Raw genomic sequence first — 72,089 nt, 5'->3', positions numbered from 1 at the left:
ATAATCAAAACATACTGGTAACGGCATAAGAATAGACATATAGACCAGTGGAACAAGATAGAGAGCCCAGAAATAAACCCCAGTCTCTATTTGACAAAGGGAGAAGAAGGATAAAATACACAAAAATAAATTCAAGGTGGATACAAGATTTAAAAATAAGTCATGACACCATAAAAATTCTACAGGAGAACATAGGCAGGGAAATCTCAGATATTCCACACAGCAATATTTTCACCCATATGTTCCCTAGAGCAGGGTACATAAAGGAACATAAAGTGTTGGTATATAAAGGTACATGAAGTGTTGGAAGCAACCTAAGTGCCCATCAGTAAATGAGTGGATAAAAAAACAGTGGTACACTTACACAATGGAATACTACACAGTGGAAAGAAAGGAGCTCCTACCCTTTGTGGCAGCATGGATGGAACTATGGTAAGTGAAATAAACCAGGAAGTGAAAGACAAATACTATATGATCTCACCTTTAACCAAAACCTAATCATCAAAACAAACAAGTAAGCAAAATATAACCAGAAACATTGAAATTAAGAACAATCTCACAGTAACCAGAGGGGAGATGGGAGGGGATAATGGGGGTAAGCAGGGAAGGGTTTTCAGGAACAACTATAAAGGATCATAGCCCAAACCAAGGTGGGGTGGAAGCAGAAGAAGGAGGTGGGGGTGGATGGGGTAGGAGGCAGTAGTGAGGGATAAATGCAGACAACTGTACTTGAACAATAAAATAAAATTTTAAAAATGTATATAAAATAAAATAAAATTATTTTCCACATCTTTTGTAGTAAATTAGAAGCCTTCCAGTGATAATTTAGTATTAAACCTTCCAGTGGCAAATATAGCCACTTCTGAAGGTGTAACATCCTGGGTAGAGTGCTAGTACACATATTTTACTTTTTTCTTTTTTTCCATTTTTAAAAATTATATTTTATTGATTATGCTATCACAGTCGTCTCATTCTCCCCCCTCACTCCCCTCAACCCTACACACTCCCTCCCACCCACATTCCCCCCTTTAGTTCATGTCCATGAGTCATACTTATAAGTTCTTTAGCTTCTACATTTCCCATATTATTTTTTACCCTTCCCCAGTCTATTTTCTACCTACCATCTATGTTATTTATTCTCTGTACCTTTTCTCCATCTCTCCTCCTCCCACTACCCTGTTGCTAACCCTCCATGTGATCTCCATTTATGTGGTTATGTCCCTTTTCTAGTTGTTTGCTTAGTTTGCTTTGGTTTTTGTTTTGGGTGAGGTTATTAATAATTTCAAGTTTGCTGTCATTTTACTGTACATGTTTTATATATTCTTTTTCTTAGATAAGTTCCTTTAACATTTTATATAATAAGGGCTTGGTGATGATGAACTCCTTTAACTTGACCTTATCTGAAAAGCACTTTAACTGCCCTTCCATTCTAAATGAAAGCCTTGCTGGACAGAGTAATCTTGGATGTAGGTACTTGGGTTTCATGACTTGGAATACTTTTTCCCAGCACCTTCTTGCCTCTAAGGTCTCTTTTGAGAAATCAGCTGACAGTCTTATGGGCACTCCTTTGTAGGTAACTCTCTCATTTTGTCTTGCTTCCTTTAAGATTCTCTCCTTCATTTTAATCTTGGCTAATGTAATTATGATGTGCCTTGGTGTGTTCCTCTTTGGGTCCAACTTCTTTGGAACTCTCTGAGCTTCCTGGACTTCCTAAAAGTCTATTTCCTTTGCCAGACTGGGGAAGTTCTCCTTTATTATTTGTTCAAATAAGTTTTCCACTTGTTGCTCTCCTCTTCTCCTTCTGATACCCCTATAATTTGGATGTTGGAATAGTTAAAGATGTCCTGAAGGTTCCTAGGCCTCTCCTCATTTTTTTTAATTCTTGTTTCTCCACTCTGTTCTGATTGCATGTTTCTTTCTTCCTTCTGGTCCACTCTATTGATTTGAATCCCAGTTTCTATCCCATCACTATTGGTTCCCTGTACATTTTTCTTTGTTTCACTTAGCTTAGCCTCCATTTTTTCATCTAATTGTGACCAAATTCAACCAATTCTGTGTGCATCCTGATTACCAGTGTTTTGAACTGTGCATCTGATAGATTGGATATCTCTTTGTTGCTTAGTTGTATTTTTTCTGGAGTTTTGATCTGTTCTTTCATCTGGTTCGTTTTGGGGGTGTTTCTTGCCTTGATGCACCTGTTACCTAGTGAGGGGCAGAGTGTTCACCTGCGCGGGGCAACTCACCTCACAGGGTTGTGACACTGTATGTGGGGAAGGAGTCTGAGAGGGGACAATGGTGCTTTCTCTGCTCTCTGCCACATTTCAGTCACTTCCTCCTCCCCCCCCCCAAGCAAACTGGGCCCTTCTGGTGGTGATTCCCAAGTGGGTGGTTTTGTGTACATTCTGGACCCTGTGGGTCTCTCCAATAAACCCTCCTGTGAGGCTGGGTGTTTCTCCTGGCAGCTCAACCCCCACAGGTGTTTTCAGTTGGTGATTTGAGGCTCTATACCCCTGCACTGGAACCCTGGGTTGTGAGGTCTATCTAATTCCCCAGTTTCTCCTGGTGTATCTGCGAATAAATGTAGGACCGCCTGGTGTGCCAGCTGCCCTGTGCCACTCACCCCTCCACAATCTGCCGCCTTGCTGAGTCTGCCTGCTGCTGCCTTGGTTGCCTGAGGTCTGCCTGCCACCACTTTGCTGGACCGATCTCTGCCTGGCCACCTGACCCCGCCCCTCCTACTGGTCTAGATGAATGTGTCTACTTTAACTCCTTGGTTGCTGGACATCCATACAGTTCAATTTTCTGTTGATACTTGTTTTTTCTTTCTAAATTGTTGTTGTCCTTATTTTGGTTGTGCAAGGAGGCACAGTGTGTCTACCTATGCCTCCATCTTGGTCAGAAGTCCTTATTAAGCATTCTTATTATTCATTAGATTATATGAACAAAAGCATTATTTGTACTGAAGTAACATGTAAATATAGCACCTATTGTATCTAAACTTCTACACATGAGGCCTGGGAACCTGTATTTTTGACAAACATTCTCAAGTGGTATTTTAAAAATACATTTGGTTACTTTTATAAATACTTTTTACAGACCCTAAATGTTATCTTTCTCATGCCTTATCCTTTAGGAACAATACTGAATTTTCACAGCCACTTAAAAAAATACTGTTCTATTAAATTAATCTTTCCCCCATAATATTTCTTAAATCCTTTAATGTTTTTACTAGTACCCAATTCCAGAGAAGAAATTCTTTTTCACATTTATTTTTTGTAATGCCCTTTTATCCAGTGGGTCAGCGTGGTAAATACATGGTGCTGACTTGCTCAGTAGTGGGATTTGAATAAAATGCTCAAGAAAGGCTTAATAACCAAATGTTTTTTGTAGTGGAAATACTAATTGCCACTTGCAGGAGATTATCTTAACTGATCCTTGTCCTGGTTGGCCTATCAAAGAAAATGGGCCATAGTACTAATTGAACCAAGGGTCTGCAGAATACCATGTTATTCAACGGTGGAGTGCACAGAAGTATTGTACACAGGTCTTGTTTATTGATCTTAAACAGTGAACACAGACCCCTATGGGGATGAAGCCCCCCATAGTATCCACAGTAACCCTTCCATCTCTAAAGACTGTACTTTTTCCAGCCATCTTCAGCTGTTAGCATTAACTATAAAATTCTCTATCTGCTGGCCCCATGCTCTGGATAATACTATTTCTTTAATGTGAACTGGATTAATAATAATCCTCACCTTGAAGAGAATTTTATGAGGATGAGAGAAAGGCACATAACAGATGTACCATTAGAGACTGCTATTATTATTATTTTTTACTGAATATACTGGTAATAATGGAAAACCACATGGACTCTGGTTAAGTAGGTGGAAGAGAGTGAAGGAGGACATGAGACTGTATCAGAACTCCCAAGACTTTGATAAATGAAGTAATTGCCTAATCTGCCTTGAAAGCATGGGACATAATTCTCTCCAGGGCTTTTTCTAAGAAATGGTCAAGGAGTAAATGGAATGATTATAGTCCTTTTCTAGACAAAAATTCTTTCTTTCAAAATAGCCCATCAAATGAGGGCTTTTACTCACTGTACTTTTGCTCATTTGATCTTATTTATGGCTTTGGAGAAGTGTGTAGAATAACTATGAGCATTCCTATTACAAAATGAAGAAAAAGGCTTTCACAGATGAAGACCCTGAGCCACTTATACAAGGTCCGATGTTGAGTTAGAATGCCAGGTCTTCAAGTGGTACCAAGCATTCATTCCACTAAGACAAATTACAAAAAATCAAACTAACAAAAGGAGTTTTTTTTTTCCCTATCACTTTGTACTTCCTTACTACAAGAGTTCAGTAATCTGGTGATCTATTACCCTGAAACAGCCACTTGTAATTTCCCTAAAATACACCTTTAACACCACACCTTCAATACAGACAGGACTTGTTTTTGTTCATGGGGGTCCAGGTATGATGTGGGCCGTTATCTCTCCTGAATGAGTGCGTGCTCTGGTGTTTGTGTCTGAAAATCCATCCTCTCCAGACCCATGGAGCATGATACATATCTCTCCAGCATTTTTGTGGAGAAACCAACAATACATGATTTAAACTCCTTGTTTCCGGTGTAGTTGGTAAACACATATTTCCACAAAAATCAACTTCATTTCTCCCAGTCCTGGGGTGAAGGATCAGAGCACAGGATGCAACATAATAAATCTTCCTTCCTTCTATTTCTAGGGCTAGAAGAAAAAAAAAGTAAGTTTATATGAGAGGTCTCACAATAAGATTTCAGAGAAGATACGAGATACCTATATTTTTAACTAAAAACAAAATAGCAAGATTTTCATGAATGTCCTCTCTGATCCTGTCTCTTTTATACAAAAGATTACTCTGGCAATTAATTTAGTTAGTAGAGGCCATGCATTTTAGTCTGAGTTTGCTTTTTCCCCCAATGTTTTCCAAGTTGTTCTAAACAAGTAGAAGCTACTCAAAAATATTTATTATACTAAGCTGATCTCCAAAATGGGTTTGGCAAGTATGTGAAGAATTTTAAGGACTCTGAAAGATTTCTGACAGAGGGCACATGGTCTTTCGTGGTTTCTTAGGGCTTCTTTAGCTTCTGGAATCAGAAAACGTTGGACAGCTTGCTTGGGCAAAGGTTCTCAAATGTAACTTGAAAGGTATTGGCTTTCAAACCTCCAGGGTTTAGAGTGGAAAGTGCCCAATAAAAGCCTCCTGACCACATCCCCTTATACCTAGTTTATCTGGCCCTGGGGCAGTTTCTTAATAGGCAACACTCAGACATTGCAGTAATATTCCTAAATTCTCTAAGAAAGTCCTAGATTCTGTTTAACTAGCCAGTAAAGTTCCATATAACCTTTGTACAGCTGCCTGAGGATGACAAAATGAGAGAATAACATGTTGGCAAGTTTTCTATCATCAGCTAGGAGGAAGCTGGAAACAGTCTGATGAGAAAGAATGCCAGGAAAATCACCTCCCACATCCATGTCAATAATGCTTTTAAAGTGGAGACCCATACGGGTCCATGGGGGCCCAAGTGGCTAAAGACCAAGCTCCAGTTGGAATGCCACTTAGAGCACAGACTTTCCAGAACAAAGAGGCTGATTTTATGCACTGACTTGATCTGGGGGTGGAGAATTCCAGGCAGTGCTATCAATTCTTCCTGTTGATCAACCCTGGGGTGCTAGTTGGCTTCCATCACATGTTGTCACAGTGTGTCTTTTGTGCTCCTGCCTGGCTCCAGTTCTCAGAGACCCCTGCAGAGCAGGAAGTGTTCTGCTGTGTGGTGCTTGCAGCTGGCACCAACAATTGCTATGCTTTTATGACTTGATTTTGTTTCTGGTGAAGATTGTGTTTGGAGCCCTCCCCTGACTTCTGATATTACACACAGAGTGCCAAATTGTTTGCTGCTGAACATGATATGATTAGTAAAGGCCAGTGGCTTCTTTTAGAAAAGCATCGATCCCTTCTGGGAATGGGGCTGACAGTACCCAGTGTTTTGGTTACTATAATGTTTTTAAAATAATCATTTTTAACTTTAAAATAAGAGGAGGCAAATAAAACTTGGCTTAAGGACTTGAGTCCTTAAAACATAAAGGTGGAGTGGAGAGAAAGAAAGGAGTCACCTTTTAACAGCAGCTGAACAAATTCTGAAAAAAAGAAACACAGGGTATCTTTTATCAGACCAAATACGAGCAACAATGTTGTGACCTGATGAACATGACTTCTGCATGAGACAAGTATGACTGACATTCACTCAAAAAACAGCCCAGGGGAGAAATTCTGATAGTAATAGAGATGACCTTTCAGTGCTGTGCTGTGGCCGCTGGCATCGCCTGAGGGTAACCCTAGATCACCATTTTTTCCTTTGGATGTCACAGAGACTGATGGGGCAGGTGTCCTGCCTAAAACAACTGATTTATGATGATCCGTGTTCAGTTTCCTTCCCGCTTGTCTCTTCAACCTGCACTTGACAATCCAGGCCTTTGTACTACTTCTGTAGAGACCCTACAGGTGGGACCTGATGTAGTATCTGTCACTCTAAGGCTGCTATTGAACCAGCACAAAGATTGATGATCAATAGATGCACCTTGGAGATTCTGACTATGGCTATTGAATCCAGGAGGACTGAAAAACAGCTCTGACAGAGGATCTGGCAGTTGGGCACTGCCTTCAGTCCCACAACACCAGTTGTAGAATTTATTTTGTGACACAATACCACTAAAATCACCAGCCTGCACCATCAGGGTTGACCCCAAATCATTCAATCCAACTTCAGGGAACCAATGGTGAAGGTGTTTTGAGATCACCATGACCAATGGCTTCTTAGGGGGTAAAATTGGAGTACACACACTGGATGTAGGAGGGGCGAGCATGTCATTCTGTCTTGCTACGTGTAGCCTGTGCACTTACAAAATCTTGTGTTTCCCATGTGTCCTTAGAAGGAAAAGTGCTTAAAGCCAGTCCAGGGCCAATGTCATAGTCTCTTCTTGAATAGACATCTGTGAAGCTGCTTTTTTTCTGGAAATTGACCTCTCTTCCTAGTACCAGCTTGAATGGCAAACCTGTACCTTTGTACTGGGTTTCAGTCCTGTCTGATGCCATCTGAGCAGCTTTGCTCTCTGGACCTTGGCCCAAGTCCCCTTACCCCTACTCTACCCCAGGCTCTGACCTTGCCTTTGGCTTTGGTTACCACAGAGCCTCACGGCTCCTGCCCACCAGTCCAGCCCATCTTCAAGACCAGGTTCCTTTTCCCCCTGATTCTGTGACCTGACACTGACCAAAGGTTGAGTCCAGGCCCAGATGATTGCTTGGACCAGAGGCTGAGAGTTCAGGCCAAGGAATAATACTGCATGGAGACCCCAGTAGCAGGAGGGCAGTGCAGGCTGGCCTGATCCAGCAGCAAAGGGCAGTATATGCTCTCCAGTGATCAAAATGGGAGGAAAATTTTGGAGATTAAACCATTGTCTGAGGTATCATTGGCAAATATGTTTTCCCATACAGTTGGTTGTCTTTTTATTTTAATGCTGTTTTCTTTAGCCACACAACTTAGGAACAATCACTATAAATTCATTAAAATTAACAGTTTATAATAATATTAACATAAATAAATGCCTACATTATTAAATTAACAAAGAAGACAAAACTATAAAAAAAATGTGTTGGCCCTGGCTGGTGTAGCTCAGTGGAGTGAGCACGGGCCTGCGAACCAGAGGATCGCAGTTCGATTCCCAGTCAGGGCACGTGCTTGGGTTGCAGGCTGGTTCCCTGCAGGCCGACTCCCAGCAGGGGACGCACAAAAGGCAACCATATATTGATGTTTCTCTACCTCTCCCCTTCCCCTCTAAAGGTAAATAAATAAATAAAATCTTTTAAAAAATTTTGTTACATGCTCAATTTTGAGAAAATTCTGTAATAAAATAAATATTTTAGAATGAAATAAAATCATAACTATGATTCTTGGGATAAATGCAAATGCTTTATGGAATTTCTTTTTTATATTTTAGCAATTTATGAAATATTTTCTAATACTTATAATTGGAAATAATAAAGCATATACGAGTGTGAAAAAAAATGGGAGGAAAAACACTAACCTAAATGAGAACACAGTGAAAATAAGAAGAGGACCTGTTAGCTATGAGCCACTCTAATGTCACATAATGAGAGAAGACTGTGCATTTGTGTAGTATTTAAGCTTGGAGTTCTACATATTACAAAAAGTCATGTACATGCATTTTTATTTGTGACTTTAATTTTTAATGGATAATATAGTCATGGTGTTCTAAATTGAAAGGAATAAGAAGCTACTAAAAAACTCTTGCTTCTCTCCTCTAGCCCAGAGAGATCCAAGCCAAATTTCTTTCATATTCTTTTAGAGGTATTTGATGCCTAACATGACAATAAATGGATCTGTTTTCTCATTTTAAAAACATAAATGCTATCATCGCTTTTTGGTCTTTACTATTTCCCCTTAGCGTGTTGAAACGCGCTGTATCACTACCTAACGAACACTTCTTTGGGGACTTCACAATATTCTATTGTATGGATCACCACTCTTTATTTAGCTATCCCCATTGGTGGACTTTAGGTTACTGCTAGTCATTATAAACAATGTTGAAATTAGTGGCATATTTTACTGGGCACTGAGCAAAGAAGTACTGTATAAAGGAGGAGTGATAATATTAAAACCTTATAAATGTAGGTTTTTGTTCTTTTCAATGTCTTTTCAGCTATGTTTTACTAAGATTATAATAGTGACCCTTATGTGGAGGGAAAAGTGGTCTATGCATTTAGTCTTCCTCTTGCTTAATGTAATTTCCATGACAACATGGGGACTGAATATAATGATCTCTGTTTCACAAATGAAGAGATTAAGGCCCAAATATTTTTTCACTTGTCTTAAATCACACACCAGAGTGGCTGTATTGATATTTGATCCCTCCAGGTTAAAGGCTTTTCCTACCACATTCAGGAGTATTAAGATTAAAAACATATTTCATTTTATCACTTAACGCTCCTAAGAATAGAAGAGCAGAAAGAATGTGCCTTCTTCCCACAACTTTCCTAAAGCTGATCCACAGGGAATGTTGACCTCAGGAGATGCTCCTGTGAAGCTCCAGAGAGAACCTGGACCCTCAGTACTTACCCTGACCCTCTGTCTGTACAATTGGAAGCAGATGTTTAAACTCATTGAACCTCAATTTTCTTTTTTGTAAAATAGGAATAATAAAAGCAACCTTACAGATTTGTAAGCCTGACTAATGATGTATATTAAGTGCCTGATGAAATTTAAGCCCCTCCACTGTTGGTTCCCTGTAGATTTTTCTTTCACTTAAGGTAAGTGAAATAATTCTTCCCGAGTATTTTTATGCTGTTGCCATACTCAGTGAGTTCTTAGAAAATTCAGACAACCAGTGTTTTGAACTCTGCATCTGATATGTTGGTTATCTCCATTTTATTTAGTTCTTTTTTTTTGGGGGGGGTTGTTCTGTTCTTTCATTTGGGCCATATTTCTTTGCTTCCTCAATTTGGCAGCCTTCCTGTGTTTGTTTCTGTGTATTGGGTAGAGCTGCTTTGACACCTTGTCTTAGTAGCATGGTCTATTGTAGAAAAGGCACCCATCTGGATGAATGTGGCTTCTCTAAATCCTTGGCTGCCGAATATCCATACAGCTCAATTTTCTGATGCTTCTGGATGATATTTGTTTTGTGGTCTAGTTTGAATTTTTTCTGTAGTTGTGCGAGGAGGACTACCTATGCCTCCATTTTGACTGGTAGTCCCTAACACATATTTTTTCAGGTAAAAAGCATGTATAGTCATAACAAGTGAAATAAACCACTTGTATAAAGATATTTGCATACACTTAGGTTTTACTGAAAAAAATGAGCTCAAGTCAAGTCATGTCAGTTTTTTGCAGAAAAACTTTTGGTTTTTAGCAAGTTTTGGATTTCAGAGATGGGAGCAAGGCACAGTGGTCTGTATTTCTGTTTCCTATGCTGAATGGGTCACCACAACAGCAGTGGGGGTGGTAGGAAGATCATCAGATTTAGACTCATATGGGTCTGAAGGCCCCATCTACCATTTATTCCTTGGATAACATTGTGGAAGTTGCTTGACCTCAGCAAGCCTCTGCCTTCTCATCTGAAAGTTGGAGGAGAGAACTCCTACATTGTAGGACTGTAGTGAGGGGAGGTGATAATATGCTTCATGTGTCTGGTATATGGAAAGCACACTATGATTGAAAACTGCTATCATTGTTCACAGTAAGTAGTGTCTAATGAAACATCACTAAATATTTTTTTAATAAAGTATTTGAAGGTAGCAGGAGAAAGAGTTAAGAATTTTTGTAAGAATCCCAGGAAAGTCCTCTATAGAAAAATGGTCAAGACTTTGGGCCTTTCTCTCTGGGATTTAAATTTATTGAAAACTGTTGGGCAGGGCTGACCTTAAATGTGGAGTCAGGGAATGTCTGAAAAGCCCCTGCAATGAAGCCTCTAGATGGAATCCAACCCAGCCTAGAGACAGGGGCAGCAGAAGTTTTTGTTATCAGGAACCAGACACAGGAACCTGCCCCACCCAGCACTCCAGGCCCCTGTGGTCACACTTCCAGCTATGGAGTATGCATGCATGTATCCTTTCTATTAGCAGTTATTTGGAATGTTGAACAAGCATAATCTATTAAAACATTTCAGAAACATTAAGACACAATACTATCTTCACAGAGTTAGTTTACTGGGGACTTAATTAAAGAATTATGGTGAGTTCTCCTAAGGAGTAAATGAGGTGGGGAGTGGTGAGGGCAGGCTGACCACTTTCCACTGGGAAGACAGAGAAACCCTAAAGAAGGAAGAAAGCATGATGGTAAGAGGAGAAGCTACCAGCTATGCCAAGAAGACACAGGAAAGGGCTTCAGTGCAGGGGCATGAGTTGGGTCTTGTCTGGAACTCGCAGCCTCTATGCTACACAGCCTTATTATCATTCAGACTTCAGTGCCATCCCCTCAGAAGGCCTTCCTGACCTCAATTCACTTCACTGCTCCACTCTGCCAGGCAAGCGCTTTCTACCCACTACCCGGATTGATTTCTCCAGAGCTCTTCTCAACATCTAAAGTTACCTGGTTTATTTCTGCTCTTGCTAATTGTGTGTTTCCCCTCTTCAGAAAGGAATATTCACCAGAGCCCTTCTGCCCAGTATTGGCGGGTTTCAAAACACTGGCTGAATGAATAAAAGAAGAGACTGAAAACACCCTTAGGTGAAAAAGAGCTTGGTGTATTCTGGGAAATAAGTCAGACTTTTGGGTTTGGTCGAGTTACTGGCCACCAGGGATCCATTGAATCCACTGCCTCCTGGAATCCATGTCCTCACGGATCCCACACCATACTGATGGTGGTGGGCTTGGTCACATGACATTTCTCGTCAATGGGACATCAGCAGATAACACAAGAAGAAACTTGGTAAGTGTGTGATTAGAACACACATAAACCACGTAAAAAAGGCTGGCCTGATTTCTACCTTTTTAGAAGAGGAAATACTACTTGGAGAGCTAGGCTACATTATCCCAGGGTGTCAAATGGACTTGGAACTGAAAAAGTTGGAGTTTGTGCTACCTGTCACTACAAGAACCAATAAGTAGAGACAAGGACCAAATATTTTCTTTTTTTATTGAATTATTGTTCAAGTACAGTTTTCTGTCTTTTACTTCCATCCCAGCCCACCCCCCCCAGTGCTCCCCAACTCCCTCCCATTTACACCCCCCTTAGTTTGTGTCCATGTCTCCTTTATACTTGTTCCTGTAAATCCTTCCCCTTTTCTCCTGAAATTCCCTCCCCTCATCCCTCGGGTCCCTGCCTGCCTGTTCTGTATTTCAGTGTCTTTGGTTACATTTTGCTTGCTTGTTTGTTTTGTTGTTTAGGTTCCTGTTAAAGGTGAGATGATATGGTATTTGTCTTTCAAAACCTGGCTTATTTCACTCAGCATAATGCTTTCCAGTTCCATCCATGATGTTGTAAAGTGTAGGAGCTCCTTCTTTCTTTCTGCTGCATAGAATTCCATTGTGTAAATGTACCATAGCTTTTTGATCCAGTCATTTACCTATGGGCACCTAAGGTTGCTTACAACTATTGGCTATTGTTAATTGTGCTGCTATGAACAATGGGGTGCATGGGTTCTTTTGGATTGGTGTTTCGGGGTTCTTAGAACATACTGCTAACAGTGGAATTGCTGGGTCAAAAGCCATATTAATTTTTAGTTTTCTTAGAAAATTCCATACTGTTTTCCATAATAGTTGTACCAGTCTGCAATCCCACCAACAGTGAACTAGGGTCCCCTTTTCTCCACAACCTCTCCAACATTTCTTGTTTGTTGCTTTGTTTATGATAGCCATTCTGACCAGTGTAAAGTGGTCTCTCATTGTGGTTTCAGTTTGCATATCTCTGATAGATAGTGATATTAAGCATCTCTTCATGTGCCCCTGTATGTCCTCCTTGGAGAAGTATCTGTTCAACTCCTTTGCCCATTTTTTACTTGGGTTGCTTGTCTTAGAGTGGAGTCGTGTAAGTTCTTCATATATTTTGGAGATTAAACCCTTGTCTGAGGTATCATTGGCAAATATATTTTTCCATACAGTTGGTTCTCTTTTTATTTTAATACTGTTTTCTTTAGCCATGCAGAAGCGTTTTATTTTGATGAGATCTGATTTGTTTATTGTTTCCTTTATGTTCCTTGCTCTAGGGGGCATATCAGTAAAAATGTTGCTGTGTGAAATATCTGAGGTTTTCTTGCCAGTATTCTCCTCTAGGACTTGAATGGTGTCACGGCTTATATCTAAGTCTTTCATCCACCTTGAATTTATTTTGGTGCATGATGTAAGACGATGCTCAAGTTTTATTTTTTTTGCACATAGCTGTCCAGTTCCCCCAACACCATTTGTTGAAGAGGCTATTTTTATTTCATTTTATGTTACTTCCCCCTTTGTCGAATATTAATTGCCCCCAAAGACTTTGGTTTATTTCTGAGCTCTCTGTTCTGTTCTGTTGGTCTATGTGCCAGTTTTTATGCAAGTACCAGGCTATTTTGATTACAGTTGCCTTGTAATACACTTTGGTATAAGGTATTGTGATCCCTCCTACTTTGTTCTTCTTTCTCAACATTGCAGCTGCTATTTGGGATCATTTATGGTTCCATATAAATTTTTGAAGCATTTGTTCTATGTCTGTGAAATATGCCATTGGTACTTTAATAGGTATTGCATTGAATCTTTAAATTGCTTTGGGTAGTATGGACAGTTTGATGATGTTAATTCTTCCAATCCATGAACACGGTATATGTTTCCATTTGTTTGTGTCTTCCTTGAGTTCTTTCTTCAGTGTTGTGTAGTTTTCTGTATATGGGTCTTTTACCTCCTTGGTTTGGTTTATTCCCAAATATTTTTTTCTTTTTGTGATATTTAATGGCTATTTTTTCCTTGATTTCTGTTTCTACTGTTTCATTGTTAGCATACAAAAATGCCTTTAATTTCTGGATATTGATTAGTATGCCATTGTTTTGTCAAATTCATTTATTAGGTTGAGCAGTTTTTTGGTAGAATCTATAGGATTTCCATGTACACTATCATGTAACCTGCAAACAATGACAGTTTTGTTTCCTCCTTTCCGATTTGGATGCCTTTTATTTCCTTTTCTTCTCTGATCGCTGTGGCTAAAACTTCCAATAATATATTGAACAGAAAAGGTGAAAGTGTGCAACCTTATCTTGTTCCTGATCTTAGTGGAAAAGATTGTAGTTTTTGCCCATTGAGTATGATGTTGGATGTAGGTCTCTAATATATGGCCTTTATTATATTGAGAAATGCTCCCTCTATTGCCACTTTGCTGAGTTTTTATCATAAATGGATCTTGTACCTTATCAAAAGCTTTTCCCGCCTCTATTGATATGATCATTTTGTTTCTGTCTTTGCTTTTGTTGGTGTGATGTATTACTTTTACTGATTTGCAAATATTGAACGATCCTTGTATCCCTGGAATGAATCCCACTTGGTCATGGTGTGCGATCTTTATAATGTGATTTTGGATGCAATTTGCCAACATTTTGCTGAGGATATTAGCATCTCTGTTCATCAGCGATATTGGCCTGAAGTTTTCTTTCTTTATTGTGTCTTTATGTGGTTTTTGAATTAGTATGATGCTGGCTTCATAAAAAGGGTTTGGGAGTCTTCCATCATTTTGGATTTTTTTGTAATAGTCTGTGAAGAATAGAGGTTAGCTCTTCCTTAAATGCTTTGTAGAATTCTCCTGTGAAGCCATCTGGTCCAGGGCTTTTGTGTGATGGGAGTTTTTTCTTTTTAATCACTGCTTCAGTTTCATCTGCTGTTATTGGTCTGTGCAGCCTTTCTTCTTCATTGAGTTTTGGAAGATTATATGTTTCTAGAAATTTGTCCATTTCACCTAGGTTTTCAAATTTCTCGGCATACAGTTCTTCATAGTAATTTTTTACAATCCCTTCCATTTCCGTGTTGTCAGTTGTAATCTCTCCTCTCTCATTTCTGATTGTGTTTATTTGGGTCCCCTTTCTTCTTTTCTTGATGAGCCTACTTAAAGGCTTGTTGATTTTCTTTATATTTTCAAAACAACAGCTCCTGGATTCATTGATCCTTAGAATTGTGCTTTTAGTCTCTATGTCATTTAATTCTGCTCTGATCTTGGTTATTTCTTGTGTTCTCTTTGCTCTGGGCTGTCTTTCTTGTTGTTCCACAAGTTCTTGTAAGCATAGGGTTAGGTTGTTTGTTTGAAATGCTTCTATCTTCTTTAGGTAAGCCTGTATTGCTATGAACTTCCCTCTCAGGACTGCCTTTGCTGTGTCCCATAAGTTTTGGGTTGTCGTGAGTTCATTTTCTTTTTTTCTGGAAACTTTTTTATTTCTTTCCTAATTTCATTCTTGACCCATTTGTTGTTTAATAACATGCAGTTCAATCTCCATGACTTTGAAAGTTTGGGGTTTTTTCCTTTGGGGTTGGTTTCCAGTTTCAGTACCTTGTGGTCAGGGAAAATGCTTGGTATGATTTCAATTTTCTTGAATTTGTTGAGACTCGTTTTGTGTCCTATCATGTGGTCTATCTTTGAAAATGTTTCTTTTCAAATGTGCATTTGAAAATAATGTGTATTTAGTTTCTTTGTGATGAAGGGCTCTATATATATCAGTTAGGTCCATTTCATCTAGGACTTTGTTCAGTGCCACAATATCTTTGTTGATATTTTGTTTGGAAGATCTATTTATTCTTGACAGTGGGGTGTTAAAATCCCCTACTATAATTGTCTTGCTGTCAATATCTTTCTTGAAGTCCTCTAAGATTTTCTTTATGTATTTGGGTGCTCCTATGTTGGGTGCATATATATTTACAATGTTAATGTCTTCTTTGTGGATTCTTCCCTTGAGTATTATGAAGTGCCCTTTTGGGTCTCTCTTTATGGCTCTTTTCTTGAAGTCTATTTTTTCTGATATGAGTATTGCTACCCTAGCTTTTTTCTTTGTCTGTTTGCTTGGAAAATTTGTTTCCAGCCCTTTACTTTTAGTTTGTGTAGGTTTTTTGACCTGAGGTGGGACTCTTGTAGGCAGCATATGTGTGGGTCATGCTTTCTTATCCATTGAGCTATTCTATGTCTTTTGATGGGACCATTTAATTCATTTACATTTAATGTTATTATTGATAGGTACTTTTTCATTGCCATTTTTGTACCTGTGTTCCTCTCTCTCTCTTTTTCTTCCTTTCCTTAAAGCAGTTTCTTTAGCATCTCTTGCGGAGCTGGTCTGATGAAGGCGTATTCTTTCAAACTTCTTTTGTCTTGGAAGCTCTTTATTTGGCCTTCTATCTTGATTGAGAGCCTTGATAGGTAAAGTAGCCTTGGTTGCAGGCCCTTGGTTCTCATTAGTTGGAATATTTCTTGCAATTCTTTTCTTGCTTGGAGTTTTTTCATTGAGAAGTCAGTAGCTAATGTTACTGGGGCTCCCATGTATGTTACTACTTTTTTCTCCCTTGCTGCCTTTAAGATCCTTTCTTTATCTTGGAATTTTGCCATTTTAATGATGATGTGTCTTGAAGTGGGCCTCTTTGGGTTCCTCTTGATTGAGACTCTCTGTGATTCCTGGATTTGTATAATTTTTTTCTCTCATCAAATTAGGGAAGTTTTCCCTCATTATTTTTTCTAATAGGCTTTCTATCCCTTGTTCTTCTTCTTCTCCTTCTGGTATCCCTATTATTCCGATATTATTATGTTTCATATTTTGTTACATTTCTCTTAATCTTTCTTCATTCTTTCTGAGCCTCTTTTCTTTTTCTAGCTCTTTCTGGGAGTTTTTTCTAGTTGTCCTCCAACTCACTGATCTGATTTTTCTGCTTTATCAATCCTGCTTTTGATTCCTTCTACTATGTTCTTCAGTTCAGAAATTGTATTTTTCATTTACTCTCAGCCCTTACTGATAGTTTCTATTTCCTTTTTCATCTTGATATAATTTGCAGTGAGTTCATTGTAGCACCCATATAGTTTCTGGTAGCTCATTGTGAACTCTTTGAACTTCCTGATAACGAGTGCTTTGAATTCAATATCTGATAGTTGACTTGCCTCCGTTTCATCTAACATTCTTTCTGAGGCTTTCTCATTTTCTTTCATTTGGGGATTGTTTCTTTGTCCTTCCATTTTTTGTGAGACTCTTCTTGTTAGCCTAAGCTTTTAAAATTTATCTGTTCTGGCTCCCTCGGTATATGGTGTGAACTTCTGTGGTAGAATACCTGTGAAATTCAGTGGCTCGGTTTCCTTCGAGTATCCTAGTGTTTTCCATATCCACCTACTCCGTGTGTGTGTGTGTGTGTGTGTGTGTGTGTGTGTGTTCAGTTGGAGGGGGAGGCAAAATGGTTTATGACAGCAAGAGAGTGTTTTATGATATTTACAGTCACAGCCAGTAGAGAAGAGATAGAAGATCTTTAGGCTATATATAGTGTTAACTGTAATCTTCAACCCATCTTGCCACTTTGAAGAAAGGTAGGAGAAAAGATAAGTTTCTTGTTGGGAAGGGAAGGCTTGTGAGTTTTATATAGAAAGCAGTGTGGTTGCAGAAGGTCAGATTCTGAGTTAAGGTGAGAGTAAAGGATAGTAAATAGGTGTAGTGTGTGAGCAAATTGAGGTTATCATTACAGTAACAGAATTCAGGAAACTGTGAAGTGGGCTAACATCCAGAAGATGTGTTGTGAAGTATTTACAATTGTATGGAACAGCTATTATTTACAATAATATTAGAGGAATAATCATATGACAGACTCTATGTGATCTGGATAACATGAATAGGGGGTATAGAACTTTGGGTAGTGTGCTAAACAAAAACAAGTGGCGTGAAGTATAGAAAATTAGCAATACACTGTGGAGGAGAGAACAGGGGAAACCTGTCAAATGATACAATATAACCAGCCAGGTCAAAGAAGACTATAGAGGAAGGGGAGGAATACAAAGATACTATTAAAATACAAAAGAAGTGAGAATAATGAAAAAAATAATAATACAAATATGCGGCAACTTCTGGCTCCTGTGCTATAGCAAAATGAAATTTGTCTCTCTTCCTCTACTTTTGGGATGCCCCTCTCTGGGCCCAGCTCTGGTCTTTTTGCAGTTCCAAGTTGTTTGTGTCACTTGTGGGTAAGAAAAAAAAGACAGGAGAAGGGAGAAAAAAACAATACGTTTGGAAAGAAAGGAAGAAGGAATAAAACAGAAAAGAAGAAAAGAGAGGGAAAAAGTATTGAAAGATAAAACATTTTTTAATTGGATTGCTCATCTTCTTTGAGTGGAGTCGAGTGAGTTCTTTGTATATTTTGGAGATTAAATCTTTGTCTGAGGTATCATTGGCAAATATGTTTTCCCAAGCTGTTGTTTCTCTTTTTACCTTGATACTGTTTTCCTTAGCCATGCAGAAACTTTTAATTTTGATGAGCAAACATTTCTCCAAGGAAGACACACAGAGGATCCAGAGACACATGAAAAGATGCTTGATATCACTAGCTATCAGAGAGATGCAAATTAAAACCACAATGAGATAACACTTTACACCAGTCAGAATGGCTATCATAAACAAAGAAACAAAGAACAAGTGCTGGAGAGGTTGTGGGAAAGAGGGGACCCTAGTTCACTGTTGGTGGGATTGCAGACTGGTACAACCACTATGGAAAACAGTATGGAATTTTCTAAGAAAACTAAAAATGAATGTGCCTTTTGATGCAGCAATTCCACTGTTAGGAATATATCCTAAAAACCCTGAAACACCAATCCAAAAGAAGCTGTGCATCCCGATGTTCATAGCAGCACAATTTTCGATAGCCAAGAGTTGGAAGCAACCTAGATGCCCATAGGTAAATGACTGGATCAAAAAACCATGGTACATTTACACAATGGAATTCTGTGCTGCAGAAAGGAAGAAGGAACTCCTACCCTTTGCAACATCATGGATGGAACTGGAAAGCATTATGCTGAGTGAAATAAGCCAGGCAGTGAAAGACAAATACCATATGATCTCACCTTTAACAGGAATGTAAACAACAAAACAAACAAGCAAGCAAAATATGACCATGACAGTCACATACGGAGCAGGCTGACAGGGTCCAGAGGGGAGAGGGGAGAGAATCATAGGGGAAAAGGGGAAGTACTCACATGAACAAGTATAAAGGACACATGGACAATAACTAAGGTGGAAGGCGGAAATGGGAGGGAGGTGGGGAGCACTGGAGGGGGGCAGGGCTGGGAATATAAGAAAGAAAACTGTACTTGAACAAGAATTAAATAAAAATTAAAATTAAAAAAAGAAACAAGAAAGATAAAACAATAATAAAATTAAAAAGATAAAAGATTACTTGTAATTTGAAAAAGAAATCTCTTGTTGCTTTCAAACTACCCAGTCTGGTTTTTCTGGCTGCAGCAGGCTGAGGGGCAACTGGTTTGGTCTTTCTGGGAAGAAGGAGAAATCCTCTCCCAAGAGCCAACCTGACACCTCTCCCCTGCATCCCATGAAGGAGATCTAGGTCTTCCTCAGACAACTTTCTTTGGGGGTCATAGCCGAGGGCTTGGTTGCAGGGCACCTGGGTCCTACAGGTTTGGGTGCAGACCCGTCCCAGTTCTCTGGGGGAACTCCAAGCCCTCCACCCAACCTCTGGATTGCTGCCAGGCTGGGTGGGGAGCAGGCTAAGCAGCTGTCGCAGGAGAATCCTTCAGTTTACTTTCCAAAAAATTTCTCCTTAAGAAAGCCTGCCTCTCAGCACAGCCTAATTCCCCAGCCCGAGCAGTGAGAGCAGTGACTATCGGAGTCAGATCCTGACACTGCACCTCTCCTGAGCTGGCGACCACAGAGTCCTCGATTGATCTCAGCCCTTTGTCCTTATCACCCTCTCTGTAAATCCAAGCCAACAGGTCGCTTGCTTCTCTGGGGAGGGAAGGAGCTGATAACCCAGCTCTCTCCCAAGGACCCTTCGACAGGCCTGGGATGCCCAAAGAGTCCATGGTAGAGGCACTGGGCACCAGGCCCTGGGTGCCAGCGGAGGCCGCTGATGCTCCTGTCTTTGCTCAGGTCCCTGAGACTCTACTGTCTTGCAGCCTTCTCCTTACTTTCAGTGTCTGTTATGCTTTCTGGTCTCTTATTTTCATATATGCTGGGGAACTGCTGGCTGTTTGTGCTGTTCCTCCATAGCTCGGCCAGGATATTCTCTTATGTTTATGTGGAAATGGAGTCTGCTCTGTCCTACTCTGTTGCCATCTTCCCTCCGTCCTGGACTGAATCTTTATGGGCACTTTATTTAGATGGCCAGTGATCTTAGAAGATGTCAGGTTAGGTACCCTTAAAAACTGTCTTAACATGTCCTTTCAAGCTTTTTTATAAGGAGAAAAAAAAATTTTTTTAAGGAGAAGAAATGGTCAGTGAAGGGTTTGGAAAAAGGTTAATTGGATAGAAGGGTAGGTAAGGAGTTTAGAAAAAAAGTTAATTGGATAAGAGTTGCAGTACAGAATTAATTTTTCTATTACTATACTATCTGCTGATCCACCATTCTTTATCTTCATCATAGCCATTTCTTTCCTGGAAGACGATGGCTCAGATACCATCTCCATCACTGGCAGATCCCCTGGGACACAAAGGTTGAATTGCTTGTCAGTCTCCTGAAATCATGCATTCCGTTTCCTGGAATAACAGCTTTTACATGCATTACTCACTTAAGCCTATCAACTATGGCTAAAATTTTTAACTCTTGAGTTCTCCTTTACCCTTGAGTTCCCCTATCAGACTCACTCTTTGCCCACATTTCAGGTACATAAGGTGTATGAGTGACTCCAGGAAAATGCAATAGAATGACCTCCCACCTCTACCCCATCCATTGCAGCAGAAGGGGAAGCTGCAGAAAGGGAAAAGCACTGTTGTCAATGGTTATTGTCTGTTTTCCTTCATTTGTGCAAGAACCCAGTGAGAGCTGCTTGCAAAGTCACCTCGCATCTTATTGATCACTTAGTGGAGGTTACAACATAGCTCCTTCTACCACAGCTATGATAATGTGGGCATATGTTGTCTCTGAGCACAAACCTCCTTTCAACACCCTGGAGCTTCTAGAGTCTCTGAAAACCAAAGTCAACACAGCTGGCTCAAAACCCATTTGCTGATACTATATATGATACACCAACAAGAAGACCAGATTCCGGTGGGGAACCAGAGAACATGTGCTGATCCTTCACATGGATTATGTTTCCTGGTTGCAGCATTTGGTTAAAAAAAGAAATTAAAAACCAAACAAAAAATGAAGATAGAGAGAGACAGCTTAAACCCCACTAAATCCTTGTCATCCAGTCTTTGGGGACAAATTCAACAGCCCTTTTTCCATAAATCATTCCAGAAAGATTTTTAAAATACATAGGATTTTGCATTCATTTATCTCCTTTAATCATACTTGCTTGAAATATTCACCAGCTCCTTACCTTAAATAGAAAATCAACCCAACTACGTTTTATTTGTAAGATGAAATATCACCCTGGCAAGTGTGGTTCAGTTGGTTGGGGTATCGCCCTGTGGATCAAAATGTTGCAGGTTTGATCCTTGGTCAGGCCACATACCTAGGTTGTGGATTTGGTCCTCAAATGGAGTGCATATGGGAGGCAACTAATCGATATTTCTCACATTGCTGTATCTCTCTCTTTCTCTCTCTCTAAAAACAATGAAAAATGTCCTTAGGTGAGGATAATAAGATTTTCTTTAAAAAAGAGATGAAATATCAGCATTCCCTGAGAACATGCATACATGTATTCTTAAGATATGACTGGCATTTTCTCATCAATTTACAAGGTAAAAATTAAATATCAAAGTTCATCTGGGCACTTAATATTAAAGCTTTTTCTGAATAAAAGCAGGAGCTAGCAAAGTTAGTGTGTCCAAAATGTAACTCTTGTCTGCAGTCCCAAGAAGCTTCTGTAAAGGTATTACTACCATCCCAATTTCTCAGGGGTGAACTCTGGAATTCCTAAGAATATTTTCTTTTATGAAACATACATATCAAATCACTAGCAAAATTAATAGTTTCTTTCTTCAAAATATATTTTAAGTTTACCTACTTAATCCAATCTCCTAGCAATATCCTCTTCCACATTAATTTCTCTTTTGTGGAACCACCAGTTTTGGAGAAATCACACTTTTGGAGAAAATGTTGGTCATGCAAGAAGTAATTGATCTCTCCAGGAAATCCATCCTCTCTGATAAAAACCAAAACAAAGTCCCCCCAAAACTGACAGCTGGACATCCAGGTGAGATATTACCCCAAGAATGGGTACCAATAGCAAATTTTGAGCCTCTGGAGGCTGAACACATGACTCTCCTGTTGACCTAAGATTTTTAAGGGACTGAATTGGTTCATGGTTGGTGATGGCCACTAATTGTTGACTTCTCTAAGGAAAGACATCCAATTTAGAACTCAGGACTCCCACAAATAATGACCAAAATCATGAGATCACAATCAGAAACCAGCAGTTTCTCAAGAAGACAAGCACTGTATAGCTCAGATTCAAAACTGGTAATAAATAATTGCTTCTGAGACTTGTGGCTAGGATCAAATATAGTATCTGTTCTTATCAGTTTAATATCTGATATGTCCTCTATCTGAGGACATTATGTTAAATGAGTTTTTGCATCTGGGAGGTGGAATAGGAGCTTGCTCCATTCACTCTGCAGAAAGGAAAACAGAAACAACAACAAAAATGGTAATAAATAGATGGATTTAGATGTTATATGTAAAGCATTTAGCACACTGTCTGAAGTACAGTGGTATTCACTGCATAGATGCTAAGTGTATACAGGTTTGTGTAGTGGTCGTGGTTAGTGTTTGTGGCATGTCCAGCCACTCACAGTTTAAGAATAAAGCAAAGGGGACATTAATCTTTCTCAATACTTTTGCTTCAGGTAGCCCCTTGTTGCATTTACTACAACTGAGAAAAACTCATTTTTAACTGTTAATTTTAAAACTAACCTCTGCCCGCAACTTTCCAGACCACTCTTCCAAAGAGTGCCATGCACAATAAATATTTCTGTTCGTGCAAGTGATAAATTCTGTCAAGTACTCTGATAATCATTTAAAAATGCAGATTTACATACTTTTGAGGCATACCTGTGAAAATGTCACTCCTTTCACTAAAAACTCACCTACTCAGCATTTCTGCAAAAGGGTCAACACAAACTGAGTAACTTGCCCTCACTCTGAGCTCTTCTTGCCTCCAGATGAACTCAGAATAATTTTCTGCCATGTTTCCTTATTGATTTTCTGCCTGGGTGGTCTATCCATTGCTGTTAAGTAGGGGATTAAAGTTCCTGCAATTATTGTATTGGTTTTAGTTTCTCCATTTAGTTTATTAATATTTGCTTTCTATACTTTGCTGCTCCTATGTTGGGTGCATATATATTTGTAAATAGTAAGTTTTCTTGCTCTATTGATCCCTTTATCGTTATATCCCTTCTTTCATCTTATGTTACAGTCTTTGTTTAAAGTTTACTTTGTTTGATATAAGTATAGCGGCCCCAGCTTTCTTTTTGTGTCTATTTGCATGGAATATCTTTTTCCATCTCTTTATATCTATGGGTGTCCTTACTTCTGAAGTCTCTTGTAGGCAGCATTTACATCTTGTGTATTTTTTTTTTACCTATTTAATCTCTTTCCTTCCTTCTCTCTCTCTCTCTCTCTCTCTCTCTCTCTCTCTCTCTCTCTCTTCACTTTCTCTCCTTTTTTTCTGCTCACCTTGGGACATTTTTCATTACTTTAGAGAGAGAGAAAGGGAGAAAAACATTGATGCAAGAGAGAAGCATCAATAAGTTGCCTCCCATACTCTCCCAGACCAGGGAGTGAACCTGCAACCTAGGTATGTGTCCTGATGGGGAACTGAATCTGCACCCTTTTGGTTATAGGATGAAACTCCAACCAAATAATCCATAAATTGGCAGCCATTCTCACTCTCTTTCATCGAATTGGCAAATTTAAACCATTTACATTTAAAGTAATTATGGAAACATATGAGATTTTCCTGCCAATGTTCTCCTCTAGGACTTTAACGGTATAATGGCTTATATTTAAGTCTTTTATCCACCTTGAATTTATTTTGGTGTATGGTGTAAGTTGGTGCACAAGTTTCATTTTTTTGCACATAGCTGTCTAGTTCTCTGAACACCATTTGTTTAAGAGGCTATTTTTACTCCACTTTCTGTTACTGCCCCCATTGTCGAATATTAATTGGCTGTAGAGACTTGGGTTTATTTCTGGGCTCTCTGTTCTGTTCCATTGGTCTCTGTGCCTGTTTTTACACAGCAACATTTTTACTGATATGTCCCCTAGGGCAAGGGACATAAAGGAAACAATAAACACATGGGATCTCATCAAAACTAAAAGCTTCAGCATGGCCAAAGAAAACAGTATTAAAATAAAAAGAGAACCAACTGTATGGGAAAATATATTTCCCAATGATACCTCAGACAAAGGTTTAATCTCCAAAATATACAAAGAACTTACTCAACTCGACTCTAAGAAGACAAGCAACCCAATTAAAAAGTGGGCAAAGGACTTGAACAGATACTTCTCCAAGGAGGACATACAGAAGATCCAGAGACACATGAAAAGATGCTCAATATCACTAGCTATCAGAGAGATGCAAATTAAAACCACAATGAGATATCACATTACACTGGTCAGAATGGCCATCATAAACAAAGCAACAAACAACAAATATTGGAGAGGTTGTGGGGAAAAGGGGACCCTAGTTCACTGTTGGTGGGATTGCAGACTGGTACAACTATTATGGAAAACAGTATGGAATTTTCTAAGAAAACTAAAAATTAATATGGCTTTTGACCCAGCAATTCCAGTGTTAGCAGTATATCCTAAGAAACTTGAAACACCCATCCAAAAGAACCCATGCACCCCATTGTTCATAGCAGCACAATTTACAATAGCTAATAGTTGGAAGCAACCTAGGTTCCCATCAGTAAAGGAATGGATCCAAAAACTATGGTACATTTACACAATGGAATTCTATGCAGCAGAAAGAAAGGAGCTCCTACCCTTTGCAACAGTATGGATAGAACTGGAAAGCATTATGCTGAGTGAAATAAGCCAGGTGGTGAAAGACAAATACCATATGATCTCACCTTTAACAGGAAGCTAAACAAACAAGCAAACTATAACCAAAGACACTGAAATACAGAACAGTTTGACAGTGACCAGAGGGGAGAGGAGAGGGAATTCCAGGGGGAAAGGGGAAGGATTTACAGGAACTTGTATAAAGGACACATGGACAAAAACTAAGGGGGGTGTAAATGGGAGGAAGTTGGGGAGCATGGGGAGATGGGCCATGATGGGAGTAAAAAACAGAAAACTGTACTTGAACATCAATTAAATAAATAAATTTAAAAAATAAAGTAACTATTGAAAAGTAAGTATGCTATTTTGTTCATTGTTTTCTGGCTGTTTTTGTAATTCATTTCTATTATTTTCTTCTTTCCTCTTTATGGTTTGGTGACTTTCTATAGTAGATTCCTTTTTCTTTTTCTTTTTCATGTTTACTATAAGTCTTTTTTTTGTAGTTACTGTGAGGTTCACATATAACATTCTCTATATAACAGTCTTTTAAATTGATAAACTAAATGTGAACGCATTCCAAAGCTTTACACTTTTACTTCTTCCTTAAGTTTTGTATTTTTAATGGCACATTTTATACCTTTATATTTTATGCTTCCCTTAATAATTATTGCAATTTAATTAACATTTAATGTTATTTTTAACTTTTACCATTTTAATTTTAGTGTGTCTTGGTATAGTTCAGTTTGGGTTTCTATTACCTGGAACTCTCTGGGCTTCCTGGGTATGTTGCAACCATTCAAGTCCAGATATGTTCACTATGTATTTGGACAGGAGAAAATGCATGGAGCTGTGGGGATGCTTGGCATGCCTTTATTTATACAGGTGTGGGTGATCCACACATGCTGCAACCATGTGCCCCACTGTGTGAGTCACATGTGTTCCCCAGCAGGCAGCTACTAACTCTCTAATAACCTAACTATACACAAAGCCGACAGGGAACCAGAATATTGTATAATACAGTATGATTCTGCACATGCTGGCCCACTCAAGGCAATGGGAACAGTTTATTGGACCCAGTCTCAATGCTATGGGAACACAGCTTATCTTAATTCCCCAGACATCTGGGTGAGGAAGACAGACTGCTTCCATTTTCCCAGTGCTGGGACTGGATGTCTGTTTCTTTTCCCAGGTTAGGGAAGTTTTTAGCATTTTTAAAAATTTAATTCTTGTTCAAGTACAGTTTTCTCTCTTATATTTCCAGCCTTCCCCACTCTCTGCCCAGTGCTCCCCCCTCCCTCCCATTTCCGCCCCCCCATCCTTAGTTATTGTCCATGTGTCCTTTATACTTGTTCATGAGAGTCCATCCCCTTTTCCCCTATGATTCTCTCCCCTCTTCCCTCTGGACCCTGTCAGCCTGTTCCATATGTGTCTTTGGTCATATTTGGCTCGCTTGTTTGTTTTGTTGTTTACATTCCTGTTAAAGGTGTGATCATATGGTATTTGTCTTTCACTGCCTGGGTTATTTCACTCAGCATAATGCTTTCCAGTTCCATCCATGATGTTGCAAAAGGTAGGAGTTCCTCTTCCTTTCTGCAGCACAGAATTCCATTGTGTAAATGTACCATGGTTTTTTGATCCAGTCATTTACCTATGGGCATCTAGGTTGCTTCCAACTCTTGGCTATCGAAAATTGTGCTGCTATGAACATCGGGATGCACAGCTTCTTTTGGATTGGTGTTTCAGGGTTTTTAGGATATATTCCAAACAGTGGAATTGCTGCATCAAAAGGCACATTCATTTTTAGTTTTCTTAGAAAATTCCATACTGTTTTCCATAGTGATTGTACCAGTCTGCAACCCCACCAACAGTGAATTAGGGTCCCCTCTTCCCCACAACCTCTCCAGCACTTGTTTGTTTATTTGTTTATGATAGCCATTCTGACTGGTGTAAAGTGATATCTCCTTGTGGTTTTAATTTGCATCTCTCTGATAGCTAGTGATATCGAGCATCTTTTTTTAAAATTTATTTACTTATCTTTAGAGAGGAAGGAGAGCAGGAGAGAAACATCAATGTATAACATTGGCCTTTAGTGCGTCCCCTGCTGGGAGTTGGCCTGCAGGGAACCGGCCTGCAACCCAGGCATGTGCCCTGACTGGGAATCGAACCGTGATCGTGTGGTTTGCAGGCCCGTGCTCAATCCACTGAGCTACACCAGCCAGGGCCTCGAGCATCTTTTATGTGTCTCTGGACCCTCTGTATGTCCTCCTTGGAGAAATGCCTGTTTCAGTCCTTTGCCCGTTTTTTAATTGGGTTGCTCATCTTCTTTGAGTGGAGTCATGTGAGTTGTTTGTATATTTTGGAGATTAAACCTTTGTCTGAGGTATCATTGGCAAATATGTTTTCCTAAACTGTTGCTGCTCTTTTTATCTTTATACTGTTTTCCTTAGCCATGCAGAAGCTTTTAATTTTGATGAGAACCCATTTCTTTATTGTTTCCTTTATGTCCCTTGCTCTAGGGGATGTATCAGCAAAAATATTCCTGTGTGGAATATCTGAGATTTTCCTGCCAATGTTCTCCTCTAGGGTTTTAATGGTTTCATAGCTTATACTGAAGTCTTTTATCCACCTTGAATTTATTTTGGTGTATGGTGTAAGTTGGTGCTCGAGTTCATTTTTTGCATGTAGCTGTTCAGTTCTCCCAACACTATTTGTTGAAAAGGCTGTCTTTACTCCATTTTATGTTATTGCCCCCTTTGTCAAATATTAATTGATTGTGGAGAGTTGGTTTATTTCTGGGCTCTCTGTTCTGTTTCATTGGTCTATGTGCCTGTTTCTATGCCAGTACCAAGCTGTTTTGATTACAGTGGCCTTATAATACAGTTTGATATCAGGTATTGTGATCCCTCCTACTTTGTTCTTCTTTCTCAAAATTGCAGCTGCTTTTCAGGGTCCTTTATGGTTCCACATAAATTTTTGAAGTGTTTGTTCTATGTCTGTGAAATATGCCACTGGTACTTTAATAGGTATTGCATTGAATCTGTAAATTGCTTTGGGTAGTATGGACATTTTGATGATGTTAATTCTTCCAATCCATGAACACGGTATATGTTTCCATTTATTTGTGTCTTCCTTGATTTCTTTCTTCAGTGTTGTGTAGTTTTCTGCATACAGGTCTTTTACCTCCTTGGTTAGGTTTATTCCCAGATATTTTATTTTTGTTTTTGCTATATCGAATGGGATTTTTTTCTTGATTTCTGCTTCTGCTGCTTCATTGTTGCTATACGAAAATGCCTTTGATTTCTGGATATTGATTTTGTAACCCGCTGTTTTGCCAAATTCATTTATTAGTTCGAGCAGTTTTTTGGTAGAGGCTCTAGGATTTTCCAGGTACACTATCATGTCATCTTCAAATAATGCCAGTTTTGTTTCCTCCTTTCCAATTTGGATGCCTTTTATTTCCTTTTCTTGTCTGATTGCTGTGGCTAGAACTTCTAATACTATACTGCATAGAAGTGGTGAAAGTGGACAACCTTGTCTTGTTCCTGATCTTAGTGGAAAAACTTTTAGTTTTTGCCCATTGAGTATGATGTTGGCTTAATGTCTTTCATATATGGCCTTTATTATATTGAGGAATGTTCCCTCTATTCCCATTTTTCTGAGTACCTTTATCATAAATGGGTGTTGTACCTTATCAGAAGCTTTTTACCCGTCTATTGATATGATCATGTGGTTTTTGTCTTTGGTTTTGTTTATGTGCTGTATTACATTTATTGATTTGCGAATATTGAACCATCCTTGCATCCCTGGGATGAATCCCACTTTGTCGTGGTGTATGAGCTTTTTGATGTATTGTTGGATGCAATTTGCCAATATTTTATTGAGGATTTTAGCGTCTATGTTCATCAGCGATATTGGCCTGTACTTTTCTTTCTTTGTTGTGTCTCTGTCTGGCTTTGGAATTAGAATGATGCTGGCTTCATAAAAAGAGTTGAGGAGTTTTCCCTCCTTTTGGATTTTTTGGAATAGTCTGTGAAGAATAGGGGTTAGCTCTTCCTTAAAAGCTTTGTAGAATTCTCCTGTGAAACCATCTGGTCCAGGGCTTTTGTGTGATGGGAGTTTTTTGATTACTGCTTCAATTTCATCTGCTGTTATTGGCTTGTTCAGGTTTTCTGTTTCTTTTTCATTGAGTTTTGGAAGATTATATTTTTCTAGAAATTTGTCCATTTCCCCTAGGTTTTCAAATTTCTTGGCATACAGCTATGCATAGTAATTTCTTACAATCCCTTCTATTTCTGTGGTATCAGTTGTAATCTCTCCTCTTTCATTACTGCGGGTGCTTGTTTCCTCTCTCTTCTTTTCTTGATGAGCCTACTTAAAGGTTTGTCTCTTTTCTTTATCTATTCAAAAAACCAACTCCTGGATTCATTGATCCTTAGAATTGTGCTTTTAGTCTCTATGTCGTTTAATTCTGCTATGATCTTGGTTATTTGCTTCCTTCTACTTGCTCTTGGCTGTCTTTGTTGTTGTTCCTCGAGTTCTTGCAGGAGTTGGGTTAGGTTGTTTGTTTGAAATGTTCTATCTTCTTTAGGTAAGCCTGTATTGCTATGAACTTCCCCCTCAGGACTGCCTTCATCGTGTCTCATACGTTTTGGGTTGTTGCGAGATCATTTTCATTTGTTTCCAGAAGTTTTTAATTTCTTCCCTAATTTCAATCTTGACCCATTTGTTGTTTAATAGCATATCATTCAGTCTCCATGCTTTTGGGTGTTCTGGTTTTTTTCCTGTGGGGTTGGTTTCCAATTTCAGTCCCTTGTGATCAGAGAAAATGCTTGGTATGATTTCAATTTTTCTGAATTTCTTGTGATTTTTTTTGTGTCCTATCATGTGGTCTATCTTTGAAAATTTTCCACGTGCATTTGAAAAGAATGTGTATTTAGCTTCTTTGGGATGAAGGGCTTTATATATATCAATTAGGTCCATTTCATCTAGGGTGTCATTTAATGCTGCAGTGTCCTCGTTGATATTTTGTTTGGAAGATTTGTCCTTCTTAGGCAGTGGGGTGTTAAAATCCCCTACTATAATTGTGTTGCTGTCAATATCTTTCTTGAAGTCCTCTAGGATTTTCTTTATATATTTGGGTGCTCATATGTTGGGTGCATATATATTTATGATGTTAATATCTTCTTGGTGGATTCTTTCCTTGAGTATTATTAAGTAGCCTTCTGGGTCTCTCTTTATGGCCCTTTTTTTGAAGTCTATTTTGTCTGATATGAGAATTGCTATCCTGGGTTTTTTTTCTTGTCCATTTGCTTGGAAAATTTGTTTCCATCCTTTCACTTTCAGTCTGTGGTGGTTTTTGACCTGAGGTGGGTCTCTTGTAGGCAGCATATGTGTGGGTCATGCTTTCTTATCCATTCAGCTATTGCATGTCTTTTAATTGGTGCATTTAATCCATTTACGTTTAAGGTTATTATTGAAAGGTACTTATTCATTGCCATTTGTCTACCTGTGTTCCTCTCCGTCTCTCTCTTTTCCTTCCTTTCCTTAAAGCATCCCTTTTAGTAATTCCTGTAGAGCTGGTTTGGTGGAGGCGTGTTCTTTTAGACTTCTTTTGTCTTGGAAGCTCTTTATTTACCCCTGTATCTTGATTGGGAGCCTTGCTGGGTAAAGTAGTCTTGGTTGTAGGCCTCTGTTTCTCATTACTTGGAATATTTCTTGCCACTCTCTTCTTGCTTGGAATGTTTCCATTGAGAAGTCAATAGCCAACCTTATTGGGACCCCCTTGTATGTTACTTCCTTTTTCTCCCTTGCTGCCTTTAGGATTTTCTCTTTGTGTTGGAGGTTTGCCATTTTAATGATGATGTGTCTTGCGGTAGGGTTCCACCTGCTTGGGACTCTCTGTGATTCCTGGATTCGTGTGGCTTTATCTCTACTCACCGTAGGAAAATTTTCCGTTATTACTCTTTCAGGTAGGTTTTCTACCCCTTGTTCTTCTTCTTCTCCTCTCGTATTCCTATTATTCGGATATTATTACATTTCACGTTGTCTTGCATTTCTCTTAAATTCTCCTCATTTTTTCTGAGTCTCTTTTCCATTACTTGGTCTGTCTGGGAGATTCTTTCTATCTTGTCTTCAATCTCACTTATGCGATCTTCCTCCTCATCGATTCTACCCTTCATACCTTCTACTGTGTTCTTCAATTCAGAAATTGTATTCTTCATTTCCTCTTCGCCTTTGCTGATGGTTTCTATTTCTTTTTTCATGTTGGTATAGTTTGTGGAGAGTTCATTGTAGCTCCCCTGCAGTTCCTGGTAGCTCGTTGTAAGCTCTTTGAATTTCTTGATAACTAGTGCTTTGAATTCAATATCTGATAGTTGACTTGCCTCTATTTCATCTAATATTCTTTCTGAGACTTCCTCCTTTTCTTTCTTTTGGGGATTGTTTCTTTGTCTTCCCATAGTTCGTGTTGCTCTTCTTGTTGGCCTCAGCTTCTTAAATTGATCTGTTCTGGTTCCCTGGGTTTATGGTGTGAACTTCTGTGGTAGGATGCCTGTGAATTTCAGTGGTGCGGTCTCCTGCAGGTATCTTGGTGTTCTTTCCTTATACCTACTCCTCTTGTTGGTTTCCAGCTGGTCAAACCTTTTCTTCTGGTCTCACTAGCTGCAGCAGCCTGAGGGGCTATTAGTGTGGCATTTCTCTCGTCTGGGTGAACTCAACTGGTCTTGCCAGTGCCCTCCTAAGATCCATACTGGCTCCACTCTTCCGCACCCCACTGAGAGCAGGTTTTTCCCCAGGCTTCCCAGCCCTGGCCTGGCGTGAGGGCGCATGCTCCCATCCAGGCTTTCCTGGTCTTGCAGGCTTGGGCTTGTACATTTCCCAGTGCTGTGGCTGAACACACAGGGCAACTCACAATTCTTCCAAGCCGGCAGCCACAGCCTGACTCCCAGTGCTTCTCATTCTGAGCCCAGCTGGGTAGGGAGAGAGCTGGCAACTGGCGCTCTTCCAGGGGCCCTGCCAGTATCCCGCAGCTCCCCTAGACTGTGCGAGCAGTGGCTCAGGTCCTGCGCTATCTGGAACGCAGGGGCAACCACAGCCTGACTCCACGGGTTATCAGAGCTCTCTGATTTGCTTCCCAATGCCCACTCCTCTCTCTGCCACTACAGGTAAATCGATCTCTCCTGGTGTTTTCCAATCTGTGCCCTGCTGGTTAGGGAAGGTGCCGGTGACTAGTTTTTTCCCAGGGTTGTTGTTGTCTGCTCTAGGCTTTCAGAGACCTGGGTGACCTGGCCAGGGCCCTGGCCCGGCCTGGTGGAGGGCCTGCAGTCTCTGTGCTGTTCCCTTGTACTTTGTGTTTTTTTCCCCAATTTTTTATTTAATTATTTTTCAAGTACAGTTTTCTGTGTATTACTCCCATCCCATCCCACCCCCATGCTCCCCCCTCCCTCCCATTTCCACCATTCTCAGTTGTTGTCCATGTTCCTCTAAATCCCTCCCCTATTTCCCCTGAAATTCCCTCCCCTCTCCCCTCTGGTCACTGTCAGCTTGTTCTCTATTTCAGTGTCTTTGGTTATATTTTGATTGCTTGTTTGCTTTGTTGTTTAGCTTCCTCTTAAAGGTGAGATCATATGGTATTTGTCCTTCAACACCTGGCTTATTTCACTCAGCATAATGCTTTCCAGTTCCATCCATGATGTTGCAAAAGGTAGGAGCTCCTTCTTTCTTTCTGCAACACAAAATTCCATTGTGCATATGTACCATAATTTTTCGATCCATTCATTTACTGACGGGCACTTAGGTTGCCCTCGTACCTTGTTGATCTGCTGTCGTCTCCTCTCCTCAACCTCTGGTCATTCAGTGTCTGCTACACTTTCTGGAGTCCTGCCTTCCTATATGCTGGGTCCCTGTTGAGTATTCGCTGCGCTCCTCCGCTGATCAGCCCAGTTTTTTCTCCAGCGAGTAGAGGGAAGCGAAATCCTTTGTCCTACTCTGCCACCATCTTCCTCAAAATATGATTCGGTATATTATCATAAAAGCCCTCTTTTGATGTGGACACCAGCCCGCAGTGTCCGCATCATGATGGATGAAACAAGACATTCACAGGGACTACCCTAGCATTTGTTTTTTAAAATATATTTTATCCTCTTTGTCTTTGCTTCTGGGACACCTATATTGCAAATTTTATTCTTTTTGATGTTGTCCCAGAGGCCCCTTATGATATTATCACTGTTTGAAATTGATTTTTCATTTAGCTGCTCTGTCTGGGTATGTTCATTGTTTTATCCTCCAGCTCACTGATTAATATGTACATCTACTTCATCTAGTCTGTTGTGGAATCCCTCTAGTGTATTGTTTCAGTTCTGTTATAATTTCTGTTTGGTATTTTTGTTTTACATTTTCTATCTCTTTGTTTAAGTCCTCACTATGTTTGTTCATTTTTTTTCCTGAATGTGGTGAGCTTGGTGTGCTCTCCCTGCTTGCTTAAGGCATGGCTGCTGAGTGGGGACAGGACATGGTATGCTTAACTAGCTGTTGTGGCACAGGGAAGGGGGCCATGATGTACTGCCCGGGCCTGGTGGAGTGAGCAGGGCTCAGGATATTCACCTGGTTCAGTTGTGGTGTGGATGATCATGGGGCAGGCAGGGGTGGGAAACTTGCCTAGCCTAGTTGCTGCATGGAGTGGGTGGAGAATGCCTTCTAGTATTAGCAAGAAGGTCACCAAAAATGGCACCAGCTAGCTCCGTTACCAGTGTGTTAGAATGACATTGCAAAAATGACACCCGCCAGCAGTTCTGTCCCCGGAGAATGTCCCAGTAGATTATTTTTTCCCTGGTAGTTGCTGTAAGTTTAGTATATGTGTCTCCCTTATATATTGTCTAGATGTTACAGAACAGGCCTGGGGTGGAAGTGAATGATATACTATTACCAAATGGACTCCTCTTCTCTTCTTCCAGGGCCCCCTGTACTAAGTTTGCCTTGCACATCACCAGGGGATTATAGCTCTCAATGTCAGAGATTGGTGAAAAGGAAAGGAATTATTTATTCAAAAGTCATACAGACTTAAGAGTAATGACAATTTCTTCATTAAAATCTCAAATTCTCTTAAAACACCCATAAACACACACACTCCTTCCTTCCCCACTTTGCCCAGTCTAGGGTACCATATCTCAGGAAAAGAAATAGAAGTCTGTGGCTCAGGTAGCCCCTGATTCTTCCTGGTAGTCCGTGGTCAGCCACAGCAGGCCTCCCTTGGTTCCCAGCACCATCAGCTCTGTCACCGCTACAAACTCCAGTTATTAATACAAACCCAAGTGATACCTTCTCATGGTCCACCAGCAAGAGTCCTTCACCCCTTTCTTTCCTGCAGCATCTCTCTTGAATTCTTCCAAACTGCTAAGACAGAGCTCTCCATTGCTGCTACACCTTGCTTCCCAGCTTCCTAACTGCATGGCAAGGGAACCCCAAAGCCATATGATTCTCACTTTTTGCCAAAGCCACGCAGCCCTAACCTAGCACGATTACTGTGCTTGAGTTTAAATCCCAGTGCCAATCTTTCTATGCAGCCACATTTCCAACTCCTCCCAAAATCAGCTACACCTGCCAGCATTCCCATATTTTTTCAGCTTTACTAGGTTGCCATAATAAGTCTGGGCAGGCATGACTCCCTGGTGTGGAGCCAATCATCTCCAAGCTCTCATACAGGCACTGTAACCAGGGAGAGTTTCCCCCTAGTTACATCCTGGGTTGAGGTCAGTCCTATTTCCTTGGCTCAAAGCATGGCCATAGCTATTTAACATATCCATGGTACCACTTAAAAGTTATAGATGGGTTAAGTTACCATTCCTGAGGTTAGTTGCAAAACTGTTGCTATGCAGAACAACTCCCAATGGCCCCGTCCCATGTGTTCCATCTCCCATGTAGGGGGCACCCTATTTTTTAATATTTCCTGGACACCCTGAGTTCTGGACCCCACTATAAATCCCTATTTAGGGGCTCCCTGGCTGTACCCTGTTACATAGGTACTTTCACTCTGCTGCTTTTGCACTGAATCTCAGGGTGAACAGCTCTACTCGTGTGCTCTTCAAGAGCAGGTTCTTCAAGATGGGTTTGTTAGGGTACAAACCTGCCATCTTCTCAGATTGCCAGCTGAATAAAGTCCCCAAAAAGGTTGAATCCCTGCCCCTGCTTATTGGATCTAGTAGGTGACAGGCAGCATGAACACAGGTTTTACAGTTTCATATTCTGGTGATTCTACCAAGACAGACTTTGGGACTGTCTGGAACTACAGGCATGACCCACCCTGACTGTGGGAAACCATAAGTAGTTCCACCTTTGTGCCTCAGGAGGACTACAAGCAATTCCACATGGTATTTGAGACATTGTACTTAAGAGAGAGATGACCACCACCTGGGGCACGGCTAAAGCGCATCACCCAGGGCAAGAATACTGTAGGGTTTTTTTTAAATCCAATTAAGTTTTCCCTGAATTTTAACCCCCTTACCTACACTTTGTTCTCTTTATTAAAAGGGCCATTTTAAAATGGAATTTAAGATGGTCTGTTAGGGTACAAACCTGCAGTCTTCTCAGATTGCCAGCCATTTGAATAAAGTGCCCATAAAGATTAAAAAAAAAACCAAAAGACGGCAGGTTCTTCATTCCCTACAGTCCTCTATGGTTCTCCTAGATTTATTCTCATTAATTCTGTAAAACAGTAATTTTGGGGTCTCATCTTCCCAGCATCAAATCCAAGGGTCAGGGTGCGTGATGTGCGGCACAGTCCCTTCACTCTTCAGAGGAGAATTCCATATTTGTCTTGATCCCTCCCAGTTGTGGGTCTTCATGGTTAGGTGGGGTCCCAGGAGAGACTGTGTCTCTGCTCTCTTGCCCATCTCAATGTATTTCTTTTATCTTTCATTGTGGAGGCAATATTTATGTAGCTGTCAGATTCTTTTTAGAGGAAAATTACTCCACATGCAGCTGTATATTTTTTGTCTCCGTGGGAAGAATGAGCTCAGGGTCTTTGTATGCTGCCATCTTTGACCCAGTCTCACTGGTCCATTAACTTTCAGCAGCTTCCCATTTCCGTATGCAAAAAGTAAAATTGCTTCCTGGTATTCAAGGTCCTCAGATCTACTTTTCCATCTTAGGTTTTGCTAGTTCCCTTTATATTTGTTTATATTTAAGGAAAGCAGAACTAAATGTTATTCCCAAATTTATTCTGTGTCTCTCTACCACCAAGCTCTGCCTTGTGCTGATTTTCATGGAAACCACGCAGCATCCTGTTCTGAATATACATATCCACTTGTGAAAATCTAACCTATTACTCAAAGTGCATTTCGTATGATACACGTATCTCCTTATTGAGTCTTTTATGAAATCCATATTGTCCCAACTTGGAAGAGATGTCTATGTGGCTAAAGAATTTGTTTTGTGTCTTTCTTATGATACTTCTAATTCAAACTTTGGTTGTATTTATGCATATACTTGTCTGGTAGATTATAAGATTCTGGGAATTTCCCACTATCCTTAGCAGATAATAAAAACTTGTTAAATTTTGAGATGGGTAAACAAGTGAATTAAATTTGTTAATTTATTTGCTTAGGAAGTCTGCAATGCCATGAATAAGCCATTTAAGTCCTCAAGAATAAGATCCACCTGGAAATGAAATAATAAAATTTTCAATCAGGTATAATGGCTAAAATAACACCAAGATAGAAAATCCCATCTCTGAAAAATGTATTAGAATCTTACTACACTATTTTCAGGAGAGAGATACCATCATCACCTAAGACTTGGTCTAATTTTAGTACCAGAAATCTGAACCTTCCTAACTAAAAAATAAATATGTTTCATATTTCAATAGCTCACAAACTGTGACAGAGCTGGGAATATTGAGTTAGCCTGAATGTTAGCCACCCACAGAGCCAGCTAAAGGTCAGGTGGGCAGAGCTGATGGAGAAGGCTGGGGAGAGCGTGCTCACTCTGCTCCTGGTACTGGGTCAGAAGGCAGCCCTCTGCCATCTTTTTGTGGCCAAGAGATGGATGAGGAAGTCCAACAGCACAGAGATCCAAGATGATATGGAGAGATGGGGGGACTAATGGAGTTCAGAGGAAGAGTCTGGGATCAGAGATGAACTGGGTTATAGGAAGCAAGATTATTAGTTAGATCACCATCAGTCTGTAAAACAGTGAAGGTGTCTGAACTGAGTTATATCATTTGCTTTGAAAAACTATATTACCTCAGTTATAAATAACACTAACTGTTCTGTACTGCTCTGCCTGGTTTCAGGAATTGTAACTCTACCCCCTCTGGCTAAGGGTGAGCAAGTGACCTCTGGATTGTGAGCCACAGAAGACAAAGCTTGTCTCTGGTAGCAAATGCTGCCTCAGTTTCCTCCCTGCCCCCAAAGCATGGTCGGAAGTCCATGATGGGTAGGTAAGTCTCCTCACAGAGAGAGGGGCAACCTAAGCCAGACTCGATCACTTGGGAAGCCATCATGGACTGGGGGTCTGCAACAAAGAGCGAGCAATAGACCCTTGCCCCCCCCAACCGCCGAGTCCCCTTGTCCTCTGGGAAAAGTGCTTCCTGGCTCTAATCCACTTAAGCCTGAATACCTGATGGGGAGGGGTACAGCTCCTTGTCTTAACAGAGTGAATCCCAGGGGGAAAGTCTGGCATCACAAAGAATTCCTCGAAATCCTGTGAAACTTTCTCTGCCAAGAGTGCTTTCATTCATATGTTAAGCGTCTGAGCAGGAAACCCTAAAGTTTCTGCAAAACTCCCTTCCTGACAGATTCTGATTCAGACTAAGCCCTCGGATTTCTTTGAAATGTTGTCTACTGTTTGATCCTGGCTGCCCTGTATTCCTGTGTATTACAACCCAATACAAGCCCCTGGTGGAAGGGACTTGAGGCTTTTGTCCCCTGAGAAACTGGCCACTGCTCAAGGCCTTTTTTCTTGGAGCAACTGGCCACCTCTCCTTCCCAAGCAGATCATGTCTTGGTAGTGTTTACTTTCATCTGTGGCAGACATGGGAACTTGGGGGAAAAGTTGCCTTCCCAAATAACTTCTATATTCCACACAAAATTACCTGGAGAGTAAACACACAGGTGCCTCATTTTAGTACAACATGAAAAACTTACAGGCACATGAATCTGGAAGTAGACAGCTTCAGCTCCACCACAATGGATAATGAAAGATGGGACTAAGTTGTTCTGAAATGTTGCCTGATCTGATAAAGCTTTATGACTTAAGAAAGTGAAGCCTGCTTGACTGGACACAACTTCTATAATATGATTATGGTAGAAGGAATTTCTTACATTGCAAGCTGGGAAGTCACGGTCTTCATGCAAAAGCATTGTGGACCCACCCAAACACAGAACTTAGACTTTAAGATTAGCATGTGGAAGAATTGGTAGATCACTTAGTAGATTTTGCTTGTGTTTTATTCTAAATAACTTAATAAAGGGTTGATCCACATTTAATAGTTAAATAATTTTCTCCCCTTTACTTTCAATGTAGCCTGGACTTGTTAATTTATTTTTAAGTTCATGGAGAACAACTTTGGCCACTATCTTTGGGCACACAGATGAAGAAAACACAAGGAAATGGGAAAGCTGGTAGTCTGATTGCAATCTGTGACCCCCTCTCCTTGCCAAGGTCCCATTGGCAAGATTCATCCAGTAGAGTCAGCAGGTCCAGGGTACAGAGGGAAACTGGCTTCTAGCACCTCTGGGGAAGAATTGCAACCTTGAGCAGAACTGGTTAATCCACACAGTTGAGGAGGGTGAAGCCCACTGTGCCCTTTCTCCTCTGAAACAGAGACACATCACCTTTGTTTCTTTGCTCACCTGTGGCCAATAGGGTGTGAATGAAAATCAAAATGATGAGAAGCCATAGGGTCTGGGAGAGGGCATGGGGGGAGAGCAAAATTTACAAACTTGATAATACTATTTGTGGAAATAGAACATGCTATAATCACTAGTTTATAGTATTTATTTGAATTTAAAATGGACATAAAGTTCGGTCCCAATATAGAGCTCATTGCTACTAAAAATTTAACAAGAATAATTTGAAATATATGTAAAGAATGCTATTGACACAGAGTTTATAAGAGCAGACATTTCAAAATAACTTAAAGGCTGATAAATGAAATTTTAATAGTAGGCAACTGCATTTGTGGTATTTTAATTATAAAAAGTGAAATTCGGAGGAACTGATTTTGTATATAAAACAAAGAAGTTCTGACCCATGAAACTCCAAATCCAAATTTGCTTACCCTTGGCTGGTTAATCATCTTGAAAACAATTCAAACCAGTGCCTTAATGGCAGGAAATGGTTTAAAATGTTCACTTCATTCAGTCACATCTGTGTTTTATATGATGATTTTAAACTTAAAGTGCCATAAATAAGGGGATGCGTTTTCATTAATGGAATGGTATGGAAATGAGTGTGTTCTCAGATATGCTTAGGAACCTCCAGGACATCTTTAAACGTTCCAACATCCGAATTATAGGGGTACCAGAAGGGGGAAAGAAACAGCCATGAGTGGAAAACGTATTTGAACAAATAATAAAGGAGAACTTCCCCAGTCTGGCAAAGGAAATAGACTTCCAGGAAATCCAGGAAGCTCAGAGAGTGCCAAAGAAGTTGGACCCAAGAAGGAACACACCAAGGCACATCATCATTACATTAGCCAAGACCAAAATGAAGGAGAGAATCCTAGAAGCATCAAGGGATAAGGGGACAGTCACCTACAAAGGAGTACCCATCAGACTGTCAGAGGATTTCTCAAAAGAGACCTTACAGGCAAGAAGGGGCTGGAAAGAAATATTCCAAGTCATGAAATCCAAAGACCTACAGCCAAGATTCCTTTATCCAACAAAACTTTCATTTAGAATGGAAGGACAGATAAAGTGCTTCTCAGATAAGGTCAAGTTCAAGGAGTTCATCATCACCAAGCCCTTATTATATGAAATGCTAAAGGGACTTATATATATATAAAAGAAGATGAAAAATATTAACAGTGAAAGGACAGCAAACTCACAGTTATTAAGAACCACACCTAAAACAAAAGCAAACCAAGAGGACAGCTAGATCAGGAGTGGAACCATAGAAATGAAGAACACATGGAGGGTTAGAAACAGGGGTGTGGGAGGGGGAGAAGGGGGGAGAAGGCACGGAAAATAGCATAGATGGTAGGTAGAAAATAGGTAGGGGGGATGGCGAGAATAGTGGGGGAAATATAGAATCTAAAGAACTCGAGACACGTGGTTATAAACTAAGGGGAGAGAATGGTGGGGGAGGGAGTGTGCAGGTGGAGGGGAATGAAGGGGGAAATAGAACAACTGTAATGGTATAATCAATAAAATATATTTTTAAAAAATTAAAAAAATAAAAAATAAAAACAAATTTCAGAGTTTTTATGAACCCCAAGGCCCACCTCAGAATGGGATCCCCAAATATTTCAGATTTTTAGTTTTCTGTGTAACACACCCAAGCATAAATCAGCCCAGTGAAGGCAGCAACCAAAAATGCATGCCATCTACCCTATCTTGTTCTTTGGGGCACCAAAATCTGGTCAGAAATAGGTAGAGTCCACTCAGTACAATATTTCTCTAAAGAAATACCCAAAGAAGGAGTTCTGGCCAAGATGGGGGCATAGGTAGAAATCCTTTGCTTCCTCACACAACCAAAAGGAGAATAACAACCAATCTAAAATCAATAAACAACCAGAAGTGCCAGAAAATCAAACTGCATGGAACTCTGACATCCAAGGAATTAAAGAAACAGTCAACCAGACCAACTAGACTGGTGCGATGAGACAAAGAAATATGGCTCAAATGAAAGAACAGAGCAAGACACCAGAAAAAGAGCTAAGCAGTGAGGAGATAGCTAACCTATCTGATGGAGAGTTCAAAGTCCTGGTAATCAAAATGCTCACAGAACTGATTGAGCTTGGTTGCAAAATGAAAGAGCAAATGAAAGATACCCAAAGTGAAATAAAACAAAATATTCAGAGAACCAAAAGTGACAGGAAGGAAACGAGGACTCTAATCAACAATTTGGAACAAAAGGAAGAAATAATCATCCAACTGGAACAGAATGAAGAAACAAGAATTCAGAAAAATGAAGCGAAGCTTAGGAACCTCTGAGACAACTTTAAACATTCCAATACCTGAATTTTAGGAGTGCCAGAAGGAGAAGAACAAGAGCAAGAAATTGAAAACTTATTTGAACAAATAATGATGGAAAACTTCCCCAATCTGTGAGGGAAATAGGCTTCCAAGAAGTCCAAGGAATCCAGAGAGTCCCAAGGTCCCAAACATGTTGGACCCAAGAAAGCACACACCAAGGCACATCATAATTACATTAGCCAAGATTAAAGATAAGAAGAGAATCTTAAAAACAGAAAGAGGAAAGAAGACAGTTACCTACAAAAAAGTTTTCATAAGAATCCTTGCAGGCAAGAAGGGGTTGGAAAGAAGTATTCAAAGTCATGAAAGGCAAGGACCTTTGTACCCAACAAAGCTATCATTCAGAACAGAAGGGCAGATAAAGTACTCCCCAGATAAGGTCAAGTTAAAGGAGCTCATCATCACCAATCCCTTATTATATGAAATGTTAAAGGAACTTATCTAAGAAATTGAAGATCAAAAACTATGAACAGTAAATGACAACAAACTCAAAACTATCACCAAATGAACCTAAAAAAAAGAAAAATAATGAAAACAAAACCTAAGCAAATAGATCAGGAACAGAATCAGAGAAATGGAGGAGGGCTTTCACTGGAAAGAGGAAGGGGACTAATAGGGAAGAAAAGGAACAGGGAATAAGAATCATAACTGGTAGGCATAAAATAGATGGGGAGAGGTACAAAATGGTATAGGAAACAGAGAATTCAAAGAACTTATAAGTACAACCCATGGACATGAACTAAGGGGGGAATGCTGGAGGATTGGAGGATGCAGAGTGGAGGGGAGATTAAGGGGGAAAATTGGGGAAATTGTAATAGCATAATCAATAAAATATACTTAAAAAAGAAATACCCAAAGATATCCTTTGGTTTATAAATTTATGAGGCAATAAAATAATTTGCTTAGCATGAATGAGCATTAGAGAAAAAATAATGATTTTACTATTGATAAGAACTTAATTGCAAAAAGTGATTATAAAGCAGCAAAGTTCTGATAGATATTTTTAGTTCTGCACAAATAAAATTTTAAGCCCAGGGAAGACCCAAGTTTTGGGAAGCCATTTTTGGAAAAAATGTATTTCACATGCAGTAGATGGCTATTATAAAAAACAAAGGAAAGCAAAACAAATCAAAACATAAAATAACAAGTGTTGGCGATGATGCTGAAAAATTGGAACTCTTGTGCATTGCTTCTGGGAATATAAGGGAAACATGAGAGTGGTTGCAACTTGCCCCAGGGGAGATAGCAATTTGGAATATGTGTGAATTTCCCAATACTTTCCTTCTCTAGCCAAACATAACTGGATAAATGTGTGTTGTGGGGTATGTGGAAGTAGGCTGATGGCAAGTCCAACAGTTATAGAGAGTCAGTGTGTGAAAGGCCACTCCAGTCTGATGTACATATAGGTCAGAGGTCTGTTCTTGTATCCAAGGGGTGGGGGTAATTAAATCTTTTTGTAGTCTTTTGCAAGTCAAGAGGAGTAGACACTTGAGGAGAGAAGAGACAGGTGGAGGTGTTGGTGCTGCAAATGGTGAGGGGGAAAAGATGAGGATGAAAATGAGTAGTTTGAGCCATGGGGAGTCAGCAGAATTCTGTCAGCCCTAGGAGGGCGCACAGGGTGAATACTGCGGTAAAGTTACCCTTTAGTCGGGAGAGGTGATAGCATTAGCAGTATTCTGATCCTTGGAAGAATTGTGTTGACATTGAACTTGGTCCCATAGGGGCTTAACATGGTAGAGGGTTGAATTACAATCATGGGGGAGAACTTGGAGTTTTTCAGGTATCACAAAGCAGACCTGAGCTGTGTGGCAAGCAAAATCACTCAGGCCTTGCTTGCCCCACTTTTTAAAACAGGACTCAGTAGTATAATTGGTCACACAATTTAGTACATAACTAAAGGGGTAAAACACAGTCCCTGTCCTCAGGAATATCACAGTCTAGCAGTCAGGCATAGGGAGAGGCAAGATTGCCCCACGATCTGTTCAAAGACAGACATAAGCACATGCTGCTTAACAGTGGTTCCTTAGACTGCAGGTGACTGTGGTGGGGCTCTCATGTAGAGATCTCCTTAGACAGGTGCAAGTTAACCAAGTGATATGGTGAGATAGATGGCAAAGGTTATCCCAAACAGAGCATGCAATGTCCAAGAGCACAGTTGAAACAAAGAGAATGATTTAGAGAACTGTATATACAACTCCAAAGGACTGTCATGTTCATGAAGCAGGATTATTTATTAATAATGTACCCAGTATATGGGCAATTGCTGTTCAGATGCTTTGCATTTTCCCAAGATCAAAGGTAACATTGGAGTTGGGTAAAATGGAGCCAAAAGTTCTTCATTTTAATGATTGTATTCATTTATTTTTTAGAAAGACAAGGAGAGAAACATCAGTGTGTGGTTGCCTTTCATGTGCCCCCCACTGGGGACCTGTTCCACAACCTAGGCATATGCTCTGACTTGGGATCAAACTGATCACAGCCTTTGGTTCACAGGCTGGCACCCAATCTACTGAGCCACACCAGCCAGGGCCAGGCCATACCAGCCAGGGCCAGGCCCAAAACTTCTTATCCCATGAATTTCATGTTCTTCTTTATCTTTTCTCCTTCCATTATAATAAAGGAGGAATTCTTGAGTTCGATAGAGTTGGGCAAGATGACCTGTAAGCTTTGTGGTTGTATTCCATGAATAACATCACCCATAACGCCTTGATTTCACAAATAGTGCTTCAATGGCTCCTGACACTCTTGGATGTTATATTCTCAACACCTGTCTGGAGACACTATAAAGATGGGAATTGAATGTCAACTTCAAACATGCACAGGAATGTTTTAATATCTTCTTCTTACATCAGTGCCAGGACCAGGCTAACTGAAGGTCACTGGAGAGGATGTGTAGCTGGGCTGAAAGGATCTGAGCTGGGCAATATTTGAAAGCCTAGACAACTGCTCTACTCAGGGGTGATGGCCATGCACTGATCGCATTTGAGGCAGACACTCAAAAAAAAGGGAAAGTGTCCAATGCCAGGACATTGGGCATCAGCAGTAGGATAAAAATATATTTCCAAATCTATTTAACTCATTTACACACTGAAACCTCCGTTTCAAGGTCACTAGGTTACTCATCATCTTATCACCAAAAGTGAAAAAGATAACTCTGAATCATTCCAGTGATTTTATCCATATTTTCTTTAGTCAACAGTTTTTATTTCTTATAAAGAGAAACTGCCGACTATAATCCATCTTCAGGGTGACTTTATTTAAATTTTACAAGACAAACTTGGATATACGTTCAAAGAAGAAACATTTCTAAAAAGCTTCTTTACCAGAAGGTAACAGGAATAGGGAACAAATATGTGAAAAATTTAATTCATGACCAACTGGAATGAAGTCATGTTAATTTCCAGGGGTTTTTTTCTTTTTAAAAGGCATATACACAGTTGTTTTTCCTATTTTCTCATTCTCTATGAGGCTTTTAGTAGCTGGACAACAGCCAGGTAAAAACAAAAGGAGAGACACAGAATACATATAATTTATAAATTCTGTGTTCAGATTTTACTTTAGTTTATAACTGGTTATTAATATCTTAGGGAAAATTTATTTTACATTAAAAATATTTTATAATGAGATTATTATGGAAAAATATTAAATGTTTCGAAATCAGTCCTGATATCAGAGTGATACTAAAGCATCATCCCTTAAGTAAGAAAACTCTCTAAAAATAAAGCTATTCTCCATAAATCTTGGAGAAATGGGAGAAGGGTAAGTTGATTACTTAAGTCAGTGAATTTCAACCTTTCTTATCTCATGACACACCTAAATTTTACTAATTTACTCATTAGTAAAATTCTGTGGCATGCCAAAATATATTTTATTTTTGTCAATCTGACAAAAATATAGGTATAGTTTTGATTCACTCACATCAGATAGCCATTGTTGTATTGGCTGTTGTCATTTTTTTATTTGACAATTTAAGGAAAAAGAGGTCAGTGCCCCTGACTAATCAGGTATTGCATGTTTTAAAAATTCTTGTGGCACACTGGTTAAAAATTGCTGCCCCAAATCATCATTTCAGAAGCTGCCATGCCTATAAATATACAATTAATCAATCTTGCCCTTGGATTCAGTGCCATGACTGTAGCTTTTTGATTCCAGATTTTAATCAGCCATTTGGAACTATCACTCAAAATCCAGGACTCCGAAGCCAGAGCCTAAAAACCCTTATTGGCAATGATGACATCTAAGAGGACAACTGACTCCACCTGAAATTTAAGTGTGGCTTCAGGCTCCCTTAATGTCTAGTACATGTCATCTTCACTGGCTTTCTCTGACTACCTTGTCTTGTGGGAAATATGATTATATATTTATATAACACTAAGCTTGGTTCTGATAAAAGAGAGACAGGTGCAATAAAGACCAGCTAAATCTATTAGAAGATAAATGATGAACTAAACAATCTAAGGTAAGTATTGACCTAATAATGTTCCTCTTTTGGGAGTATAATTTTACATTGTTAGTTGATTCACAACATGCAAGTTCCATGTTGGCAGGTGTTGATTATTAGGATTCTGCTATGCAAAAGCAAGTCATTTGCCAGAGGGCTGGGTTCCACCTGAACTAGTCATAATAACGGGCCATTGACAAAGTTCCCAATGTTTCTCAGGCTTAGTTTCCCTATCTGTAAAAGTGATTATAAGTACCAACTGCATAGGGTGCTTGTAAAGCTTAATTAGATAAGATCATGCTTTAAAGTACAGAATGGCTGGAATTCAGCAAAGGACCATGTTTTGTTGGAAGAGTGGTCTTTGTGTCAGACAAAAGGATGGGTAGAGAACAGGTAATTTTGGAGTCAAAGAAGGTGAAGCCTGGTCACCTCATATTGTCTGAAATTGCAGACTTGTATCATGGGTGGGTAATGGGTGAGGGGCAGAAATTACGAGGTTTTTGAGAGAAACAAGAGTATGAGGCAAGAAGGCTCCCTGGCAGAGGGTTTTCACAGACTAACCAGAGCATAGCTGCATTATTTTACATAATGGAATCCCATGCCTCAGAGAAGAAAGTATTAAGATTTTCAGAGCAGGGAGTTTCAAAGTCCACCAGTTGGAAGACAGTCTAGTAGTTTCTTACAACACTAAGCATACTTTTATCATATGACCCGGCAATCCCTTAAGCTGAAAACTGATGTTCACACAAAAATCTTCATAAGGATGTTTATATATAGCAGTTTTATTCATAGTTGCCAAAACTTGAAACCAACCAAGATATCCTAGAATAGGTGAATGGATAAATAAACTGTGGGCTATGCAGACAATGGGATATTATTCAGTGCTTAAAAAAGTAAAGAGCAGTCAAGCCATGAAGAGACATGGAGGAAATTTAAATGCGTATGACTAAGTGAAAGGAGCCAATCTAGAAAGGCTTTATACAGTTTAATTCCAACAATGTGATATTCTGGAAAAGGCAAAACTATGGAGAGTAAAAAGATTGGTGGTTGTCAAGAGTTAGAGAGACAGGGGGGAGACTTAGGCAGAGAACAGAGGATTTTCAGAGCAATGAAACTATTCTGTCTGATAGTGTAATGCCATACATTTGTCAAAACCCATAGATTGTACAATGCTGAGAGTGAACCGTAATGTAAACTGTGGGTTTTGGATGACAAAGATGTGTTAGTATAAGTTATAATAAATGTCTCATCTAGTGAAGGATGCTGATAGTGGGAGAGACTGTATGCATAGGGGCCTAGGGTACACGGGAACTCTGTACTTTTTGCTCAATTTTGCTGTGCACCTAAAATTGCTGTAAAAAATAAAGTCTACTTTTTTCAAACAAGTCAATCATCAGAATTTTAAAATTTTGTTCCTGTTCTTCTCTTGGAAACAAAGTCTAAGCTAATGATGAGTATTTAAAGCCTCAGAGGAAATGTGCATCTAATTCTTCACTCCTAGGCTGACATAGCATTTCTTTCCCTCAAAATGAAGTGGTCAACCTTAGGGTGGCCCACTGCGATGGAAAGTTCAAGCCAAGTGGGAAAGACTTGTGTCAATTAGATTATTTCTCTTTGCAGAGTTTAGAAACATAAACTGGAAAAATTCTCAGACAGCAGCAGAAGCTGGTGGGTCAGTCTGAGAGAGAGGCCCTGAAAGAGGTAGACCAGAATCTCAAGAAGTTGAACATAAGTGTCTGTGGAGATCACAGGCAGGAAACAAGCGTGACTCCTGCAGCTGATGGGACAGGTCACATGGTTATCACCCTCCCAATTCCTTTCTTTGTAACACAGCTGTTCTGGGGTCCCTGTCCTCAGAGTTTTTCAACTAAGGATTCTATTGGCCTTATTTTTGTATCTTTGTGATTACCTACTATCCCCTGAACTATCTGGATGGAGTCTTTATTCCATGAATTCCAAAATACCTACTTAACATGGGTGCCATGAAAAAGGAAGAACACACTGTAACATAAAACAAATTCAGCCCTGGCTGGCATAGCTCAGTGGATTGAGTTCAGGCCTGCATACCCAAGGATTGTGGTTTGATTCCCAGTAAGGGCATATACCTGAGTTTCAGACCAGTTCCCAGCAGGGGATGCATGAGAGGCAACCATACACTGATATTTCTCTCCCTCTCTCCTTCTCTTTCCCTCTGAAGACAAAAATAAAAAATAAAAAAAATTAAAAAACCAAATTCAATTCATGAACTTATCAAGTCATCTCCTCTGGTCAGAACATACATCCCGTGAGCAGGAATTGCAGGTAGTAATCAAACATGCTTGCCAAGACAGAATTACTATGCAATGAAAACCCCCAATAAGAATATACCTTCTGATTTCTAGATAAAGTAAGAAGAATGGAGTCTTGATAAATATGATTACTTAGGGGTTACCTCTCCCACAAATTTTTGCATTGACCTTAGCTCATCTCTTTTATAGGCTTAATTAACCTGCTTTTTATTACATCGATGCTGGCATAATGCTAATACACAACAGAAAGGTACCTAAAATATTGCCCTCACTTGTGTTATATCATATTTCTATATCTTCATTTTATGAGTGTAGAGCTTCATTGATAAGAGGAAAACTCTTAGTAGAAAATTAATCTAGTTGTGCAACTAAATGTGTAGCCTTGACTTAGAGCCCTGGATGCTCTAAGGTGGTCTTTCCTCCCAAGGAGCTTACAGTCTAGTTGAGACAGAAAAGTAAAATAAATTAAATATAATGTGACAACTTTAAAATGCTAAGAAGCAGGAAGGAGAGAGCAAGTAACATTGAAGTGAGAGGGAAGAGAAATGGGGGAGATCCTAATCTATTGCAGTGTTGGTGAGTTTGGCAGGGGCAGATGGAGTTGTAAGGACAAGGACAGGGAGCAAAATGTTAGCAATATGATGTTATATTAATTATTGTGGACCAAATTGAGGCATTCTACACACAGAAAACAGCATCTTGAAAAATACTGAAGCAGTGAAAGAACACTTGGGGGCAGGAGCTGTCAGCAGTTGGGCTGTGTTATCAGTTGTGTTTGGTCACACTAAAGTCACACTGTATAATAAATCATCCAAAATTCAATGACTTACAACCAGTATTTCATATATTTTATGAATCTGTAGGAAATTGGGAGAATGCATGGGTCTACTGCATTCTGCCCATCTAATCAGGGCTCACTCATGTGTCTGGGATCAGTTGGGATGCTCCCAGAGCTGGGAGCTGGCTCACCTATAAGTCCCCCACTAGGGTGACTTGTCTCTGCTCTGTGTGAAAGGTCATCTTCCACCAGACTGACTTGTACTTGGTTCTAAGAGAAGCAGGAGTCTATGAGAGAGTAGAAGTACACAGGTCACTTGAAGAAAACACGTGAGACCAGCATGCCATCACACTGTCTGAACAAAGCAAGTCTCTAGGCTAGTCCAGATGGAGGGAGTGGAGAAATCCATGGACACTGCATAGTCACCTAGCAGAGTGTACAGTGTAAGGAATAGGGGCTGAGTTCATCATGAGTCTGTGTCACCAAGAAGGGATGGAAGGGGCTTGTAACAGAGTGATGGGAAGTGAGTTGAGAGGTGTATGGTTCATAGGCCTGGTAAGTGGAGGGAAGAAATGTGAACTGGTATACGTCAAAACAGGCTTGAGGTATTGGAGGCAGAGCCATGCTAGGATCAATTTCTCACTTTGGGACTATGACACTGGCAGCAGTATGGAGGATTGGAGGAAAGATCACATCTTTTCCTTGTAAACAAATATCTGGAATGAAACTGCATTATTTCCATTTATTTATATCCCACCTCATTCCTAAGAGAGATGATGCTTCAACTCTTCCATAGCTGCTACCAAAAACACATGTACATGTGCCTGTGGACTTCTAAAAAGATTTTGGTAAAGCCCAAGTGGACTTTTGCCCAAAGGCAATTTTGGAAGTCTGTCATTGTCTGTTTCAGCTGAGCATCAAGCACTAAAGGCCCAGGGCCTCTGGCCAAAGAATATTCTTGGAGGTGAAATAAATAGAGGTGAATTTGGCTGCTTGAAGACACATGTCAGCTCTTTATTTAGTACTCTGTTTCCATGGTGGCTGAGAAGAATGGAAGGTACAGTGGAGGGTGAGTTCAAAAAGAATATGTGTCATTCTGATCATCTTGGAAGACACTGTTGTGATCTGTTCAGCAGATTCAGAAATACGCTGGTAATGCTGATCATTTGTGGGACCAAACTCAAGTAGCAAGAAGGTCTACAGATTTGAAAGAAGTAACCATGAAGCCAAAATAGCTTGTCAGCCTACTGCTTCCTTAGAAAAAATCTGAAAATGTGTGTTTTGCTTTTGTTCTTACACTGCATTTGAAAGCAAAGGAGAAGTGAGGTGAGGAACACTCAGATTTTCTTGGAGGTTCTTCCTGAAATTTAGTTGGTTTGTTTATAATACATAAGAGAGAAAAATCATTTCTTGATCTCAATGTTAATCCATGCAGTAAATCTTATAGTTTGAGAATTAAGAACATTATTTGAAACATTTGCCTTTACCACTTATGAATTTATTTACAGAAGACACATGTGCAGTTCTTGCTAAATACAGGGCCACAGAAATGACCTTTGTTCTTGAGTTCCTCCCAGGTAGACACAGAATCAGAAAAAGGGCCACAGACCTTGCTAAGTGCTAGAATTTAGGTATGAACAAAATGCTATGAGGCCACAGAAGAGAAGGCAATTGTTTTCTCCATATTCCTGTCCTTTGCCTCAGAGCTTGTATTCTTGGGACAAAAGGCAAAATTGAACAGTGGTCTTTTTTTGTGTTGACATGAGGACCATGAAAGGGTTCTATGTCTAGTAGATGCTCAGAACACATGATACCATATTTTTCGATGTATACTGTGCACTCATGTTTTTGGCCTAAACTGTCAGGGAAAAAATCTTATGTTTTAATTTGATTTCTTAATTTATATTTAGAAACAAAACTGATGATCATATCCCCAGGTATTATTTTGCATATGGATATAATTATTGCTTTCTAGAGGTACATTTTTAATGCATAAGCATAAATAAAAGAATTAAAAACATTTATATACATATGGAATTAGCATCACTTATGTATAATGCACATCTTTATTTTTCTCTCAAAAATTTGGGCAAAAACTGTGTTATACATGGCAAAATAGGGGTAATTTCTATCTCTTTCCATCCTACTAAAGAAAACATCACCCCCAACATTTGAATCCTGCTGCTTTGCGATTTTAGGAATTTTATCTCAGCCTCATGAAACTACCTGTAATGAAAAATTCTTTGACTATGAACCTCCTTAGACAATATAAATGTCCTTGGTGGAATGCCACCAATACTTCTCCAGGTTTCGCATTTAGGAGACTCTTTTGCTAATTCAAATGATGGGTCTGTGGTAAAGAAGTAAAAAATGCATAGACTGCTTTCTATTTTTGCATATAAAATAATGAATTTAACATTAGTTAGTTAACTTAATTTTCAAAATTAGCTAAAATAGAGGGAAACTCCCCCAACTTGAGAGAGAGCACCTATAAACAACCCACAGCTAACATGAAACTTAAATGGTAAAGACTGAAAGCTTTCTCCTCAAGTCAGAACAGGGCAAGGACATATGCTCTCAGTACTGCAAAGTTCAATGTACAGTCCAGCATTATACTGGAGACATAGCCAGTGCAATTAATCAAGAAAAAACTGTTGATGGAACTAGTCTACTAATCAAAAAGTATCCTGTAAGTTAAGAGAGAGAAGCTCAGGCAGTATGTTATGAAGCAAGAATTTGAACCCAGTTATGTTTGGCTTGAAAGCCCAAAGAATGGGAATGAAGTGACCATGTAATTAGGGAGATTCACAAAGAGTTGGCTAACTCTAGGCAAAGAAAAATTAATTCATGGACTCATCTCAACCCAAAAACCCAAAGGAACAGGCTTCTGACCAAAACTGGATCTTTTTTTTTACTTATGTATTTTTTTAATTTAATTCTTGTTCAAGTACAGTTTTCTGTCTTGTATTCCCAGCCCTTCCCCTCCAGTGCTCCCCACCTCCCTCCCATTTCCGCCCCCCACCTTAGTTATTGTCCATGTGTCCTTTATACTTGTTCATGTGAGTACTTCCCCTTTTCTCCTGTGATTCTCTCCCCTCTCCCCTCTGGACCCTGTCAGCTCGTTCTGTATTTCAGTGTCTTTGGTCACATTTTGCTTGCTTGTTTGTTTTGTTGTTTAGATTCCTATTAACAGTGATATCATATGGTATTTGTCTTTCACTGCCTGGGTTATTTCGCTCAGCATAAAGCTTTCCAGTTCCATACATGATGTTGCAAAGGGTAGGAGCTCCTTCTTCCTTTCTGCAGCATAGAATTCCATTGTGTAAATGTACCATGGTTTTTTGATCCAGTCATTTACCGATGGGCATCTAGGTTGCTTCCAACTCTTGGCTATAAAAAATTGTGCTGCTATGAACATTGGGGTGCATAGGTTCTTTCAGATTGGTGTTTCAGGGTTCTTAGGATATACTCCTAACAGTGGAATTGCTGGGTCAAAAGGCACATTCATTTTTAGTTTTCTTAGAAAATTCCATACTGTTTTCCATAGTGGTTGTACCAGTCTGCAACCCCACCAACAGTGAACTAGAGTCCCCTTTTCCCCACAACCTCTCCAACACTTGTTTGTTTCTTTGTTTATGATAGCCATTCTGACTGGTGTAAAGTGATATCTCCTTGTGGTTTTAATTTGCATCTCTCTGATAGCTAGTGATATCAAGCATCTTTTCATGTGTCTCTGGATCCTCTGTATGTCCTCCTTGGTGAAGTGTCTGTTCAAGTCTTTTGCCCATTTTTTAATTGGGTTGCTCGTCTTCTTTGAGTGGAGTCATGTGAGTTCTTTGTATATTTTGGAGATTAAACCTTTGTCTGAGGTATCATTGGCAAATATGTTTTCCCAAGCTGTTGCTTCTCTTTTTATCTTGATACTGTTTTCCTTAGCCATGCAGAAACTTTTAAGTTTGATGAGATCCCATTTGTTTATTCTTTCCTTTATGTTGCTTTCTCTAGGGGACATATCAGTAAAAATGTTGCTGCATGGAATATCTGAGATTTTCCTGCCAATGCTCTCCTCTAGGGCTTTAATGGTTTCCCAGCTTATATTTAAGTCTTTTATCCACCTTGAATTTATTTTGGTGTATGGTGTAAGTTGGTGCTCGATTTTCATTTTTTTGCACATAGTTGTCCAGTTCTCCCAACACCATTTGTTGAAGAGGCTGTCTTTACTTCATTTTATGTTATTGCCCCCTTTGTCGAATATTAATTGACTGTAGAGATTTGGGTTTATTTCTGGGCTCTCTGTTCTGCTTCATTGGTCTATGTGACTGTTTTTATGCAAGTACCAAGCTGTTTTGATTGCAGTGGCCTTGTAATACAGTTTGATATCAGGTATTGTGATCCCTCCTACTTTGTTCTTCTTTCTCAAAATTGCAGCTGCTTTTCAGGGTCCTTTATGGTTCCACATAAATTTTTGAAGTGTTTTTTCTATGTCTGTGAAATATGCCATTGGTACGTTAATAGGTATTGCATTGAATCTGTAAATTTCTTTGGTAGTATGGACATTTTCATGATGTTAATTCTTCCAATCCATGCACACGGCATATGTTTCCATTTGTTTGTGTCTTCCTTGATTTCTTTCTTCAGTGTTGTATAGTTTTCTGAATACAGGTCTTTTACCTCCTTGGTTAGGTTTATTCCCAGATATTTTATTTTTGTTTTTGTTATATCGAATGGGATTTTTTTCTTGATTTCTGCTTCTGCTGCTTCATTGTTGGTATATGAAAATGCCTTTGATTTCTGGATATTGACTTTGTAACCCGCTGTTTTGTCAAATTCATTTATTAGTTCGAGCAGTGTTTTGGTAGAGGCTATAGGATTTTCCATGTACACTATCATGTCATCTGCAAACAATACCAGTTTTGTTTCCTCCTTTCCAATTTGGATGCCTTTTATTTCCTTTTCTTGTCTGATTGCTGTGGCTAGAACTTCCAATACTATATTGAATAGACGTGGTGAAAGTGGACAACCTTGTCTTGTTCCTGATCTTAGTGGAAAAGCTTTCAGTTTTTTCCCATTGAGTATGATGTTGGCTTAATGTCTTTCATATATGGCCTTTATTACATTGAGCAATGTTCCCTCTATTCCCATTTTTCTGAATACCTTTATCATAAATGGGTGTTGTACCTTATCAAAAGCTTTTTCTGCATCTATTGATATGATCATGAAGTTTTTGTCTTTGCTTTTGTCCAAAACTGGATCTTATTTGATAGACTTATCAACAATTTAAATGAAGACACAGAGGGAAGGCAAGCCACATTTGTTGACACAAAGCTGGAAGTGATCATTAATATGGTCAAAGAAAGAGTCAGGATTCAAAAAGATTTTGTCAGACTGGAACTCTGAGCTGACAGTAATACAGGATGCAGGGGCAAGTGGCTTAATGGATATTCACATGAAAAAGACTTCGATGTTTTAATTGAGAGCAAGCTCAGTATGACCTGAAGGTGTGAGCCAGAAAACTGAGGTGCCTTACCCTATGTTAAAAGAATTACAGAGTCCAGAAAAAGGAAGGTCATTGCACTTCTGGTCACTGCTCTTATCACACAATTCTGAAGTATATTGTTCAGATTTTTTCAGCTGTTTTTTAGAAGAGAATGATCAGCAGAGTGAATCAAGTCACTAGGGGTATTTAGCTCAATATGAAAATGCAGGCAATTCAGTGAGCAATGGGAGAAGAGAAGTAACATGGCCATTTGCATAGATTTGAAGGGATAGCTTACTGCTGATGGTTTAATCCAATTGTTTATTTACTTTTTAAGTATATTTTATGATTATAATATTACAGTTGTCTCAATTTTCTCCTTTATCCCCCTTCTTTCCTGCACCACCCCTCACCCTGCAACATTCCCCTGCTTAGTTCGTGTCCATGCTACATATAAGTTCTTTAGCTTATCTGTTTCCTATACTATTCTTCAACTACCTCTGTCTCTTTTGTGTCTATTTTCTTATTTTCTGAAACTTTCCCCTAATTCTTCCCCTCCGCATTCCCACTGATAACCCTCCCTGTGATCTCTATTTGTCTGATTCAGTTCTTGTTCTAGTTGTTTGCTTAGTTTTTGTTTTTGTTTTTAGTTTCAGTTGTTAATATTTATGAATTTGTTGTCATTTTACTGGTCATAGTTTTTTATCTTCTATTTCTTAGATAAGTCCCTTTAACATTTCATATAATAAGGGCTTGGTGATGATGAATTCCTTTAACTTCACTTTATCTGGAAAGCATTTTATCTTCCTTTCTATTCAAAATGATAGCTTTGCTGGTTAGAGTAATCTCGGATGTAGGTACTGGCCTTTCATGACTTGGGATACTTTTCTCATCCCCTCCTTGCCTCTAAGGTTTCTTTTAAGAAATCAGCTGATAGTCTTATGGGAACTCCTTTGTAGGTAACTGTCTCCTTTTCTCTTGGCTAATGTAATGATGATGTGCCTTTGTGTGTTCCTCCTTGGGTCCAATTTCTTTGGGACTTTCTGGGCTTCCTGGACTTCCTGGAAGTCTAGTTCTTTTATCATATTGGAGAAGTTTTGCCTCATTATTTTTTCAAATATGTTTTCAATTTCTTGCTCTCCTTCTGGCACCCTTATGATTCAGATGTTGTAGAGCTTAAAGTTGTCCCATTGGTACCTTAAGCCTCTCCTCACTTTTTAAAAAATTATATTTCTTCATTCTGTTCTGGTTGGATGTTTATTTTTTTTCTTTTTGTTCTAGATCATTGATTTGAGTCTCGTTTTCCTTCCCTCCACTGTTGGCTCCCTGTATATTTTGCTTTATTTCATTTTGTGTAGCTTTATTTCTTCCTTCATTTTGTGACCAAGCTCAATGAATTTTGTGAGCATCCTGATTATCAGTGTTTTGAACTCTGCAAGTTATTTATCTCCTCATCATTGAGCTCTTTTTCTGGAATTTTGATCTGTTCTTTTTGGGGGGCCATGCTTCTTTGTCTTGCTCCTGTTATGTTGTACAGGGTTGGAGCATTAGGTATTCACCAGGGCAGAGCAACCCTCTTTGCTGCATTGTGGTGCTGTCTGTGAGGGAGTGGTCAGAGATGGAACAGTACCTCTCTGCTCTAGCCCTACTTTCCAATTCTCCTGTGAGACTGGGAGTTTCCCCTTCACCTCCACCCCCACAGTGTTTTAGAGCCTGAGGTTTTGAGTCTTTAATTTTCTGTTCAGCCAGCCCTGCCTCTCCTGCCAGGTCTGCTACCTTGCCCCACATCCTTTCTACTTGGCTTCTCATCTCTGCCCCTCCTACCAGTCTGGATGAATGTTTCTTTAACTCCTTGGTTGTTGGAGTTCCATGTAGTTTGATTTTATGGTACTTCTGAATGGGTATGGTTTTTAAATTGGTTGTTATCCTTTGTTTGGTTGTGTGAGGAAGTGAAGCATTTTTACCTATGCCTCTATCTTGGCTGGAACTCTCCAATTCTGTTTAATGGACAAAACTGTGGCCCAAATGAGAGGAAGAAAGACTTATGCTCACAAAATTATTTAAAAAATAGAGTTGTGCAAAATGGAATAATCTCCTTTGTAATTTGAGTAGCAGCTGTTCATTGGAATCATTTGGGAATGAGAGTCTGAATGACCATTTGTAATAATTTAGAGGAGATTTCTGGAACTTCATTGAAGTTTGGGTTCATAGACCCATAAGATCCTTTTGAACTCAAAGCACCAATAACAGTTTTAATAATAACCATTATAATTATATCAACTAACATGAATTGAGAAAGGTATTATACTAAATATTCTATATGCAGTATCATATTTAGTTCTCTGAAGAACTTGATTAAGTATCTTATTATTCCCATTTTATAGACCAAGAAAACAGGGTATCTTATAGGTAGGGTAACTTTCTCAAGGCCGTATGGCATGTGAGTAGAGAACCAGCTCTCAAACTCAGTGCACTGTCATTTCAGGGCCTCAAATCTTAAATGCTCTCCCTACAAACTCTTTCAACCTCTGTTTTTTAATGTATTATGATAAGTTGATGTGATAATTTGGCTAAAAGTCCATCTGTTCAGAGTGAACATATATTGGAGGCTATCATATTATTAGATACTTGAATAAGACAAAGTCAACAGGAACTCTTTTCTTTGTGAAGAGTAAATGCCTATCCAAGGGAATTTCAAGATCAACATGTTCAGTGTTTAAAAAAGCAAATGGCTAAGCTCATATTTTCATTCTTGGATTATTTTGAATGAGGCATTGCCAGAGAACACAAAAGCAGATAGCTTGGTTTCAGATTTTCATTCCTGAATTGGGATTTCAGTAGCCATGCCATGGGAGCAGATACTTTCCAAAGAATGGAAGGGCCAAGGGATAGAAATTACCATACCGATTCTTGTGTTAGGCAGATGAATTTCCAGCAACTTGTATGGTTTTATTTTTCTATAAATAGGAACCAGTGACTGATATGTGCTCTCTGATATGTAGCTTGGAAAAGTATGTGTTTAACTTCAATGTGTAGGCCCCACCATAAAACTAAGTCTTTGGGAAATGTTTTGCTTTAATAAGTTCTTGTCTAGTTCAGAGTAACTTTGGGACATCAAATCAGAAATAAATTCTTTTATTCATTCATTTATTTATTATAGGAAACAAATAAATACGTTAAATAACTATACATTTGACAAGTAGAAGAAAGAATATATATATATTCTGTGTGTATACACACACACACACATTTCATGCTCTCATAAGTCCTAGGAAGGAGGATCTGCTTAGGTAGAGTGGCCAACCAAGGCCACTGTGAGTTGGTGGCAGCTAAGCTGAAGCCTGAGAGATGGAAAAAAACTGCCTGTGCACACCTCAGGGTGTGGCTCTTTAGGTAGAAGACACAGCAGGATAAGGGTTTCATATACTCTAGGAAAAACAGGAGAGATGACAAGAGTCCAGATGAGGGATATCTATGGCTTGGACTGAAAACGAAAATGAATGGATCAATTAGGGGCATATTTTGGAAGTTGAAATCAGACACTATGATGAACTCTCTACATACACACAATACCCTAGGTATGCTGCCCATGCATAGAAATAACTCGACTCCCTATTATAGTTCTGCATACTCTCCCCAAATCTTTAACATGTCTCAGCTTCTGTCCAATACTGGACACCACAATTCATCAACATTGTGGTGAATTTTATTTACATATGATTGCCATACTATATCCTCCTAGTTTCAGGTGCATGTCATAGTGATTCATTACAAACTACCAGACCTAATATAAATAAGCTGCATGAATGTAATGTACAACATAGGGAATAGAATGAAATCTTTTGAACAAAAACAATGTTTTCCTTAATGCAAGACAAGGGAATTGTCCTTGATGATTCACTTACTTTTAGTTAGAAACTCCCCTCTTTCTGTCTTCCTGTCCTTCCCCACAGCATTCCTTCCTTTTGCCTGCCTGCCTTCAACACTATTCATTGTATGGTCACTTGATTTCAAGCCATGGGGTAGGTATCGGGCATTTGGTTAGGAGCAAGACAGTCCTGATTACTGCCTTAAGCAGTGTTCATTTAATTTGGAGCTGACTAACCCAGGACAAAAATTCATCTACTTTACATTTCTGTATCTTTAAAGTGAGTGCTGACTACATGCTTATAAACACCAAGCAGTATTCTAAGCACCTCACAACCCTTTCTACTAATGAGTTGACTCTCAGGGAAGTAACTGGCCCTAACTAAGTATGTGTCTGAGCTGGGGTTGCTGCCCAGGTCCTAGAAGTCTGAGTTCTAACTCTTAATTACAATGTTTTGTGGCCTCTCCAATTCTAGCTGTAAAATGGAGACTGGCAAGGACAATATTAATGATCTATTGGTTATCCTAAGTCTATCAATAATAACTATTCCATTTTTCTACATTTCTATTCTCTCGTTTCAATGATCACCATGTTGAAGTGCAGAAGTGAGTTGTGAATCTCCTTTCTTCTTCCATGTGCATACATGCAAATCCCTCTCATAGAGTGATAAATTTTATTTGAGATCTGTAACTTTATCACAAAAAGAAAATGTCTTACTAGAATCATAATGATGCAAATTGCCATTCTCCAACTGGCTTCCTACCTTAACTCCCACCCACTCCATTCCCTGTGTGATGATCAGAGTGATCTCAAAGGGGATTTTGGCTGTGTTCTTGTCAGTGTTACACTCTCTGACAACTTCCTATTGCCCCAAACTATTTACCAACTCTTCACTGCGGCCTACAGTGGCCCTTCCAGGCCTGGCCTCCGCCATTTTTTTAAGCTCCCTCTCCTGGGATTCCTGCCCTTCAGCCATGATATTCTTAAGTTCCCTCCACCTCAAATGCCCTTCCTAGAACTCTTCCAACGGTTGATGTTTGTCTACACTTGAGTTCTTTTATTCACTTCTTCTTCAAACTCTTCCATAACGATTATATATAGAGTCCCTTTTTTCCAACCTCCCCCATAGACTCTTCCCTATCTGCCATGATGAAAATTTTTTTGACTTACATTTTAGTCAGCACCACTCTCCTGGAATGTAAGTTCAGTGAGGAGCAAATTCTCTCTTGCTCCCAAATATCTCTTTAGACCCAGACAGAGCTTGGCACAAAGGAAACATTAAATAGTAGTGTCAAGTGTATGAATAAATGATATTCTTTCACTGATACTACATTTAGTAGATATGCTTTTAAAAACCTTTGAGATTTTGCAAACATATAGTTTCATTTTGAATTCATTGATTTGGTACATCAAATGTAGTCAAGGGAACTTCAGAAGGAATGGTTACTGGGATCAGGAGTCACCAGTATCAGAGGCTGGAAAACGATGTCAAGCCAGTCACTGAACTGAATAAGTATGCTTTTGCACTGTAATGACCTAAAAACTATGAAAAGGTATATAGTGACCTCAGAAGTTTCTGACTGTTGGTTGGCAAAAAACCATGTACGAGAAATAAAATTGGTGCTGAAATTTTTGACATGTCATTTATTGATACCTGTAGGAAAATCTAAATTAAAATATATATGCTCAAGTCAAAGTATATTAACCTTGTAAAATAAAATGTTATTTTTTATATTTTATTTTATTCAATTCAACAGTTATGCCTCTATTTTTTATTACTCTATATTCAAAGAAAAATAAAATTCTTTACAGCACAATAATAATGAGAAACTCTTTCTAGCTTACCACTGCCAAAAAGAAACATTTTTTTATTTACTTTAATAAGGTACCTCAAAAAGAATCAAAGTAGAGTTTAGTAACAACATGCCATAATGTGAAGCATGAAGAAATGGTTGTTCCTGAATTATAACTGATGGAATCATTTTGTTAATTCAGTTTGGGGCTTGCATCACTTCTTAGTCATGGCAAGGGGACATTTGTGTATTGTCAACCAAGGGTGGCTGTCACTCGTGTCTCTCATCACCCATCCCAGATGAGGCAGTGCTGCTGGTTGCAATCTGAGCACTGAATCCCAACAACAAAACTCATTACTCATGCTATCAATCAAATATCAATCTGGGAAGTTTGTGACTTAGGCCAAAGGTGAAAAGATCTGATCAGCTCCTCCCATAGGCTCAGTTATTATTTTCTGTGTAAAAAATATTAACTTAGAAAAAATTGTGAGGCCAGTGCTGTGTTGGCCAAAAAGTTTGTTTAGTTTTTTCGATATGATGGCTCTAGTAGAGATTACTTGTCCTTTTTAAAAATATATTTTATTGATTATGCAATCACAGTTGTCTCATTTTCTGCCCTTCATGCCCCTCCATCCTGCACACCCCCTTCCACCCACATTTTTCCCCTTTAGTTCATGTCCATGGGTCACACTTGTAAGTTCTTTGGCTTCTACATCTCCTATACAATTCTTACCCTCCCCCTGTCTATTTTTCTCCTGACCATTTATGCTACTTATTCTCTGTACCTTTTCCCCCTATCCCCATCTTACTCCCCTGTTGATAACCCTCCATGTGATCTCCATATCTGTAATTCTGTTCCTGTTCTAGTTGTTCGCTTCGTTTGTTTTTGGTTTTGTTTAGGTGTGATTGTTAATAACTGTGAGTTTGCTGTAATTTTACTGTTCATATTTTTTATTTTCTTTTTCTTAGATAAATCCCTCTAACATTTCACATAATAAGGGCTTGGTGATAATGAACTCCTTGAACTTGACCTTATCTGAGAAGCACTTTATCTGCCCTCTTATTCTAAATTAAAGATTTGCTGGATAGAGTAATCTTGGATGTAGGTCCTTGCCTTTCATGGCTTCGAATACTTCTTTCCAGTCCCTTCTTGCCTGCTAGGTTTCTTTGGAGGAATCAGCTGACAGTCTTATGGGAACTCCTTTGTAGGTAACTGTCTCTTTTTCTCTTGCCACTTTTAAGATTTTCTTCTCATCTTTCATCTTGGCTAGTGTAATTATGATATGCCTTGGTGTGTTCCTCTTCAAGTCTAACTTCTTTGGGACTCTCTGAGCTTCCTGGACTTCCTGGAAGTCTATTTCCTTTGCCAGATTAGGACAGTTCTCCATTATTTTTTCACATTAGTTTTCAATTTCTTGATCTTCCTTTTCTCCTCCTTGTATCTCTATGACTCAGATGTTGGAACATTTAAAGATGTCCTGGAGGTTAGTAAACCTCTCCTCATTTTTTTTGAATTATTGTTTCTTCATTCTTTTCTGTTTGGTTGTTTCTTTCTTTCTTCTTGTCCACTCCACTAATTTGAGTCCCAGTTTTCTCCCCATTACTATTGGTTCCGTGTACATTTTCCTTCATTTCACCTAGTGTAGCCTTCATTTTTTCATCTAATTTGTGACCAAATTCAACCAATTTTGTGAGCATCCTGATTACCAGTATTTTGAACTGTGCATATAATAGGTTGGCTATCTCTTCATCACTTAGTTGTATTTTTTCTGGAGCTTTGATATGTTCTTTCATTTGGGCCATTTTTTTTGTCTCGATGCATCTGTTACATATAAGGGGCGGAGCCTTCGGTATTCATCAGGGCAGGGCAACCTATGTTGCTTTGTTGTGATGGTGTATGTGTGGAAGGGGTCCAAGAGGGAGCAATGGTGCTTGTTCCACTCTGCTGGATTTCAGTCACTTCCCACACTACCCACAAGCAAAGTGGGCCCTTCTTGTGCTCATTCCTGGGTGGGTGGGCTTGTGTACATTCTAGGACTCTGTGGGTCTAATGAACTCTCCTGTAAGGCTGGAAGTTTTTCCCACTGTCGCCTTACCCCCCAGAGATGTTTTTAATCAGTTGTTTGAGGCTTTATTTCCCCCATGTTGGAGCCCTGGGTTGCACAGTCTGTTTTGCTTCCCAGCTGTTCCTCCTAGTTTATCTGCATTCAGATGTTAAATCGCCTACTCCACAATCTGCCACTTCACTGGGTCTGTCAGCTGCCACCTTACCTGCTCTGTTCCTCCAGCCACTGCTTTGCTGCGAGTCCTCTATGCCAAGCTGCCCATCTCTGCCCCTCCTACCGGTCTGGATCAATGTGTCTTCTTTAACTCCTTGTTTGTCGGACTTCCATACAGTTTGATTTCCTGTCGGTTCTGGTTGGTTATTGTTTTTAAATTACCGTTGTCCTTGTGGTTGTGCGAGGAGGCACAGTGTGCCTACTTGCATCTCCATCTTGGCTGGAAGTTTTGATTTTGGCTGGAAGATTTGTCTTTGACTTCATTCAAAACAATTTTGTTAGATTGTTTTGTGAGAGCCATTATACCAGTATGCATTTAAAATACACTTATGAAAATTGGTGAATTTTTGTACAACTATTTTAATATTAAAAATGAAAAAATATACAACATTTTCTCTGTATTATTCTTTATTAGTTCAAAAAAGGTAAAAATGACACTGAAACACACATAAAAAAGATTTGTGTAATGTATGGAGAAGGTGCTGTGACTGGCCAAACTTGTCAAAAGTGGTTTGTGAAGTTTTTTGGCACTATTGACATTTTGGTCAAATAATTCTTTGCTGTAGGGGTGTCTTATGCATTGGAAAAGATTTATTTAGCAGCACCTCTGGCCTCTACTCACTAGAAGCCAATAGAGGGAAATAGTTGACATATTCAAAATATCCAAATCAAGGAAGTTATTGATAAAAATGAAAAATGTCTTTCATTTTATGAAAAAAAACTAAACAGACTTTTTGGCCAACCCAATATAATGCTTGCCATGCATTGACCCAAGGCCTGTTTATGTGGGGAAGAGCTCCGTGCATCAATCTGGCTGTGAGCAAGGTATTCGTGTGTTCTCCTATCCATGATACACAGCAAGGTTCATCTTTTCCCTTTGAGTGAAAATTTCTCTGTGTGAATTATTTGTCTTTTCTAAGCCTCCTTGGCAGCTTAGAAAAGAATAATATCTGACTTTGTAAGAAGAAATCAATCATAAATGATTGCTACTGTACATGAAACTGAAAATGAAAAATCTGGTCCACTTGGGCACCCTTAAGGATTCAAGCTGTGAATGGACAAAGGGATAAGCTATCAGTAGAACCTGGAGTTTAATGAGGGATTAGCTGGGGAGGCAGCCAGACAGATCTTCTCTGAGCAGGAGCAGCACACCCTGGTCTCTGATTGTGTTATTTCCCATCCAGCCCACTGTAGTCCCACTGGTTCTTGTCTGTCCTTATTCATCAAGTAGAAATTGAACTTAGTTGACTCTGAAATGTGGGTTTTCTCTCCAGTTTTTTCCATATTGTTGATGTTTGTAAATATTAAATAACAATGACTAGGTTCTCTGGTCTAAACAGTGAGAAATGAAAGCTTTCATTGACCTAAGAAAGAAGCTCTGACTCTTCAAAAATTGGAATTCATTTTTCATTTCATACAAGTACTTTTTGTTTATTTACACTCCATTATCAGTAGGATAGTCTGAAGAGACTAGTTATAGTTTCTCTTCAATACTCTGTTTTAACTTTAAAATAAATTGGATCTTACAAAATAATTTGTTTTAGTATTGAATATGAATTCCTTAAGTTATTTTGAATGCTCATGAGATACTTCAGAACTTCCAGCCACAATGGAAGCATAGGTAGACACACTGCCTCCCTGCACAACCAAAAGAAAGATAATAGCAAATTTAAAAACAAAAAACAACCAGAACTACCAGAAAATTGAACTGTATGGAAGTCCAACAACCAAGGAGTTAAAGAAGAAACACTTATCTAGACAGAAGGAGAGGTGGAGATGGGCAGCTGGGATGGAGAGGACTCGCAGCTTAGGGTATCTGCCAGAGCAGGCAGTCCCACATTTCTGTACAGATAAAGTGAGAGGAATAACTGGGGAGTGAGACAGACCTCAAAATCCAGGGTCCCAGTGTTGGAAAACAAAGCCTCAAAACCTCCGACTCATGTGAGGGTTGTGGCATTGGGAGAAACTCCAAGCCTCACAGGGGAGTTAATTGGAAAGAACCACAGGGTCCTAGAACATACACAAACCCTCCCACCTGGGAATCAGCACTAGCAGGGCCCGATTTGCTTGTCAATAGCCCCAGAAGTGACTGAAAGCTGGCAGAGAGTGGAGCAAGTGGAACTGTTTCCTCTCAGACCTCTATCCAACTGACAGCATCACAACACAGCAACTTGGGTTGCCCTACCCTGGTAACCACCTAAGGCTCTGCCCCTTACTACATAGCAGGCTCACTGAAACAAGAAAAAAAATGGCCCAAATAAAAGGCGGGATAAAAACTCCAGAAAAAATACAGCTAAGAGATGAAGAGATAGCCAACCTATCAGATGCACAGTTCAATACACTGGTAATCAGGAAGGTCACAGAATTGGTTGAGTATGGTTGCAAAATAGAGGAAAAAATGAAGGCTATAAAAAGTGAGATAAAGGAAAATGTACAGGAAACCAACAGTGACAGGAAGGCAACTGGGACTCAGATCAATGGTTTAGAGTAGAAGGAAGAAATAAACATTCAATGAGAACAGAATGAAGAAACAAGAATTTTAAAAAGTGAGGAGAGGCTTAGTAACCTCCAGGACATCTTTAAATGTTCCAACATCTGAATCATAGAGGTACAAGGAGGAGAAGAGGAAGAGCAAGAAATTGAAAACTTATGTGAAACAATAATGGAGAACTTCCCTAATCTGGCAAAGGAAATAGACTTTCAGGAGTCCAGGAAGCTCAGAGATTCCAAAAAACATCGGACTCAAGGAGGAACACACCAAGGCATATCATAATTACATTAGCCAAGATGAAAGATGAGGAGAGAATCTTAAAAGCAACAAGAGAAAAGGAGACAGTTACCTACAAAGGAATTCCCATAAAACTCTCAACTGATTTCTTAAACCTTACAGACAAGAAGGGGCTAGAAATTATTTGAAGTCATGAAAGACAACCACCTACATCCAAGATTACTCCATCTAGCAATGCTATCCTTTATCAGAGAAGGGCAGATAAAGTGCTTCCCAGGTAAGGTCAAGTTAAAGGAGTTCATTATCACCAAGGCTTTATTATATGAAAAGTTAAAGGGATTTATCTAAGAAAAAAAGATCAGAACTATGAACAGTAAAATGACAAAAAACTCACAACTATTAACAAATGAACCTAAAAAAACATAAACAAAAGCAAACTAAGCCAACAACTAGAACAGGAACAGAATCACAGACATGGAGATTACATGCAGGGTTGTCAGTGGGGGAGTGGGAGGGGTATACAGGGAGAAAAGGTACAGCGAATAAGTAGCATAAATGGTCAGGAGAAAATAGACAGGGGGAGGTTAAGAATTATATAGGAAATATAGAAGCCAAGGAACTTATATGTATGACCCATGGACATGAACTAAAGGGGGGAAACGCAGGTGAGAAGGTGTTGGGAACCACCCTGCCTAGTTTCAGAAGCTGTAACCCCTCATGGATAAGGCTGAATGAGTGACCTTGGGACCATAAACCGCTAAGGAGACAAAGCTTATCTTTCTGGCAGGGGTGCTGCCTCTGCACCCTTTTAGGTCACCTTGCTTGGCCCCAGGTGGATAACTGGTTAGCCAAAGACCAGTAAGATTCTTCAAAGGGAAGGATGACCTGAGACAGGCATGGTCATGTAGGGGCCATCTGGGAAGGACTTGGGGGCCTATAGAAAAAGGGGATGATAGACCTTCACCCCATGGCTTTGACATAGCAGAGTCCTCATTCTGTCTGCAAGAAATCTCCTAATCTCTTACCTGCCTTACTTCCCCTACCTGAGTTAAGCCTGAAACCATGCTGGAGGGCGGTGCAGCCCTGGACAGGAACAGGTGGTTCCTCAGAGTGATCCAGCCTAAGAAAGAATTCACGAAATCCTGTGAAAACTGCTTTGTTAAGAATGCCCTCAATTTTCTGTTAAGGGTCCAAGCATGAAATGAGTTTGTTTCCCGAAGTTTTATGGCCCTTTAGCTAACTGATCCTTACTCAGAATAAGCCCTCATAGTTCTTTGAATGCTATCTATTGTTCGATCATCACTGCCTGACAATGATGAATGAGGACCTTCTCTGATGTAATGCTCCCAGAAAACAATAAAAGCTTGTCCAGGCAAGGGTCGGGTCACTCTTTCACTCAGAGTGGCCGTGCTGTCTCTTCTCTCTACCGGACTTCTGCAGTCCATGTTAATTTGTTCATCACATCCACAACACTGTGGACACCACTGGCCAGTGTCTGCATCAAGAAGGGGTATGCAGGGTAAAGGGGAGTAAAGGGGGGGAAAGGAACAACTGTAATAGCATAATGAATAAAATATATTAAAAAATAGATTGGATCTTACAAAATAACTTGCTTTAGTGTTGAATATAAATTCCTTAAGTTTCTTTGAATATACCTGATACTTCAAATGTGTGGAGAAAAACACATTGTATTTCAGCTAATTCTGATATGAAACTGTGATTCCAAAAACTTCAATTCTAGTTATACACTGAATTAGCTCCAGGGAAACATTTATGCTAGCGTGTAAAAAAACACATGTGTTTTAGACATCAATACTTATATTGATTTCACTCAACACTGTTAGTTCTACAGGGTTTCATATGATTAGCATGTGTGCTGTATTCTGTGACCTTTCAAGGCCACAGAGAAAGAATATTGTTATCTATTTTTTGAAGAGATAGTGAGCTTGCACTTCAGAGATGATATATTAGAATTTTTATCATAAACATTCCTCTGCCAAAACAAGTTAGAGAACTCATGTACCAGAGCACAAAAATCCATAGCTCGAAGCAACTCTTCACTCTCCAAATGGAATTCTCCTCCCAGTTTTATGTTATCTACAATGAGAATGTATCATAATCATTTTAAAGACCAGAAAATTCACCATATTGCATTCTTGTGTTTTTCTTTACTGTGATAATTGTCAACTAAGAAAGTTTCCGGTTTGAGAAAATTCACTTCAAAATTTCATATTAATTTTCAGTGGTTTAAATACCAAAGACCAAAGTATATGCCAGGAATTTCTTGTGACTCTCATTTATAAGATAAATTAACATTATATCATACAAGATATTTTTTCTGAAAAAAATTATAAACCAAAAGGATGTATTAGGTTGAATAAAAGAAAGTAACAAACTATATTGTAGAACCATAACTAAACAAAAATTATGAGTTTTTTCTTCCCACAATGACAAGATAATCTTTATCATTTATAGGCAAAATCAGGAGTGTCCAAATAATTTTTTCTAAAAACAAATAATAATGAATCATATCTTGGTTTTAGGTTATGAGGCAGGCTGAAACAGTGTTGATGAGATTTTTAAGACAGAGTGCAAGGCAGTTTAATCGACAGCATTTTTTTTCCTACATTGGAGGAAATGGAGATACTAAGTAGCATTTTATGGAGAAAAAAATTTAGTTTTAAAATACTGAAAATTGGAGATAGAAATAGCCTGGTAAAAGGGTACAAACTTTCAGCTATAAGATGAATAAGATTTGAGTATCTAATATAACTCTATTTTGTGTAATTGAAATTTGCTAAGAGGCAGAACTTAAATGTTCTTACACACACATGGAGATAAATAGGTGAGGTGATGGATGTGTTAATTAACTAGATGAGAGGAACCCTTTCACAGTGTAGATGTATATCAAATCATCACGATGCATACTTTATTTTTACAATAATTTAACTCATGTTTTCCTAAATTTACACAAAAATAAATGTACATTTTAAATATTTTACAACTTTATTTGTCAATTATACTTCAATTAAGCTAAATATTGAAATTGTACAAGTATATCAAGATAAGATATTTTAATGATAGATTGCTTAAACTTAATTATTTACTTGAAATAAATAGGATAAAATAGCTGTGTGGTGTATTCCACTAATTCTAAGATTCCTATTGGTCTTGAGTACTTAATTTTTGAAAAATGAAGAAATACTGGATGACATGAAAGGCTATAAAAATTCAAATAATGCAGATATTTTTGGTGTGTTATTCATAAATTTGACAAAAAATCATCTCTATTGTCTTTTTTTAAAGGTTTTGTTTATTTATTTTTAGAGAAAGGGGAAGGGAGGGAGAAAGAGAGAGAGCAAAACACCAATGTGAGAGACAAGCATCAATTGGCTGCCTCTCACACATGTCCTATCTGGGGACTGAGCCCAAAACTTAGGCATGTGCCCTGGCCAGGAATTGAACTGGCAACCTTTGGCTTTGGAGGACAGCACCCAATCAACTTAGCCACACCAGCCAGGGTTTGAGTGTCACTTAATGCCTTTAAGAATCCACGATTTTTGATTTACCAGGTTCATGCTTTGCAAATTAGCACTTGTGTTGCTGAAAACTGCCAACTCTTAAATATTTATTTAATTAAATTTGTAAAGTGGGAATAGTGATAAATGAGGAGTAGAAGCTATTAAGTACTGGCACATGTGTTACCTCATTTGGTGCTAATTATTGAGTAAAGTGTCCAGGGCAGTTATGATTATTCCGAGAATTCAACTGATCAGCCCAGAGTAGCAATACTTTACAGGAGAAAGTAGACTTGACATTGCTCTAGCTTCTATAGAAGTGAGGTTGCTGCTTGATTTTTCCCAAGAAAACAAAATAAGTCACTTCAAAAAAAAGTTAAAATAACACATAAAAAAGGGCTAAAGTGGAGGACGTGTGAGTATGGTTAGGAAAGTTGGGGGAAGGCTGTCAACCAGGTAGAGCAGACATCTGAAGAGTCCCAAATGCCATTTAGAGGAGGTGAATTTCACATTTAATAACTTTTTGTCAAATAATATGCCAGAGAAGTGTTATAAGATCAATACATTTTGTGCTGGGGTCCAGCCTCAGCAGGGTTAAGGGTCCCCAAAGGATGAATGGCGCAGGCGATGACTGATGAGCCAGACACCCAGTTGGATGCCAGAGATCAGCTAGCCTCTGTGGGTCTGACCAAACTCACAGAGTTTGATTTAGGCTTTATTTTTATAGAGATTGGTGTATAACATTAAAGGAACAGGTGCATGGCGTGATCAGTTAAGCAGAAAAAACCAATACAGAGGTAACCAGGAAACGTACAAGAATTTCCATAGTTTCAGTTTTGTTAAGCAGAAGTTGTTTTGACTAGGAAAACTGTTAATCAGACAATTTGAAATAGCTCTATGTACAGAGTTTGAATGTCTTATTGTTTATTAAAGTTCTTAGAATTTGACATGGGGCAAAAGGGTACACTAGACCGAGCAGAGGTTAGGAAATTCATTATAAGACCTTTGTGATGCCTAATTTAGCTATCTATCTTTCTGTCTAAAATGTTTCTTTATGTAATATGGACTCTAACTCCTTGGTAATTGTTTCTATGTGCTTAGTTTGTAGTAGCTAACCAGCTTCTCCTGTTTCTCTGCCTGTCTAATTCTAATTAATATATATTCCTGTCCAAGGTAGAGGAGGGGCTATTACTCCATCAACTTTTAGATATTCAGGGGCTACTTCATTAGGGGGAACTTTGTTCTCTGGCCAAGAAATTATTTTGTACAACTTCATTGGAATTATGCGAATCCTTGGATCTGAAATGCAGGTGTCTAAAAATCCCACCACCTGTTAATAGCAAAGACAAACATGCAAGGGAGAGATAGACAGGAAGTCCAGCCACAGTTGCCTCTGCTGTGCAGATGCATCTCATCCATCCCAACTGTGTCAAGGGAGTGCTGTTGGTTGGCTCCTGATAATTTTGTTTGGAATTGGCCACACTTGGTTAAAAAGTTAACTTGCACACCCACTGTGTGAAGGATTCTGGCTATGGTGTGCAGCAGCCCAGTGGTGGCAGGAAAGTTGAGAGCTGAATCTTCCACAGAAAAGCTGTCTGCAGGTCAGCCCAGGCTCTGCTGTGTGCAGACAGAGGCACTGCTTGCAATAGACAAAGATTGAGGGTAAGTTAGGGTAGGTGACTTCCTGGAGAGACACTGGAGAAAATGAACAAGATCAGAGAAGGTACTAAGTTGTGGAATGACAAACACACTGTCTGCATTGCGCAGAGGCTTTGCAGCATGATCTCGTAAGCCACACAGACCCCTGGAAAACAGGCATCACTCTTGCTATTTCTCAAAGGACATGTCTGACACCAAAGATAAATTTGGGCACATGGCCATCTACATGCTATGAAATGTCAAAACAAAACACAATCTCACTTGTTAATTTTACAGCCAAAAACTATTCTTAAGTTATTGAAAACTGGACTTAGCAATCTAAATTTGATCTTAAGCAAAGGTATCATGAAGTTTAATTAATGAATTTTCCTCTGTTTATCTTGCAATTACTATATTTTGTGTTTTAAAAATATTTTATTTACTTATTTTTAGAAAGTGGGGAAGGAAGGGAGAGAAACATCAATGTGTGGTTGCCTCTCACATACCCCCTACTGGGGACCTGGCCTGAAACCCAGACATGTGCCCTGACTGAGAATTGAACCAGTGACCCTTTGGTTCACAGGTGGGAGCTCAGTCCACTGAGCCATACCAGCTAGGGCACAATTACCATATTTTATAAGAAGAGTTTGTGTTTGTAGAGTTTGAACTTATGAACCTCGATGATCAAATCTTATTGTATAGATAGGGGGCTCTCACACTTACATTCATACTCTCACCTTCAAGTAAAGTGACTATCTCAGATGGGTGCATATAGTGAGGGACACCAGTTGGGACCAGGCTACAGGCTGCTTGCTGACATATTTGCCATGAACGAGAGTCAAATTTTAAGGTCTCATCCAATTAGCTCAGCTGTCACTGGTGTCAAACTTGAGAATCCAGCCTGCTCTACTCACTTAAAAAATGGTGAGCCAAAACTTCCTGAAAATAATTCTTTCGGGGGTGGGAAGAAGAAAAAATTGACATTTTCAAGGAAGAATGTAAATGTTATGTTATGTATGACCGTTAAATAAATTAATTTAAAATTTTGATTTTTATTAGATTTTATTTTATTGGTTTTATTTTTATCACATTTTTTATTTTAATACTTACACTTTAATTTTTATATTTATTAAATTTCATTTTTACATTTGTTTTTATATTTCTATCATAAAATTTATTCTATAAAAATCAAAATGTAGTAAAATATATGCTCCTATAGCATATAAAATATTTAAACACAATTCTGCAATTATTTCAAATCTGTTCTTTGATTGCAGGGGTGAATAAATAGGCAATTTCTCCTTTTTTCCCTCTGGTGCTCTAGAAGCACCAAATAATATAAACTTGCAGATTTAACTTTGTTATATTATCCAGTATCTTGCAAAATAAAATGCCAAATTAAGAGTAAAATATATTTAAATTTTTTCATCTTAGATCTTCCAAGTTTATATTTTGTTAAAAATATAAATGCAACCTAGTTGAAACTTCCACAAACAGACACCCTTACCCCCAAACTTCTGTTTACCCAAATTACTCTCTTGGGTTGCTCTGTTTATATTCAACTCTCTCTTTCTCTCCCTGCCTCTGTATGAATATATGCATTTTGGGGGAAAATTTCTACAAATAATGTCAACTTTCCAGTAACTGTGCTGGGAGATGCATAGGATGCTTGGAAATCATTTGTGGGTCAGCATTCCTAGTTATTTTGCTGGCATTATTTATCTCAGTGTATACCTAATGGTTTTCTTGTTTAAGCCACTCCAGAGATCTTAATGTCTTAGATAGAATTTATCTCTACTCTGTTGACTGGGCATTTTGAAATTTATAGATAAATATGCTGGAGGAAATCAATTAAGAGGTAGATGATAAATTTGTGGTTTCTGAAAAGTATATTGTGATGTGAAATGACATGTTTTGATCTAAATTTCAAATTTTATTAACTTTTTAATGAGAAAGTACAATGAAAACACCAATGATTTTAAGATAGCACACCTAAAACTATTAAATATTTCATTTTGCAAATATTACCCATTGTTCATTTGAAATTATGTACTAGTGTCCGTTGTTCAAGTCTTCTATGCCTAAACAGTAACACTGTGATGAATTCCTAGGTTATTGGCTTTTCTTGGTATAAAAATTTATTAAACTCTTTATCTATATTAAATAATATGAAATTATCTTCTAATCACACATATCAGAAAAAAGATTGTAACAATTTCATGAATTGGAACAGGATCATATTTTGCTAATACACATAATTATACCCTCAATAAGAAATATAAAACATGTTTATCAACCACAGACTGCACATCACACTACCACAGCAAAAGCAGAAAGTGGGCTTGGACAGGTCAACTGGGCAGAATTTCTATTCTAACCCTGACATTTGAGAGCTCAGAGTCTAAGGACATTTGCTTTGCTGTGTTTGCCTGAATTTTCCAAAC

At 39.1% G+C, this 72,089-nt stretch overlaps 1 pseudogene; it reads left to right on the top strand.

Moving 5' to 3' along the window:
* Window positions 1-22,108: 22,108 nt before the first annotated feature.
* On the top strand, window positions 22,109-22,280 carry LOC118989899 (uncharacterized; annotated as a pseudogene).
* The last annotated feature ends 49,809 nt before the right edge of the window (window positions 22,281-72,089 follow it).

This window comes from Sturnira hondurensis, unplaced genomic scaffold, assembly GCF_014824575.4.
Source record: "Sturnira hondurensis isolate 20B ecotype Veracruz unplaced genomic scaffold, ASM1482457v3 Scaffold0006571, whole genome shotgun sequence".
NCBI classification, from domain to species: Eukaryota; Metazoa; Chordata; class Mammalia; order Chiroptera; family Phyllostomidae; genus Sturnira; species Sturnira hondurensis.
The sequence above is the reverse complement of the archived record's forward strand: the minus strand, read 5'-3'. Positions and strand labels throughout refer to the sequence as shown.